General features: G+C 44.3%; 4 protein-coding genes and 1 long non-coding RNA gene across 5 annotated transcripts; 4 read left to right on the top strand and 1 right to left on the bottom strand.

The window, feature by feature from the left end:
- The first annotated feature begins 8,882 nt into the window (after window positions 1-8,882).
- LOC103645515 (Auxin responsive protein) lies at window positions 8,883-9,565 on the top strand. Its single transcript, XM_008668554.4, has one exon. It carries the CDS (start codon window positions 8,995-8,997, stop codon window positions 9,325-9,327), a length of 333 nt encoding a protein of 110 aa, XP_008666776.1. The 5' UTR covers window positions 8,883-8,994; the 3' UTR covers window positions 9,328-9,565.
- Window positions 9,566-30,706: 21,141 nt separating this feature from the next.
- LOC103645514 (Auxin responsive protein) lies at window positions 30,707-31,404 on the top strand. The gene has a single exon (XM_008668553.3). The coding sequence runs from the start codon at window positions 30,806-30,808 to the stop codon at window positions 31,130-31,132; it is 327 nt and encodes a 108-aa protein (XP_008666775.1). The 5' UTR covers window positions 30,707-30,805; the 3' UTR covers window positions 31,133-31,404.
- Window positions 31,405-38,233: 6,829 nt separating this feature from the next.
- On the top strand, window positions 38,234-44,842 carry LOC109942188 (auxin-responsive protein SAUR71-like). The gene is made up of 2 exons (XM_020543881.2): window positions 38,234-38,584; window positions 44,802-44,842. Exons 1-2 carry the CDS (start codon window positions 38,308-38,310, stop codon window positions 44,840-44,842), a joined length of 318 nt encoding a protein of 105 aa, XP_020399470.1. The 5' UTR covers window positions 38,234-38,307.
- On the top strand, window positions 43,916-44,399 carry LOC103643780 (uncharacterized). Its single transcript, XR_561297.3, has 2 exons — window positions 43,916-43,954; window positions 44,050-44,399. It is a non-coding gene; the product is annotated as an uncharacterized lncRNA (long non-coding RNA).
- Window positions 44,843-47,182: 2,340 nt separating the features above from the next.
- LOC100277418 (uncharacterized) lies at window positions 47,183-48,868 on the bottom strand. Its single transcript, NM_001165631.1, has 2 exons — window positions 48,550-48,868; window positions 47,183-47,949 (listed from the first exon to the last, which is right to left on the bottom strand). Exons 1-2 carry the CDS (start codon window positions 48,688-48,690, stop codon window positions 47,407-47,409), a joined length of 684 nt encoding a protein of 227 aa, NP_001159103.1. The 5' UTR covers window positions 48,691-48,868; the 3' UTR covers window positions 47,183-47,406.
- Between the last annotated feature and the right edge of the window lie 23,221 nt (window positions 48,869-72,089).

Raw genomic sequence — 72,089 nt, 5'->3', positions numbered from 1 at the left:
GGCGGCTGCGAGGAAGAAGATGGGCGGCGGCAGCGGTAGAAAGCCAGAAGAAATGAAGATTGAACGCTCGGACGCGTCCTATAATTAGTAACTCCCGTCGGCTTGGTACAGAGGCCGACGGGGATTATTAACTCCCGTCGGCCTGGTCAAGCGACCGACGGGGATTATAAGTTTGAACACTCGGGGCGCGTCCTAACAATGGTAACTCCTGTCGGTTGGTTTAGAGGCCGACGGGGTTTATTTACTCCCGTTGGCCTGGTCAAGCGGCCGACAAGTATTATTTAATTGCCGTCGGCTACCCCATAGCCGACGGGGATTATACTAGCCGACAGGGATCGTAAGTATTCTTGTAGTGTCGTGAGCTACCGCCGAGCCGAGCCAAGCCTGGTTCTCCAGCTCGTGAGTTAGATAATGCTTCACACAAAGGACCCATGATAGGACAAGCATCCTATGAGTGTGTTACTGCATGGAAAATAGAGGATAAGATTATTTCTATCACTTTGGATAATGCTTCAAACAATGATGGTGCTATTTGTGGTTTGAGGGCTAGATTTGCAACTAGACATGGCAATAATTTCAATGCAAAATATTTTCATATTCGTTGTTGTGCACACAATATTAATTTGGTTGTCAATGATGGAACTACTGCTTTGGGTTCTTTGATAGACAACCTAAGATCAACGGTCAAGTACATTAAGAAATCCCCATCTCGTATGATTATAGTTCATTTGTCATTTTTTAGATTTTGATTGAAGTTTTTATTGTTTTCAACATGTACAAGATGAGGATGATATGGAGACTAATTTTCATTTCCTAAAAGTTTTGTGGAGAGCAACTAGTAATACTAATATATATTGCAATTACTTTTATTTAATACTTATTTAAGGTTAGTAAGATGCTTATCAGCTTATGTGTGCTTTTACTTTTATTGTTCAGGTGGTGCAAGTGCAACTATGAGGGGCTGTTGGTTCTAGCTGCTAGAACCGCAATCAGGTTGTTGCTGCTATCCTGATGATCTGCAGGAACAGGACAATTGAAATGGTGATGGACTGATGGTGCTTGATTGCTTATTTTGTTCTATTTGGTTCAAAGTGTTGTAGTGGTGTTGGACTTGGACACTTACTCTTTTTGTTTTGTGTTAGACTTTTCGTATTGTTCTCATAATCTCATGTGCTGGATCTGGACTCGGACTTCTATGCTATATTACTCCTATATTTATCTATCAATGGATGTTATATTTGTGTAACTATTAAGTGCTTAAATATTCCTAGCCAGTTGCCCGTGCTTTGCTACAGTTTTATATATCATATAAATAGATATTAAGATATTTATTCAAATGTAATTATTTTATTTCTAAACACTAAAGTATGTGTGGTCTGGAGGATAGTCCTAAATTTCTAGAGCTAGGGGTGTGGGTTCGAGTGCTTGCTCTGCACTTTTTTGCGCGGTGTGGTAGCTGCGTGGGTGGGGTCGGGTGCTGAGCAGACGCAATAGCTGGCTGCGCGTGGGGCGGACCCAGAGTGTCAGCGTAGAGGGTGAAGCTGTGGTAGCACCGGGTGCCCACATTAGGTTCTTAATAGAGTAGTATAGATAAATAGGTATTGAGATATTCATAAACACTAAGGTATGTGTGGTCTGGTGGTTATCCCCAAATGTTTGGAGCAAGGAGGTGTGAGTTCAAGTGTTCGCTTTGTATTACTTTTTGCACGGTGTGGTAGCGAGGAGGGTGAAGCCGTGATATCACTAGGTGCCCACATTATATTCTTAATAGATTAGTATAGATATAGATATAGATTATATCACCTGTGTAAATTCTGCTATATGAATGTCTAATATTAGTTGTGTATAGGCTCCTTGCTCTGCCTGTGTAATTGACCAAATGTTGTTGTCCTACACTCCTGTTCATTGGTCACTAGCTTATTGTGAGGTGCAGTCAACAGGTGTCGAGACCGATCGAAGCCCATTCTCGGAGCTCGCTACTCTACCGAGCCGAGCGTATCTATATTTAAACCTTGATTGTACAATATGTTATCCCTAAGAAAAGCTCTCTATGAAATTTAAAAGTACCACTAAAAATTAACATATGCCGTTTTTAGTTAAATGATGGTCCTTGGTGTATAGAGAGGACGATGACCAACTATTTCTCAAAGAGAGAGGTCCAGACGCAAGTCAACCACGTTTGCTCCGGAACGAGGTTAGAGAGCACGCGTGTGTTTGGTTCGAGGAATCACTTCATCTAAGATGAAATGATGTATCATGAGTTTATTTCTTAAATTTAGTGGGATAAACACATTCTTAATATTAATACTAATTAACTAACTACGAGCAATAAGGTAATGATGAATAAACTTAATCTATTTCACAAACTAAACAAAAAGTGAAAAGTAAGAAGATAATAGACTAGCTTATTGCATGAACCGAATAGCCTATCCGTTTCTACTCTAACACGTCAACGTCCATCGCAAGCTTGGACGCCAAGGGATGGACGGGACGGCGTACATATACGACCCGCACGTGAGCGTGGTCCACGTTTGAATGGAGACGAAATCACAGTTAATTAGGCTTCAGAGTAGGGAAAAAACGCAAGAGTACAAATGCGACTTGAGATCAAGCAGTAGCTCTATCTGAGACCTAGGGCTAGGAGTATACTTCGGTTGTTGCTGCCGTGGGAATGCTCATTGCTCAACATATTCCCTCTGTTAACGCTACGGGTTTTTTTCCGGTTAAAGTTCCTCAAGTAAATTACATTTAGCAACAGTTGTATCTCTAACTAAATTTATTACCAAAATAATCTAATTATATATTTTAATTATCAATATTTTTTATAATATACTAAGCTAAAATTAAAAATTATTACCTATTTCAGGACTAATGGAGTAGATTTTTAGCGTATTCTAATACTTAGGTCCTGTTTGGATCCATTCGGTTTATTAGAAACTGGTTTTTAAAAATCTTGAAGTCCTCTAAACATGTCAAATTTTTATTCGGTTTCTATAAACTAATTTCCTGGTTTCTTAAAAAACAAGAAACATGTTACCTAGTTCAAACCAAATTTTGGATGGTTAGTCATTGTTTATGAAAAAATATGAACCATTTATAAAAAAAACTAGTTTATCCAAACACTCGTATCCAGTTTTTTTCTAAAAGCCAAAACAAGTCTAGAAAAACTCTATAGTGGCAGTTCTAAACTTATTTACACTCGTGTTTTTCGGTACCGCTAGTGTTAGAGGCCAGTGAAAATCGATATTTCCACTGATAGTTTTCATAAGTCATCTGCTTGAAAATAGCATGTTCACTAACGGTTTTCTTAAATAATCATCAGTGGTAGTTTCCCGCATTTTTTCAAAATTTTAAACAAAACTAAATTATGTACCGGAAGCCCGAGCCAGCCATCCACCACCCTATCCTTGCGGGCAGCCCACCTCCCGCATGCGCCTATTCCTTGCATGCACGCAGTTAGTTTTCATTTGCATGCGCGAGAAATTAAGAGATGTATTCATTAACTATTGCATGCATGTAAACAAAAAATCTAATCTAAATGTTTTATTTCTTCCATAAATATAGTATCTCTATAACAACCATGCAGCTAGACTCGTTAGAAACATTTTATGAAATATACTGATACTAGTTACGCTACGCAGTGTAGTTATTTATGCAATACGATACGTTGGGTAAAAAACAGTTTCCGCACAAATTTAGGATGACAATAATGTGCATTGAGAGAAAAATGGATTGACATGCATGGAAACAAAAAATCTAATTTTAATACTTTATTTTATCCATAAAAATAGGATCTCTACAACAACAATGCAGTTAGGCTCGTTGAAACTAGTTTATGACATATAATGATAATAATTATGCTACAACGTGTAGATTTTTATGCAGTGTGATACATCGCGTAAAAAATCTGTTTCTGTTGCATGCGCACAAATTTAGAATGATACGAATGTGGGTTGAAAAGAAATAGATTGACATGAATAAAAACAAAAATCTAATTTAAAAGCTTTATTTCGTTTATAAAAGTAGGATCTTGACAACAGCCATACAGGTAGGATCGTTGGAACCAGTTTATGATATATACTGACACTAATTGTGATATATGGTATAGATATTTTTGCACTGCGGTACAGTGCGAAAAATCTGTTTCCTGTTGTATGCGCATAAATTTAGGATGACAAGAATTTGTCTTGAAAGGAAATGGATTAGCATCCATGGAAACAAAAAAATTGATTTAAATGCTGAATTTTCTCCATAAATATAAGATCTCTACAACTGTCATGCATCTAGACTCGTTAGAACCAGTTTATGATATACGCTGAGACAAATTATGCTACACGCCGAAGTTATTTATGCAATACGGTACACTGTGTACAAAATCTGTTTACTATTGCATGCATACAAATTTAGGATGACAAGAATTTGAGTTGAAAGAAAATGGATTAGCATGCATGGAAACAAAAATACGATTTTCAATGTTTTATTTCGTCCATAAATATAGGATCTCCCAACAACCATGCAGTTAGGCTCGTTAGACACAATTTATGATATATATTATTACTAATTATGCTACATGTAGAAGGTATTTATGCATTGGGTACACGCACTACGCAAAAATCAACAAACGTTTACATAAAATATGAATAAAAATATCATAAACATACAAAAGATGGAAGGATAGCCATGAACTAGCAATGTATCATAAAAACTATTGACGTTGGGCATAAATATGTATACAAAATAGCATAAAATAGGGTCGTTGATCCGCCACCGCTCGCCGCCTAGGGAAGTCTGTCATCGTCGCTCGTGCCTAGGGAAGGCCGGCATCGTCGCAGGAGGGGGGACGCCAGCGGGCACCACTCCGGGGCACATGCCTCCGAGGAGCTGACATCGTGCGCGCGCCTCTAGGATCCGCCGCCGCGTGCGCTCCTCCAAGATCCGTAGCCGCTGCTGTCGAAGCTACCATGCCTCGCGCAACCGTCGTCACCACCGGGCCTAGGGTGCGCCGCCGCCGCTCGTCCGGTTCGGGAGCGTCGTCAGTGCTTGCCCGCCCACCATAGGAGTGTCGCCGCCGGTTGCCCGCCTCGGTGCGCCACCGCCGCTAGCCCCCGGGATCACCGCTGCTCGCACGACTGAGGAAACTGCCGTCGTCGTCGCTCGCTCGCCCGAGGGAACCGCCACCACTGCTAAAACCTAATCACTAGCGCCTTGGGGGTCTTTTTATAGCCGTCTGAGCCTAGTGCGGCTGAACCGTATGGCACCGTTGAGCCAGGGTTTCCTCTAGTTATTGGAAACTCAGGGCTTCAAATATACAAACTATACATATATATTGAAAGCAACATGGAATTAAGTTCCATCGTACATTTATATACATCAAAGTCTTGTGTTTACAACCATATATGCATCACACATTTTATACATCAAAGTTTTCACCTAAGGTCTAATAACTATCTCGACTAAGATTTAGTTTACTAATTTCTTTTAGTATTCTAAACTCTGGTCTAGCTAAGGTACTAGTAGCAACGTGATATTATACTTTAACGAGAATGACTTCTCTCTATATGAATGTGCATAGGTTCTCAATTATGCTGTACAATGCACCTTTGGTCATGTGCTCTGTCTTTCCTCACTGAAATTCCTGTAAAGGAAATTTATAAATGTGCTACTTCTATATCAGAATAGATACAGGAACCCATGCGGCAAACGGACAAGACGTGACGCCATACCATAGGTACGACGACGCACGACCTAGAAGACGACACCATAGGAGCTACCCTCTCCATGCTTTGTCCAAGTTATGTAATCTTTCATGAATACTCGACATACCAAATGAGAAATTATTTGTTCTGTGTCATAAGTACAATAATATTTTTGCAGTCCATGCATGGATAATATATATGTTTTGTCTTTGTTCTCCACGTATGGTTTGTAGCAACATCAATAAACCTATGAACCTCATATATGTATGAGGGATCTAGTCTTGATAAGTTATACATCCAGAATGTCCTTTCCATCATCACATGTAAAAAAGTAAGATTAACACTAAATATATATTGGATAAACTGAATTGAGAACTAAACATGAAAATGAGAGAGAGAGAGGAGAGAGAATATCTAACCATCTTAAGCAACCACATTTGAGGAGATAGAGACAAAAACCTAGCTACTTTCTCCCCAACACATGGTGAAACCCTAGATCCAAAATGTGGCTATAATTGAGGAAAATACGAACAAAAATTGGCAAGAGAAACATAAACCAAACTTTTCTAGCAAATAATAAACAAAAAATATTAATTACCAAACCTATCTTCCTCTTTATCCTTACAAACACATGCACCATTCATTAAACAACTAAATATATATTGGAGAAACCGAATTGAGAACTAAACATGAAAAGGAGAGAGAGGACAGACAATATCTAACCATCTTAAGCAACTACCACATTTGATTAAATAAGTAAAAAAAGAAAACTAGTTATATTCTCCTATCTAACACATGGCGAAAGCCTAGTTCCAAAATGCGGCTAAAATTGAGCAAAAATGAACAATAATTCGCAATTGAAACATAATTAAACCAACCTTTTATAGCAACTAATAAAAAATCTTAATTACCAACATATCTTTATCTCTCTCTCCATACAAACATATGCACCATTCATTAAACAACTAAATATACCATGGATAAAATGATTTGAGAACTAAACATGAAAAGGAGAGAGAATAGACAAAATCTAACCATTTTAAGCAACCTCATTTAAGGAAATAGAGAAAATAACCTAGCTATACTCCTCTCTCTCACATGGTGAAACCCTAGATTCAAAATGTGGCTAAAATTGAGCAATAATGAACAAAAAATGGCAAGAGAAACATAAACCAACATTTTTTAGCATTTTTCTTCAAAAAAAAATGAAGATCAAAACCTCCCCTTGTATTTTGTGAAATCTGGACATCCAAAATGGCCTCTAATGAAAGTTGGCTGCGAGCTGCAGTTCCTGTTGGGAGGACGAAGAGGTATTTATGCAACAAAGGTCACAAACAGTTGGATTAGGCAACCGCTAAGTGGAAATCAACTATTTCCACTTGCGGTCGGTGTAAGTAATCCGCTAGTGGAAATAAGGTTATCACTGGCGGTTTACTTACACTGACCACCAGTGGAAATAGGTTTTCACTGGCGGTTGTTTAGTCGAGCCCACCAATTTATTATCACTGGCGCACGATAACCGAAACCGTCTGTAAAAAGTTGAACCCACTAGAGGCTTAGAGCGCTTTTCTACTAGTGAAAACCAGGTTTCAAGAAACCGGAGTGGACCCAAATAGGACCTTAGATGGTGCACTTTTTACTCCATATGATCTGGCATATTAATTTCTTTATACACGACACTTTAAAGAATATACAACAAGTTCATTGTATTGTTTAGTGTATACTTAAGCATGGGTAGGTCATGGTTGAAAGGAGAGCAGTATCTGTCTTCTTTGCTGCTTTCTCAAAAAGAGATCGTATAAAAAAATCTGAACAAAGACACTTTATCAATTAACAAAATTTCCGAGATGAGCAGATAAAAAAATCAAGACTGAGTCTGAGACATATAAAAAAAACTAAGCACGTTCGTTCTTGCATCACGGTGAACATGCACACGCGCGCCTTTTATTATTACTCCCTCTGTTTCTTTTTATTTGTCGCTGGATAGTGAAATTTTACACTATCCAGCGACAAATAAAAAGAAACGGAGGGAGTATTAATATCTAAATTTGGTGAAACGCGCAACAGGCCTGCAGATCGCATGCATGACCAGATACCAGATCTAGTAGAAACTAGAAAGCGGTCACGGTTCACGGACAACGCACAGTTTTTTTAGTTCCGACTCGAACAGGCACGCATATATGCACGTTTCCTTCCCTGCATCAGAAAATGTTGCACATGCATGCATGTTCCAATCCGCACGTCATTTTGGTTTGGTCATCTCATTCTCATGCGCACATCTATCACACGACCAAATCTAGTGTATATGTATAGAAACTATATAAAAAGCGATCAACGGTTCACGGACCATTCATGCAGCATGCATGGGGCGCCGTGTGTCCCAAAGAAATGCGCGGGCGACTTGAACTTTTTCGAGCATGGCAGCAGCAAGTCACCGGCCGGCACGTACCTTCTTGATCCACGCACGCTGCTTCGTGTTTTCACCTGGACTGGAACCGGCCGGCCGGAAGTCTGGAAAAAAATAAAGACCACAACCGTGGCTGCAAGATGTGGACATCTATACGGGACGACCCGGGCAATTTTGGTCTGCAAAGGATGCGGCGCGAAGGTGCCTGCAGGCATCCGGCTCGCTCTCGCGTCCCAGCTGCTCAAACCATAGTCGTCCCGGCCCGTCCGTCGTCTTCCAGCCCGCCAAAAAAACTAAACTATACGAAAGGGTCTCTAACGTAATAGTTAAGATTTTCGAGTAGCATCTTTAGATCTTGTGTTCGATTCTCTTCGGAGGCGAATTTCTAGCTTGGTTAAAAAAATCCACTCGATATGCTCTGCCCGCTACCGGGTTACGTCCTACGCGTCACCCTTCAGCTGGTCCGTTGCAGAGTAGAAGTGACATCCCGATAGTGAGGGGCCGTGTTCGGGAATTTTCTCGACCGAGACCATGTTTCTGTCTTTTCTTAATATAATACCGGAATAGCGGTATTTCCCTACCCGCCGAGTTTAAAAAAAAAACTAAACTATTTCTCATGACAACGACCGCATGCACGTGCACCGGTGCACGACTACTACAGCTCATCGCGTCAAACCCGTCAGGCCGTCACGCATGCAGTTTCTCATTCGTGCCCCCCTATCTAGCCTTGCTATAAATTCCACCCTCTCGTCTTCCGTACCCTGCAGCTGACGTGACGACGACAACCCTCACCTCAACAGTCAACACCCAGCAGCGCGCGCACGAACAAGCAAACAACAAGCAGCGACGATCGACGACCTGATCAATCATCGCTCTCGCTTAGCAGCAGCGATGGTGTCGTGGAAGAGGAAGCGCGGCGGCGGCGGTGGCGGGGAGGAGCCGCCCGTCCGGGGCGCGGCCGAGGAGGAGAAGGTCCCGAGAGGGCACGTTCCGATGCTGGCCGCCGGCGGGGACGACGACGACGGGGTAGACGACGTCGGCGAGCGGGTGCTGGTGCCGGTGACGCTTCTCACCGACCCTTCCGTCGCGGAGCTGCTTGACATGGCGGCGCAGCGGTACGGGTACGGCCAGCCGGGCGTGCTGCGGGTGCCCTGCGACGCGGGCCGCTTCCGCCAGGTCCTAGACATCGCCATGCACAGACGCGGCGTCAGCTCGTCAGCCTGAAATGGCCGGCCGGCTGGCTGGCTGGCTTGGCCATGCATGCATATGATGACAACGCGGGGCCGGCGCCCCATGACAGGGAGCTAGTAGCTAGAGTAGAGCAGTTGCACTGATCGAGCAGAGCTTCAGTTTATCGTAGATAGATGGAAATAGTTTGTTCTTTGTTAGGTCGATTAGATTATTTGATTTGATGAACACATGTATCCATAGTTACATACACACACGAGTGTCGTTTTGCATATGTTGATTATTTCTATTTGATGCGCCACAGTTTGCTTCACCTGTTGCTTATTAATTAGTTGTAGAGAACACGCACGACAATTGAGTATCACCAAAACAAAGTGGATTCAAATAAAAAACCAAAGCGTTCTAAAAGTTCTTGTATGGCTATTGCAAATATTCGGAATTTTGCATGAAACCCCAAGTATTCAACACAGTCGAAGGCCGTGCCTTTCGTCACCCTTTACACCTTATTTGGTTGCACATTGATTAGAAGGGATTGGGAGGGCTAAATCTTTTCCTATTCAATTTTAATTAGGAAGAGATTTCCAAACCAAACCAAACAAACAAGTCCTTACTGGAATACTTGGATCTGCGGCCTATTTTGCCAAAATAATGAATCAAGCCGTTTTCAGAGCCTGAACCGTCAAAATTACAAACATCGTTCACTACTTGGAAGGACGCGCTATATATACACTCCTAGTAGAATGCAGCTGTCTCTCTTTTCAGAACCAAGATAAACTCCAATCTGCTTTCCTTTCTCTTTTTGCAAGAATGCAAGATCAAGGTACGAAATAGTACTTTGGAATTCTTTACCAAAGTGTTGATAAGCTAAATTCGTGTGGACCATCTCCCAAGAGAAAGCCTCTCTCTGAGCACGACCAACTGCAACGGGATACGTACCTTTTTCCCTACTACTACTAGTCTATCCACACAATCAGATCTTCTAGCCTATCCCTGTTTCAAACTTTACTCTACGAATATATAATATCAACATTATCATCTACAGTTCTGTATCCCCTACTTTACATCGTCTGCTAAAGACAGTCTTAAGAGGCCAAGGGAGGTGGCTATAAGATGAGGTCTTGCCCCCACTCCCATCTTCGACGCCTCTTGCCCCGCCCGCCCGAGACACTACCCCTGGTGCGCGATACCTGCGTCCACCCATACATACACCATGTCATGCCTACTCGAGACGATGCCCTACTCGTGATGACCCTATCAGTAGACACTGAGCCGCTACGGGCACTACCCCACAACCTCTGGGGAGTCGTTCCTGCTAGGAATGATGGGGAGGAAGGTGACGCAGACGGCGCCACCGCCGCCGCCATTGTCCAGGCTCTCCAAGCTGGAGGTTAGTGCTTGATTTTATCTCGTGTTAACTAAATTGCCCCCGCCAAACGTGACGGGCTTGCTAGTTGTGATGCCGTCTTCACAAAGGAATTGACTGTAGCCATCATTCCACTTTGCTTATTCAATTTATTATTGGGGTAGTTAGACGTTTATCAGGACCTCTCTTGTTTGGATTTTTGTCTGTTTCAACTACATTTCTGGATATGGGATGACTTTGAAATGCTAATCGTGTCGGGAATCACTGCCACTTTTCCTTGTTAGTTATGTATCAATCGGTTTCACTTTCACAACGCTTACCTCGATATGTTTTGTTTGTCCAAGTGGCAATATTCTCACTCTGGAAAACTTCCTTTCTCATTTAGGGATTACTGCCTTCAACTTTATAAGATTGAATTAGCTAGCTCTAGCTCTATTTCTCTATAGGGAAGCTTCTTGAAATTCCTCTACTGACAATGTGCATTATTGATATTCATTTTGGTACGTTGAAGCATCTATAGGAACTATTTGTTGTAAATCCAATTGCAAACCTACCTACATCTCAATCGTGGCGCTTAGCTATTACGAATTGGTTTGGTTAGTGCGCTCATTGGTTTGTTGGTTAGTTTCGTAAACGTTGTCAAACTATCATGACAATTTCACCTTGAGTCTTTTGATTTCCAAAATTTCGTTCTTTTACGTTTTTTCTTCCATGTCGAGGACACTTTCTTGGACATTTCAGATATTTTTGCCATGTTACCTCTTAGTCTTCTTATGCGTTTTAGAATAAGTGTTGACATTTAGTTTTCTCGTATTTTCAGTACTCCCTTTCTTTCTCCGTCCCCTTGCACAAGGTGGAGGGACATGCCATCCATTACCACATTGCAAATGATTTGGGCAATGTCAACGACGACATAGTGTGGCACTCCTTCACATTCAATGGTAGCAACTTGGAGGAGCTCGCCCACGGGTTGCGGGAGGAGACTGGTCTGGAGGACATCATTATACGCACACACAACCCTATCAATGGGCAAATTCACAAGCAATGGAAAAATGCGGGATCTTCATGTGGGTCCGAACTTGGCTATTGCTATTGCCTTACATAACATACCAACGGTACAAAATTCAGCTATTCAGCTTTTGTCATTAGATGAGATAGGCTATCTAAGGTTTGAGTTATTGCCACACGTGATAGCTCTTGGATCAATACACCAAAGTTGAGTTTTAGCGACCCTTATTATGAACCAACTATTGGTCAGAATGAGCTTAGTTTGAGTTGGCTGATGTCACGATCTGCTTTACTGAGCATATATGCACAAAAGGAGGATAAACAAACCTCCACACCACACATGGATGATAGGTCTCTAGACCGCGAGCGAGAAACGAACCTCCACACCATATGCTAAAGACAAGTTCAGAACCAGGCCAAGTGCGAGAGTTTCTAGCGTCATCGGGTTTGGAGTAGGTCGTTCCGACTCTAGTCCCACCCGGCAGGGGCGCCATATGCGAACGAATTTGAGCGGTGTTCGTGGGGGTGAGAGCACCTAGAGGGGTGAATAGGTCATGTCTGGCTATCTGCAAAACACAACTTCAAACACAAACTTGGTCCAAATTAAGAATTAATGCAAAATAAGACTAAGTCGGAGTGAGAAGAAGAGAGAAGTTTTCTTTACTTGATTGCTCTTCCAAGATATGGAATAGATTAAGAGCAATATTGCAAGTGAATTTGGAGAACTTAGAGAGCCGAAGAAAAATCACAAATAATCAAGCACAATAGACACAATAATTTTTTGGTTTTTTAAGGTAGTGCCCTTAGTTTTCCGATGTCATCATTTTCACCCGTAGTCGTGTTTTTTTGCTCATTTTTTCCCTTCCAGTGCTATAGAGCGGAATGGTAAAACTGAGCAAAAAATACGACTAAGGGTAAAAATGAGGAAGGTGGAAAAACTAAGGGTATGAATTCATTTTTTTCACGTGGTTCGGCCTAGCCTCAAATACTTGCCTACTCCATGTTGTGGTGTCCCAACGAACAAGGGTTGCACTCAATTCCTTTCAAGTGATCCAATGATCTACTTGACTGTCACAGTCTTCCTTATATCGATTATATCCCTCTCGCAAGAAATCTCCACAAATTGGAGTCTCTTGCAGCCGTACACAGAAATCAGAGTTACAACTCGAAACACAAGACAAGAGAGAGGAAAGAGTACACACAAGAGCCAAAAGTAGCCACACAACACAAGAATCAAGATCTCAAGAGCCCAGTCACAAAGAATAACAAGAACACCTTAGAACCGCGCTCAAATCTCTCTAAAATCACAAGAACGTGTTGTTCGGAGCGTTGAAATGATATTGTGCTCTTAGTATGCTTGGGTTACTAAAGGAGGTCGTCTAAGGGTCCTTTTTAGCCAAAAAAAGTCATGTAGCTGTTTCTCCTTCCATAAAAAACTTGCTAGAATTCTGCACTTCTCGGGGGGCACTGGACTAGTCTGGTGCGCCACTAGACCGGGTCCTATAGCCCCATCCTCAGGATCTAGCTAGAGACTTTCCTTAGCTGACTTGCACTAGACCGATCTGGTGCACCTCCAGACCAGATGCTACCTCAGCTAGGAGTGGGCTAGCACGCGCCCGCGGGAGATAGCCGTTGAAGACGGTCTGGTGTTCCACCAAATCGGTTACTGTAGGCGATCCGATGTTATTTGTAAATAAAAACTTGAGAGTCGCCTGTTCACGTACGAATGTGGTCCGATGCACCACTCGACCGGTCTGGTGAACCGCACACATGAGCAATGAAGTCTTTTTTCTGCATTTCTTCTTCGACTGACTTGGACTTTATTAGGAGCTTTCTTATCACTTAGATAAACATTATTAGCACATAATTCAAATGACTAAGGGACTGTTTGGTTGGGTTGTGGTTGTGAAAAAGACGTTGTGGGATGTGAGGTGTGAAAAAAATTGATGTGAGATGTGAGCTGTTAAAAATCCTAAAATTGTTTGGTAAAACCCACTAAAACCCGCTAAAAGTTCTTCCATATACATTTTTAAAGTTCCATCCGAAAGCCGCTAAAATCAGGTCCAAAGGTGCTTTTAGTTTTGCAATGCGAGAAAGTCGACTTTTAGAAAAAAAACTGCTTCCTAGATCCAGCTCATTGGTTTAGCTTTTGACCTTTAGGAGACAAAAGGCAAAGCCAAACCAAACACACCCAGAGTGTAGAAATCACACATTTTGCTCAATCGTTCTCCAGGATTAGAAGGAAGTTTGGCTCAAACTAAGTTCTGAAAGCATTTTCTCACAGAATTGGGTTAGAGATCAAATCAAAGTGCTACAAACATAGTATTAGGCACATGCAACTTATCTACATGTTTAAACATTATGGTTTTACGATTTTACCTAGAGTTGCACTTTCTAGCCTCCTACAAGCTCTTTTAGACTTAGCACCTTCAAAGTGGATACAAGTGAACTTGTGCTCATACTCAGCAAATAAGATAGTACATGATGGTGTGTTGGACACTTAATCACCAAAACATGTAGAAACGGTTATCTAGCCCATTTCCCTTTCAGAGGGTCGTGCAATGCCGAGGGGGAGACGACACCCGCGAGGCCACGACTGTTTGGTGGAGGACGACGCCCGCGAGGAGCATCTGGTCGAGGGTGGAGGAGGCGCACGTAAACGACGTTGGACGGAGGCGAGGCGGAGATGGAACGTAATGGGCATGCGTGGGGAGGCTAAGTTGGAGGACGTCGGACGGGTGGCAAATGGCGTGGGTGGCTGGCGAGGCTGGCGCGGGCGGACGAGTCGTTCGTCTTTGGGCCCACACCGCAGGTTGATGCGTGGGCGCGAGTCGCGGGGTGCGTGTATGCGATGCCGAACTGTGGGTTAGGTAGTAAGAAATTTAAGGGTTTTTTATAACAAAATGACCACGTTGGAAACCAGAGAAACTGATGCATTTAGTACTACTAGTCGGTTACCCGTGCGTTGCGACGGCTCACAACAATATCCACATAAATTATCCACCAAAAAGATCTCAAAATTTTTTATTGATTGTCTTTGCTCTTCGCATAATATTTTTATGAACGCACGGGTACCATAGGCAGCAAATCAGAGACTCCCATGCCTCGCCTCCCCCACTTCTAAGGTTTCGTAGAGCAGGAGGGGAAGGGAAGAGGCGAACATACATGTTCGTTGCCAGAGAAGGACACGACGAAGACCTGGGTATCTAGAGGCGACATAGGTAGTATATCGTTAGATATATAGGGCGAGAGCACGCAAGCAGAGAAAGAAACTAAGCCGGAGCAGCTCCAAACCGAGAGGCACCCACGCCAGACGTCAATCCGAGAAGGGCTAGAGAATGCGAGTGTCTTCCTAGGCCTAGATCCGCCGAAGCGACACAACAGCACCACCAACTCCGTAGCATATGCCGACTGCTGCCATGCTACAGGCCTTGGTTGTCCAATATCTCAGACCTGGACTCCTCATCGCCAAGATAACTTAAGCGTGGCAGGCGCCACCATGTCCTCCTCGACGGCACGCACGGAGAAAGGCGAGGAGCATGACCGACTCGCCCCGTACCCGCGTCGACGAGCGTCGGTCAGCTTGCGACTGCGACCGTTGGCGGGGGCAGCAAGTTGGGGAGGAAGAACAAGGTGAAGGCCAGGAAGACGAATGGGACGTCCGGCGACGACGAAAACAATGGTGCACGCATGATGTGAAATGTCCTCGTGGATGTGTAATAGCCACTGGGCGAGTCGGTGTCGGGGGTGGTGTTGGACAAATACGGGGAGGAGGTGCATGCTCCTACGCCCTTTGCCGAGAATGGGGTGGCGCGGAGGTGGAGGCATGAGGGGAGAGAGAAAAGAAGTAGAATGGCGAACGAGGTGGTGACAACTGAGGCGAGAAACATTATTATCGTGTGGAGGTATAGATGACCAAAGGGTCGTGTCTGGCGAGCCGGTGTAAGGCACGACCCATTTAATAGTGTCTGGGCCAACCCGACACGAGCGTCGTGCGGTGCTTGGGTCGTAGCCTCGGCTCGTAGTGCTGGTCCGGCCTGACACGATTATTTTTTTATTTTACAAGAAAACATATATATACATATGTACAATTTATATTCAATATCATAAACACTTGATCATAATGTTCTACTGGTTAGACAACTTTAACTAGTGTCTCCCACCCTTCTTCCATCAAGGGTGTGGGTTCAAACCCCAACTCCTATACCAATTTTTAACATAACCCACATCCTACACCGCTTTTTAATATTTTACGTTGAGTTGATTTGGAAAAAATATAGGGACTTTTTTGTAAAAAGATGACCGTTGACTCCTATACCAATTTTTAATATAACTCATGTCCTGCACCGCTTTTTAATATTTTACGCTGAATTGAATTGAAAAAAATGTAGGGACTTTTTTGTAAAAAGATGACCGTTGAAACTGGTGTCCCCCGAGAGCGCGTCAGTTCTGCAGGTGGTGGAATTACCACCTTACAAAAGCGCCCCAGACAACATTGAATACCTGAAACTAAGCAGTTCGTTCCATGCGTCATGTTGAGCATGTATGCACGCCATTTGGTATCTGCATCTGGTATGACCAAATCTTGTACAAACTAGAAAGCGGTCGGTCACGGTTCACGGACAACGCACAGGGTTAGATCCAACAGTCACGCACACGTTCCTTCGAACACTACCGGAATTGCGTTCTTTGCCAAGTGTCTAAGACACTCGGCAAAGACTATTTTACACTCAGCAAAAGCTTTACCGAGTGTAACACTCGGCAAAAAACACTCGGCAAAGATTTCATCGGCAAAGGGTTCTTTGCCGAGTGCTTTTTTCGGACACTCGGCAAAGACTTTGCCGAGTGTCAAAAAACATTCGGCAAAGAAAAACACTCGGCAAAGTAAGAATCAAAAAATTTAAAAAAAACAGCAAAACATTTTTTAAATTCTAGGAACAACTCTCCAACCCTACCCCTATTACCTTACCCGTTGCCCTATCATTTTTCACTATTATTTTGAATCAAACTTATATGTTTTGTAAATGGTGAGATTCGAACTCACAACCTCTCTCTCGCGCATACCCTCCTATACCACTACACTACTACAGCAATTATGTTTATATTACGTTTCCATTCCCATGTACTATAACAAATCGAGATTAATTTGATTATTTAAGACACTAAATGAGTTCATTTGAAAATGTGACCAACTATAAAGTTGCATAACTTTTTGAGATCTAAAAGTTTTATTTTAATAGTTTCTACATCCGAGACCGTTTATAAAATTTAAATTTTAAATTTAAAAATTTCACATGAAATTTTCAATGATAAGATGATTTCAAATCAAAAAATTGTCAACTACAAAGTTTCATTACATTTCAAGACCTACAACTTTTATTTTGGTGGTTTTTCCATCCGAGATAGTTTGAAAAATTTAAATTTCAAAATTCAAACATAGTTTTGCATAACAAGATGATTTCAAACTAAAACATTGTCAACTACAAAGTTTCATAACTCTTTAATACCTACAACTTTCATGTTGGTGGTTTTTCCTTTCGAAGTCGTTTTCAAAATTCAAATTTTAAATTTTTTAAATTCAGACGTAGTTTTCGTTGACAATATGACTTCAAATGAAAAAGTTGTCAACTATAAACTTCTATAACTTCTCAAGATCTACAAAGTTTATTTTGGTTGTTTGGTAATTTGTTTATCTCAAATGATGGTTCTAACAATATGCACAAATTCTATACGTCTCTCTCGTAGTTTCATAAACTACGAGAGAGATATAGGTTTTATGAACAAATTTATTTTTATTTTGTCATATGAAGAAATGTTCAATATATAAATTGTACATCATGATGAGTTATACAAATTTGTAGTTGAAAACTTTTTCATTTGAATTAATTTACTACTTTAAAATGTGATTTTTAAATTGTCTTTGCCTAGTGTTGGAGAAAAAACACTCGGCAAAGAGCTATTTGCCGAGTGTTGTATTTGTGACACTCGGTAAAGAGCCCTTTGTCGAGTGTCAAAATAAGACACTCGGCAAAGAAACTCTTTGCCGAGTGTCAAAAATAAAACACTCGGCAAAGAGCTTCTTCGCCGAGTGTTTTCTTTTACCGAGAGTTTTTTGTGTGGCACTCGGGAAAAAGCTCTTTGCCGAGTGCCCGAAATAAAATACTCGGCAAAGAATATGGTACTCAGCAAAGAGCCAAATTTCGATAGTGTTCCCTGCATCGTCATATCGTGTTGCACATGTTCCCATCTCCACGCGTCATTTGGATTTGGTCATCTCATACGTACGCACATCACACGACCAAATAATCTAGTGTATATAGAAACTATATATACTAAAAGGCGACCACGGTTCACGGGCAACATATGCACAGTTCGTACGTATCGTATGCATGAGATGAGACCATTCATGGGGCGCCGTGTGTCCCAAAAGAAACGCGCGGGCAACTTGAACTTTTTCGAGCATAGTATGGCGCAAGTCACCGGCCGGCGGCATGCACGCACGCTGCGTCGTGTGTAGCTAGGGGTGGATAAGGAGCCAGCTCGGTTCGGCTCGTCCGAGTTTAAGCTGGCTCGTTAAGGTAACGAGCCACAGAGTCAGCTCGGCTCGGCTCGTTTACAAGCTTGAGTCGGCTCGTTTAGATCGCGAGCTAAAACAGAAAAAAAATGTACATAATAATTATTTTTTAGTTAGTTTCAAACTAATTTGACAATAGAAAATAGTAATTATACTCATAGTTTCACAAACCACATCAATATAACACCAAATTAGCACAATGCATCACTCATTAATTCACAATTAACATACATGTTCATCAGTTTAACCCATAATTATATTTGTATAGACCAAACTAACACATAAACATAGTTCATTAATCATTAGTTTAATTCATAGGCCATAGACACCTCACATATATATAACATGTTCATCAATTATTCTGTAAATTATATGTATATAGTTTCGTTTTACTAGAATATGGTAGCTCGTTTAGCTCGTGAGCTGGCTCGTTAACGAACCGAGCTAGAATGTCAGCTCAGCTCGTGACAAAATTCAAACGAGACGATCCGAGTTGAGCCGAGCTGACCATGAACCGAAGGAACGAGCAAGCCACGAGCATTTCGTCCATTCCTAGTCGTGTGTCCCCTCCTGGACTGTGGAACCGGAAGTCTGCAAGAAAATAACGGCCAGCAGTGGCTGCAAGATGTGGACTACTTGTATACGGGACCCGGGCAATTTTGGCTTGGAAGGATGCGCCGCGACGCGAAGGTGCCTGGCATCCGGTTCGCGACCCAGGCTCCCAGCTGTCCAAACCATGCATGGTCGTCCGTCGTCTTCCAGCTCCAGGCTGCTTGCAGTTGCCGCCCGCCAAAAACTATTCAATCTCATGACAACGACCGCACGTGCACGACGCCCGCGACGACTGCACGTACGTAACACATCTCAGTAGCTCATCGCGGGTCAAACCCATCAGTTCATCACGCATGCACACTAGTACACAGAAGCTCTGTAGTGGCGGTTGAAAACGTATTTATAGTGGCGTTTCTCAGTTCCGCCAGTGCTAGGGGCCAGTGGAAATCAGCATTTCCACTGGCGGTTATTTTGGAACCGCCAGTGAAAAGGGCATTTTCACTGGCGGTTTTCTTAAGGAACCGCCAGTGAAAATGCCCTTTTCACTGGCGGTTTTCTTAAGGAACCGCCAGTGAAAATGCCCTTTTCACTGGCGGTTTTCTTAAGGAACCGCCAGTGAAAATGTTTCCCCGCCTTTTTTCAAAATTTCAAACAATACTGAATTATAGATATATTTATTTACACACACACAAACATATATATATATATATATATATATCTATATCGATATTGAAAGCAACATGGAATTAAATTCTATCATACATTTATATACATCAAAGTATTCTGTTTACAACCATATATGCTTCATGCATTCTATACATCAAAAGTTTTCACCTAAGTTCTAATAACTATCTCGGCTAAGAGATAATCTACTAATTTCTGTTAGTATTCTGAACTCTGGCAAAGCTAATGTCCCGGAAGCATCGTGATATTTTCCTTCTGCGGGAATGACCTCTTTCAATATGAATGTGCAGAGGTCCTCCACTATGCCATACAATGCAGCTTCGGTCAAGTTCTCCGGGTTTCCTCGTTGAAATTGCTGTAAAGGAATTTTATAAACATCATCTATTTATACACATTTGCATCTTTAATGACATAAATACATACTTGACTATTACTAATAATACCTTGTCAGGGTTCGTGACGTATCGTCCGTTCACTCTCATGAACTCGCACGCATAGAATCCACATAGGACCGATCCTTGTGGTTGCTTGTGGCACTACATAACGGGAGATTGGTTATTTAGTTGCAACATTGTGTATGATATGTATTCATAAAATCACATACTTACCGGCCAGTGATGATGGATGTCTAGTGGCACGAGTTTTTTCGACAGGTCGTACTTTCCACCTCTCATCTTATAGAATCTATAAGCACTGTGATCTCAAATAGAATCACCATGTTATTCTCAAATTTTAATCGATAAAAGTATGCATGCATAGAAAAGGCTTACAGCTCTAAGATGCTGAGGAATGTTGCATATGTCGAAGGGTCGAAGTTCAAGGAGTCGAGCACCAGCACCTTTCCAACCTTAGGATAAATGAGGAAGCATATCCAGTGGTCCCTGTACGAATCAAATTTGTGATGCATGTGTATTGAAATTATTAATTTTATTTATGCAAAATCACACTTACTTAAAGTTGTACGGGGCCATTATGGCTTCCCTGTCTTGAAATTGAAGCATTGCATGTCCTATGTATGTGGCGTATCGAGCTTCAAAATCCTTCTTCATTTCCTTTATACGCTTCTCAACTTCTTCGTCCGTCTTTCCCCTTATTTCATCGTTGTCTTTCCCGATTCTAAAAGTGTGGCTTTCCTCGGATATAAGTATTGGGTTGAGATACCCAACCCTTTTACTGGCACTAGCATTGGGCTTGGTACCGTAAAGAATCTCCTGCTGATCATGTTGCATTCTGCAAGTCACACGTGCATGTCAGATATTGAAATTTTATACAGCTCACTAATAATAACACACATATGTGGAAGTATGAGCGACACTTACAATGCAAACATCGTTACAAGTTGCACGTCGAGTCTCTGAAGGTTCATCATTAACCACATATCCTCGAATGTAACAACGGCCTTTTGGTTCGAACCAATAAAAGCATGGTCTGGTATATGCACACTGATGGTGTCGATGCCAACCGATGATGCCCGCATGTACCAGTCATGCAACCTTTTAACACCAGCCGGGACCTTTCTTAGTTTGTCAAGAGGTAGCAGAGGTCTGCCCGGCACATATTTTTTAGGCACGTTTTTGTAATCTGCCTTAGTTGGCTTCTTTATCTTTGCGGCCGTTGCCTCAGCCTTTTTTGCAGACTCCTCGTGCTCGGCCAAATCAACAGTTAGTGACGTGAGGCTCCGTCCAATCCCTTTCAAAAACCTAACTGTGCCAGCAGTAGTAGCTTTACTCTTCTTTTTCTGATACGGGGACACCAATTTTGGTATAGGAAGTTTAGATTTCTTTGATGGCCGTGGATCGTTTGATGGCTGTGGAGAAGGTGGATCCCTTGATGGTGGCGTAGACAGTGGGTCACCAAGAGGATGGGGAGGAGAAGGTGGTGGAGCCCTGAATGGTGATGCTTGTGGCGGAGACGGTGGGTCAGAAAAAGGATGAGGAGCAGCATGTGAAGTTTGAGGAGGTGAGGATGGATGTACAATAGGAACAGCAATTTGAGAAGGCGGAGACGGTTGGGCCTGCGACGCCTGCGACGAATTCGACAAATCAAGCAATTCGACATCCCTTCGAGGCCAAAGGATAAAATTCTTAATAGCTTGTCCAAGTTTCTCGATATCTTCGGGCCCAGGGATGTCTAGCATGTCGTCCTCGTATCCTTGGACGACCGTCGTCACTTCTACTTTGCAATAATCATCTGGAATATCGTTTCCATGGTACTTGCGTCCTGGGATCGCAAGGCCTGTGGCTACTATCTTTGTACGTTTATTGTTAATACCATATCTTATAACCAGTGTGCACGCCACAGGCCTTGTGATGTCATCAACTGGATAACGGTCCTTATTTCCCGTTGAAGCAACAGAGCTTGGTAATGTCGTACAATCTGTGGAAGCCGGCGGTTGAGCTGCTGGAATTATTTGTATTTGTGGAGTGGTCATCTGTTGAACAGACATCGCACTCGCCAACTGTTGCATCAATTCTGGAGGAGGATTCGATAGCATTTGAGACATCATGGCTTTGAACTCTTTCTTGGCCTCCAACTTAAAATAATCCGCCATCTCTTCCTTGTATCGATCACGTTTCCTGTACAGACCTTCCCACTGTTGTCCGAATCCTTCCTTCCATCCTTCCTTAGACGAGATTCCTCGTACACGGCCAGGATGCTCAGGGTTACCGAGACCAGCCGTTAGGATGTCTCTTTCCCTTTGTGGCTTAAAAGTTCCTTCGCTCTGCTTAGCTGCCATTGTATATATGTTTTTTGCCGCTTCTTCGACAATGGGATCATCAAAAGATACACCGGTCTCGGTTTCCCTTGGTTTTCTAGCACGGAGCCAATTTGCCGCCCTTTCACCAAGTTGCTCGGACAGCGTCGGCAACCCTGCGGCCTTCTTCTCGGCGTCTTCTTGTCTCCATTTAGGAACCTGACGCTTGTAACCACCTGTGCCTAGGTGGTGGCGGTACTTGTTCTTCTTTGATAGTTCAGAATTTGCCTCACTTAGAGATATGAAATCAGGGCTGCTCCTCTGCTCTAAAAATACTGCCCACTGACCTGCTGAGATTTTATATTTTTTGGTCGGGTCCAGACCTTTCTTTGCAAACTTTGTGTTCATCTCAGACCTCCAGTTTCGGAAATTTATCGCAAGCTGCTTCATCGTGTATTCCTTCACGAGTTCTTCTGAACCCCGAGGCAGAACGAACCTCATTAATAGCTTATTCCATATTTGATTCTTGACATCATCTGACACATCTCTCCACTGTCGTATTGTTATGTCAAGATTATCTCTAACTAAAAACCCAAGTGCATTCCGGAACTTAGGTAGTGCCTCTTCTGGAGCAAGGGGCTGACCTTTCGGGCTCACGTCTGAGATTTTGTATGTTTTGTCGGGAAACTTGTTCAGCCCCCTGTCACCTCTTTTTCGATCGCTCTGCTTCCTTTTCCTTGACGTCTCGGTTGTTGTCTTGGTCTGTTCCGGTGCGTCTTGGGTCGGCTCCGGTACGTCTTCGTTTCGTGCCACGGCTTCTTCGAGTATCGCACGAAATTCAGACATGACCTCCTATTCATGTAATAAAATGCACAAGAGATCATGCATGTGAAATCAGTAGGGTACACATACGAAGCTAAAGATGCGTACTTTTACCTCAGCTTCTCGTGGATCATAAGTAGGGTCACGTTGCAACTCACGGAGAGCGGCCCTATCTATGCTAGTGGTAGGAAAAGGGTCGCTAGGCGTTTCATATCCTTCACTGCTGGATTTTTCTTGAGCAACACTCTTGTCCTTGATCGGAGAACTCATTGAGCTATATATATACAAATACATAAGCAATAATTAAATACATATTAACACATATTAACGTAAGCAATAATTAAATTCATATTAACAAATAGTATAATTAAATACATCCTCAGGCACTAAACCCTTAACCCTAACCCTAAACCCTAACCCTAAACCCTAACCCTAACCCTAACTATAACCCTAAACCCTAACCCTTAACCCTAACCCTAACCCTAACTATAACCCTTAACCCTAACCCAAAACCCTTAACCCTAACCCTAACCCAAAACCCGAACCCTTAACCCAAAACCCGAACCCTTAACCCTAAACTCTAACCCTAACTATAACCCTTAACCCTAACCCTAACCCTAACTATAACCCTTAACCCTAACCCAAAACCCTTAACCCTAACCCTAACCCAAAACCCGAACCCTTAACCCTAAACCCTAACCCTAACTATAACCCTTAACCCTAACCCTAACCCTAACCCAAAACCCGAACCCTTAACCCAAAACCCGAACCCTAACCCTAACCCTAACCCAAAACCCGAACCCTTAACCCAAAACCCGAACCCTTAACCCTAACCCTAACCCTAACCCTTAACCCAAAACCCGAACCCTTAACCCTAACCCTAAACACTAACCCTTAACCCTAACCCTAACCCTAACCCTTAACCATAACCCTAACCCTAAACCGTAACCATATAGTATCGTATAGTCGTATAGTATCGTGTAGGACGGGGAGAGAGTCGCATAGGACGTATAAAGAGGGAGAGAGGGAGAATCGTATGGATATTATCGAGTTACGTATAGAGAAGGAGAGAGGGAGAGTCGTATAGGACGAGGAGAGGGAGAGAGGGAGAGTCGCATAGGACGTATAGAGAGGGAGAGAGGGAGAGTCGTACGGAAATTATCGAGTTTAGATCGAATTCGGATCGAATCGGATATGTATATTATCGAGTTGTGACGGATAAAATTACAATGTATATATTGAACATACATTTGAACACATATGAACACACATATATATTGAACACATACATTTGAACACATATGAACACACATATATATTGAACACATACATTTGAACACATATGAACACATATGAACACACATATGTCTCCCTCCTCTCTCTCCTCTCCCTCCTCTAACTATCTCTCTCCTCTCCCTCCTCTCTCTCTCTCTCACCCTCCTCTCCCTCCCTCTATCTATCTCCTCTCCCTCTATCTCTCTCCCTCTCTCTATCTCTCTCCTCTCCCTCCTCTCTCTCTCTCACCCTCCTCTCCCTCCCTCTATCTCTCTCCCTCTCTCTATCTCTCTCCTCTCCCTCCTCTCTCTCTCTCACCCTCCTCTCCCTCCCTCTATCTCTCTCCTCTCCCTCTATCTCTCTCCCTCTCTCTATCTCTCTCCTCTCCCTCCTCTCTCTCTCTCACCCTCCTCTCCCTCCCTGTATCTCTCTCCCTCTCCCTCCTCTCTCTTCCCTCTCCCTCTCCTTCCTCTCTCTTCCTCCCTCTCGGCGGCGGCGGCGCGCCCCTCCTCTCTCTCACTCTATGCAGAGACGGCGGCGGCGCCCGCGTGCGCGCGGCGGCGGCGGCGCGCGCGCCCTCCTCTCTCTTCCCTCTCACTCCTAGACCGAGCCCGAGCGAACGAAGAAAGGGAGAGAGAGAGAGAGAAGAACTCACCTACGGCGCGGGGACGACGGCGTGGACGACGGTGTGGACGACGGCGGCGCACGGAGGAAGATCGCCGGGGCGAAAATTCGGCAGCCTGACGGCGGGAGTGTAAAAGACAGGGCGCCAAAAGACTTAGCGAAAATTTCGGCCCCGCGCGCGCTCCTTTATATAGGAGATATTTCTACTGGCGGTTGACAATGAAAACCGCCAGTAGAAATCATTTCTACTGGCGGTTGTCATAGAGAACCGCCAGTAGAAATGCCATCCACAGACTGTGGAGGCCATTTCTACTGGCGGTTCTCTATGACAACCGCCAGTAGAAATGATTTCTACTGGCGGTTTTCATTGTCAACCGCCAGTAGAAATGTTTTTAGTATATTATTTTTTATTGTATATTCATACATTAAGTATATAAATTTTTGTACATATTAAATATATAAATATATATATTTAGTATACATAATATATATATATTTATATTACTTCTCTCTCTCTCCCCTCTCTCTCCTCTCTCTTCCCTCTCCCTCCTCTCTCTTCCCTCTCTCTCTCCTCTCCCTAGCTCCTCTCTCTCCTCTATCCTCTCTCTATCCTCTCTCTCTCCTCTCTCTCCTCTCTCTCTCTATCCTCTCTCTATCCTCTCTCTCTCTATCCTCTCTCTAGCTCCTCTCTCTAGCTCCTCTCTCTAGCTCCTCTCTCTCTCTATCCTCTCTCTCTCCTCTCTCTCTCCTCTCTCTAGCTCCTCTCTCTCTCTATCCTCTCTCTCTCCTCTCTCTCTCCTCTCTATCCTCTCTCTCTCTCTATCCTCTCTCTCTCCTCTCTATCCTCTCTCTCTCCTCTCTCTCTCCTCTCTCTCTCCTCTCTCTCTCCTCTCTCTGTCCTCTCTCTCCTCTCTCTCTCTCCTCTCTCTCTCCTCTCTCTCTCCTCTCTCTCTCCTCTCTATCCTCTCTCTCTATCCTCTCTCTCTCCTCTCTATCCTCTCTCTCTCTCTATCCTCTCTCTCTCCTCTCTCTCTCCTCTCTCTCTCCTCTCTCTCCTCTCTCTCTATCCTCTCTCTCTCCTCTCTCTCTCTATCCTCTCTCTCTCCTCTCTAGAAAGTCGTGTAAAATTACATGCTTCGGTTTGTCGCTAACAATAATCAATTACATGACATGTCCTAACAATAATCAATTACATGACAACTATATAATCTAGGGAGCTATTGTTCTGCCTTGTCCATCGTGGCGTACCCAGGGCATCGAATTGCGTGGGATGCTTCGCTCAACGTTCCTTATCTTGGTTGGATGGTCTATGAAAAGAGACATGTCATTGAACTGGTTAAAATCCTCTAAATCAGATACACCATCAACTCCTATAGCTTGTTGTTTTCCAGGAAAAACTACATGCTTCGGTTTGTCGGTGCTTTTCTTCTCATTGTTAGAAATGATATGTTCAGCATAGAAGACCTGTGCAGCACGATTAGCAAGGATCCATGGGTCATCTTTGTAACCTACCTTACTTAGATCAAGAAATCTGACCCCATAGTTGTCTACCGTGACATGTTTGTCTTCAACCCATTGACATCGGAAAACCGAGATCTGAAATGTACCATAGTCTAGTTCCCATATGTCCTCAATAAAGCCAAAATATGTAATAATCTCACCAGTTTCATCATCTATGGCTTCGCATCGAACACCACTGTTTTGTGACATGCTCTTTTTGTCCTTGGACTTGGTACAAAATGTGAATCCACTAATGTCATAGGTTTGCCATGTTGTGACCTGGCGTGATGGTCCAGATGCCAAGCCCTTGATGGTTTGTTCTTCTATTGTTTCTCCACGTGGAATGTCCTTCACCATTAGCCATGTGTTGAACCGCTGCTTATGTTGCTTCATTACCCAATCATCCGTATGCCCAGGATTTTGCTCGCGAAGCTCATTGATGTGTTGTTGGATAAATGGCTCCATTATTGTTAGCTGATGTAGGATGCTCTGATGTGCCTCAAGTACTATATCGTAATCCGGTGGGATGAAAGATTTCCGTCCCATCCTCCCGCTTCCATACAGTCTACCCTCGTGTCGTGACGGAGGCAGACCTATTGCAACCTGGTCTTTTAGGATACTATTGCAGAATGGAGCTCCGGACTCAATGGCCTCTTCGGTACAGTACCCCTCTATCATGGATGCCTCGGGACGAGCACGGGTTGATACATAGCCATTCAGTATTGACATGAAACGTTCATACGTCCACATTTCATGCAAGTACATAGGACCCAATGCCTCTATTTGTGGCACCAAGTGCACCACAAGGTGCACCATAATATCAAAGAACGATGGAGGGAAACACATCTCAAACTGTGATATTGTCTCCACTGCGAATTCCTGAAGAGATGCCAACTCATCACGGCCAATTACCTTTTGTGAAATCCTGTTGAAAAAGTAGCACAACCGTGTGATTGCCATCTTTAAAAACAAAGGATTTATAGCCCTGATGGCAATAGGTAGGAATGTAGTCAGCATGACATGGCAATCATGTGAGTTGTAGTTGGTGATTGTCAGGTCTTTCATTGACACAATACTCCGTATGCTAGAGCAGAATCCGGATGGGACTTTCAAATTCTTGAGCCAAACACACATCGCATGTTTCTCATCTACATTGAGATTGTAGCTTGCTGCTGGGAGATGGTACTTCCCATTTTCTTGAAGAACGGGATGTAGTTCCTTTTTTATGCCTAAATCTACCAAGTCCATGCGTGAATTGAGCCCTTCTTTTGTTTTGCCCTTTATGTCTAGCAAGGTGCCCATTATGCTTTCAAACACGTTCTTCTGAACGTGCATACCATCGATCGCATGCCGCACATCTAACTCTTTCCAGTAAGGCAAGTACTCGAAGAAAATAGACTTCTTCTTGAATATAGCCCCCGAAGCTGGTTTGACATCCTTCCTTGTTTTTCCGTCTTTTGTCTTCTTCCCGAAAACAAACTTGATATTCCTGACTATTTCAAAAACTCTATGACCTCTATTGTTACCCGATGGAGCAGTAGAATGTAGTTCACCATTATTGTCGAAGTACTTATCCATCTTTCGCATGCGGTACCTGTGTCCTTCCAATAAAAAGCGTCTGTGCCTCATGTAAACTATCTTCCTAGATGCAGCAAGGGATACGTAAGCAGTTCCATCAATGCATACTGTGCAACCAACCTTTCCCTTAAACTGGCCTGATAATGTGAAGAGAGCAGGGTAATCGTTGATCGTAACAAAAAGAATTGCTCTCAGCGTGAATGAACCTTTACGATACTCATCCAACATTTGAACACCTGTTTCCCACAATATTTTCATATCCTCCATTAAGGGCTCCAAAAATACATCCATGTCAACTCCAGGTTGTGTAGGTCCAGAAATAAGGATGGTTAGCAAAATGTACTTCCGTTTCTGCATCAACCATGGAGGAAGGTTGTATATGGTGAGGATCACCGGCCATGTGCTATGCTTGCTGCTCCTCTCAGCAAATGGGTTCATTCCATCAGTACTCAGTGCGAACCTAACATTTCTCGGTTCATCGGCAAAGTCTCGGTGGTTGTCATTGAAATCTTGCCACTGCTTCCCATCGGCTGGATGTCGAAGCTTCCCATCGTTTTTGTGCTCATCAGAAGCATGCCAGCTCATAAGTCTGGCATCCTCAGGATTAGCGAACAAACACCTCAATCGATCGACGACGGGGAGGTACCACATCACCAAAGCAGGAATCTTTTTGAGCGCATAATAGTCTACTTCTTCTTTTTCTTTGCTCGTGGATTTTGAAGTCTTTTTTTGGGCTTTCTTTCGCTTCTTCCCTTTAGACACGGATGCAACACACTCTTCGTCCTCTCGATAGTCTTTATTCGTCTTGTACCTACTTGCACCGCACTTTGGGCAGCTCTCCAAGTCTTTATAATCATCACCTCGATAAAGGATACAGTGATTTCTACACGCGTGGATCTTCTCCACACCCATAGTGAGCGGACTGATTAGTTTCTTTGCATAGTACGTGTTAGCAGGCACATTGTTCTCCTTTGGAAGCATGTCTGCGATAATACTCAAGAACGCATCGAAGCCAGCATCAGACACACCATATTTAGCTTTTAACATCAACAGCTTTAGCACAGACCGGAGCGTCGTGAACTCTTTGGTACAACCCTTAGACTCGTCGTACAAAGGCTCTTCTGCTGCCTTCTTTAGGGACTCCATACCTTTCATTAAGAACATCGATTGATCTGTATGACGACGCAACATTGCCTCTAGCAACTCTGCATCTTCCTCATCCATAACACTTGGCAGAACATGAGGTCTATCATGTTCATTTCCTCCAGCGTAACCATGATCAGTAACATTTTGCACTACATGTTCGCTCTGTGGAAGAGGTTGGTGTGTCTCGTGAACGAACTGAAATCTGTCGTCGATGTTCTCAGGGTTTCCAGTCGTATAAGGCGAAGAGCTACCCTCTCCATGCTTTGTCCAAATTGTGTAATCCTTCATAAATCCTCGGCATACCAGATGAGATATGATTTGTTCTGTGTCATTAAATACAGCAGCATTTTTGCAGTCCATGCATGGACAATATATGTGTTTTGTCTTTGTTCTCCAAGCATGGTTCGTAGCGACATCAATAAACCTATGGACCTCGGATATGTATGATGGATCTAGCCTTGATAAGTTATACATCCAGGATGTCCTCTCCATCACCTATATCCATGGTAAAAAAGTAACATAAAACACATGGTGAAACCCTATATCCAATAAAAGTAGTTAAACTACTTTATCTCTAACACATGGTGAAACCCTATATCCAAAATGTGGCTAAAATGGAGGAAAAATAAACAAAATTTGGCAAAAGAAACATAAGCCAAACTTTCCTAGCAACTAATAAACAAAAAAAAATTAATACCCAAACCTATCTTTAACATATGGTGAAAGCCTAGTTTCAAAATGTAGTTAAAATTGAGCAAAAATAAACAATAACTAACAATTGAAACATAATTAAACTAATCTTCCATACAACACATTCACCATTCATTAAGCAACTAAACATGAAAAAGAGAGGGAATAGACAAAAACTAACCATCTTATGCAACCTCATTTGAGAAAATAGAGAAAATTACCTATCTATACTCTTCTCTCTCACATGTGAAACCCTAGATCCAAAATGTGGCTAAAATTGAGCAAGAATGAACAAAAATTGACAAAGAAACATAAACCAACCTTTCTTATCCACCTTCTTCCAAGAAATGAAGACCAAAACCTCCCCCCCTTATATTTTTGTGAAATCTGGACCTCCAAAATCGCCTCCAATGGAAGCTGGCTGCGAGCATACAGTTCACTGTCGCGGGGAAGATGGGTATTTTATAACAGACAGTTCACTGGCGGTTGGTTTAAAAAACCGCCAGTGGAAACCTATTTCCACTGGCGGTTATCTTAACACAACCGCCAGTGTAAATAGGGTCTTTACACTGGCGGTTCTGTTACACCAACCGTCAGTGGAAATAGATTTTCACTGGCGGTTCTGTTACACCAACCGCCAGTGGAAATACCCTATTTCCACTGGCGGTTGGTGTAACAGAACCGCCAGTGAAAATGGGTTTCCACTGGCGGTTCCTAAGTCGGGTCCACCTTGTTTTTTTTACTGGCGCGTGATAACTGAAACCACCAGTGATAATTTATGGGTGCCGCAGGCTTTGAGCTCTTTTCTACTAGTGGCAGTTTCTCATTCGTGCCCCCCCCCCCGGTAGCCTATAAATTCGACCATCCTCGTCTTCCGTACCCCGCATATTTGACGTGACGAGGAGACGACCCACCAGCGCACGAACAAACAACAAACAAACAATAAGCAGCGACGATCGACGACCTGATCGATATCAACCACCGCTCTCAGCAGCAGCTAGCGATGGTGTCGTGGAAGAAGAAGCGCGGCGGCGGCGGGGAGTCGCAGTCGCCCATCCGGGGCGCGGCCGAGCAGGAGAAGGTCCCGAGAGGGCACGTCCCGATGCTGGCCGCCGGCGAGGACGACGACGCGGTAGACGTCGGCGAGCGGGTGCTGGGGCCGGTGACGCTTCTCAGCGACCCTTCCGTCGCGGAGCTGCTGGACATGGCGGCGCAGCGGTACGGGTACGGCCAGCCGGGCGTGCTGCGGGTGCCCTGCGACGCGGGCCGCTTCCGCCAGGTCCTCCACGGCGCCATGCACCGACGCGGCATCATCAGCTCGTCAGCCTGAAATGGCCGGCCGGCCGGCTGGCTTGGCTTGGCCATGGATGACGACAACGCCCGGCGCCCCGGCCCATGAGAGGAGCTAGTAGTAGCTATTAGTACAGCAGTAGCACTGGGCAGCTTCAGTTTATCTTATTATTATATAGATAGATGAAAATAGTTTGTTCTTTGTTATTATTAGGTCGATTAGATTCTTTGATGAACATATGTATACATACACACGCAGACACGCTTATTGTATATGTTGATTATTTTTAAACAGATACTATAGATGATGGTACACAGCTGAGAACGTACGTGGTACAACCTATGTTCCTTCCAAATGCAAAAGATCGACCCATCAGCGACTAAGAAATGAGGGTCCTAGCTGTAATCACATTTATACAGTTGAGGAACTTTTTGAACACCAAAAGTGCCCGACCATTCGGCCGGCCTGAGGCCCACAGGGTCGGCGCCAGACGGTCCACGGATAGAGTCCATCCGCAATTAGATTAGATCAGATGAGATTCCTTATATCGTGTGTGCTTATATCCGATTAGTTAATCACGAGGGAATCTGTTGGGAACCGTCAAGGAAAGGGTCCAGACTTCCCCCATATACAAACAAAGGGGTACGACCGATTGGAACGACGACAATCGATCCAATCAATCTACATATCATTTAATTTACCTTTTCCCCTAGGAATAGAAGTAATTAGTCTAGTATCAGTCGTTTTCGACCTATTTTCTTAATCCCTTGACGACTCTACGTAGTATGGGGACGTCCTAGATAGGCTGCCGACCCAGGAGCACCCATAGAACTATCCTCTCAACGGAGTCTCTCCCAGGAGGTGAGCTCTAGGGTTCCACACCGTCAGAAAGACGCTTTACGCTGTTGCGGACCGTCCGATGTGACACAAAGAGCACTCCTATAGTGAGGTCGTGGACCATCCAGTCCCGAGTCGTGGACTATCCACGCTCCCGCAGAGAGCACCGTCAGGAGGTACATCTCTAGTGTTTGACCTCAAATCAAAGCCAACAGAGCTGATTATAGTACCAGATTCCCAATCAGTACTAGACACCCAGAACTAAAGGCCTCAATCTTTAAGTACTGGTTGCAACAGTTGGTACTATAAAGGATTTTTAGTGCTAGTTCTTGAATTGAATCAGTAGTAAATAACAATCTTTTAGTACTGGTTATAGACTTGAACCATTACTAAATGACCATATTTTATTATTGGTTCTTGTCTTTAAACGGTACTAAAGATAATCTTTCATATCAGTTTTAAACTATAACCGATACTAAAAGTTATTCCAGAGACATTATTCAATATATTTACATTTTGATATGTACATATGTACCAATGCAAAATACCAAAATAGACATCACAACATAGTTCATGACATACATTCAATATAAAACCAATATAATTCATAACAGTCATCACTCCATTGTTCACGACTCAGAGTTCACATTCACTATGTTGTTCATATCATTCAACACCAACACAACATCATGTAGTTAAGCATCAATGATAGAAAAAAATGTAGTATGTGGGTCCTGGTGGGATGTAAAGGCGGTGCAGGTTGAACAACGCAAGTGTCGTTGTCGGGGAAAGGATCTTCGGTCCCTTGACACCCACAGTTAGAGAGAGTATTGGGGAAAAGGTCTCCGGAGTACCGGTCCACATTAGTTAGAAGGAGAACATGGGCAAGGTCTACCCCGGAAGGACCCGCCTCCAGATAAACCCTGAGGCACCGAGCCCGGGGTTGGGTGAGGCGGAGCCAGAGGGCGGCGAACGAATTGAGAGGAAGCCAGTCGAGTGGATTCCTCGCCTAGCCCAAGACTGACCCGCCATAAATGATCGACCGCATTAACTGTGCCTGGCACTAAGCCACAGTAGGAGAGTCGGTCCGCCTCCCACTCATGACCTATGAGCCACTCGGCCTGTGATGCACCCATGACCTATTGAACCAGTACGCTGGCCATTTACAGGACCCACAATACGACGAGCCACGCCAAGGGTCAGCGTGGAGCAGGGGCAGTAATGATGGCGTTAGGGATCCACGCCGCTCGTGACGCCTGCGATAAAGGACACAGCCACGGAAGCCCAAACGACCGGGGCGCAAGGAGACAAGCACGATTTACCGGGGTGAAATGTCTCATTTTACCATGGCTCGATAGCTCCTTTTAAGAGAATGAGACGGTAATCGACCCCCACCTTGGTTTATAAAAGGGAAGGGTCAGAGACGAACACGAGAAGGTGGACACGAGAAATACACAGACGGGCCAGAGGACCCGGAGGACCACGGAGGCTGGAGTCGAGGAGCAAACCACCGCGACGTCCAAGGCTTAGCAGAGAGCTCTAGTCCCATGGTCCTTAGGTCTACCCACACATAAGAGACTTGGGAGCTCTTCTTCCCTCTCTCGCCCGCTTGTAACCCATACCATGAGCATTGAGCAACAACGGTGTCAGTAGCGCGAGCCACCGAAGACTGGATGTATGGACATTCTACCCGAACGAGTATAAACCTCACGCCCACTGAGCACACAATCTAGAACCTGGAACGCTGAAAGGGAAATGTGCCCTTGGGCCATTTCTGAGTATTTTGGTGATCAAGTGCCAACACAAATGGTTTAAGTATGAAACTATGCCAAATGGTGGAAGAAGTGCAAATCAACACAAAGGTATGATTCTAGACTTAGTACATTAGTTTTTGTGTACTAACATATTTATCTAAGTGCTAGAATCAAAGATAAGACAAAAGGAAAAAGAGTTGGCTGTGTACAGCCAACTCCTGTTCAGTCTGGGTGCACCGGACTGTCCGGTGGTACACCGGACAGTGTCCAGTGCGCCAGGCTAGCTCTGGTGAAAAGACCGCTCTCGGGATTTCGTCGGCGGCGTACTGCTAAAAATCACCGGACTGTCCGGTGGTGCACCGGACTGTCCAGTGAGCCAACGGTCGGCCGAGCCAACGGTCGGTCGCGCAATCCGCGCGTGACGCGTGGCCGAGCCAACGGTCTGATGGGGGCACCGGACTGTCCGGTGCGCCAACGGCTCCAAATCTCCAACGGTCGGCTACGCCAGAATAGGAAAGAAATCAGCACCGGACTGTCCGGTGCTCTCAACGGCTCCTAGCTACCTTGGGGCTATAAAAGGGACCCCTATGCGCATAGAGGAGTACACCAAGCATACTCTAAGCATTCTTGATCATTCACACTCCATCTTTGCGCACTTGATTGGCATTCTTAGTGATTTGAGCTTCGTTGTAGTGGTGAACCTTGTGTTATTCGTTTGAGCTCAAGTCTTGGTTGTGTGTGTGCGCGTAATTGCTGTGGATTTGTGTGTCTTTGCTTCCCTCCCCTACTCTAGTGCTTTCACTTTGATCCTTATTGTAAGGGCGAGAGACTCCAAGTTGTGGAGATTCCTCGCAAACGGGAAAAGAGTAAAGAAAGAAGAACACCGTGGTATTCAAATTGATCATTAGATCACTTGAGAGGAGTTGAGTGCAACTCTCGTCCATTGGGACGCCACAACGTGGAGTAGGCAAGCGTTATACTTGGCCGAATCACGGGATAAATCATCATGTCTCGTGTGCTTGTTTTTCACTGTGACCATCGTGTCTTGTGTGTTGCTTCCCTCCCCTACTCTAGTCCTTAGCCATTTGATTTCACTGTGCTAACACTTAACCAAGTTTTGTGGCTTTAAGTTTTAAGTTTTTACAGGATCACATATTTACCCCCTCTAGGTGCTCTCAAACGCACACAAATAAATCTACTTGTCGGAACTAGGTTGGAAACACCGACAATTGTTGTCTCAGAGGTCATATATCTGATTAGTTCGTCTCATGTCCAGCACCAACCCAAGAGTGATAGCCAAACGAAACTCTCATTTGGATTCGACTAATTTTCAGTATGTTATATAGTTAGATTTTATTTAAATGAGATAGTTGTTTAAACATGTTTCAAACTATTAAATTATTGTTTATTTAAATGGGTCATTGTATCCGATCTCATTGTGTCTACCATGTAACTTACATAAATGCATTTTATGTCGTGGAAAACCACGATTCCAATTCTCTCACCGTCTCTCCCGAGATGACTCGGGCAACATCAAACCCAAGTCGTGTCGTCCCTCCCTCCCCCTTCCCCTCCTTACCGTCAATTTTCCTCTTCTTTTTCCTTGCTCCAACGATGGCGAGGTTATTTTCCAACTGGGTTCTGGCCGCCAATTTTCTGCTTGAATTGATATTGACGTGGTTTGGCCGCGTGCAGCTTCAGTTCCTACTTCCTAGCTTTAGTCGTTGGCTGGCGGCTGCTACCATGACCATTTTTCTAGATCATAACTCATCATAAGGAAGAGTTTTAGGGCACTGCAATTGTAGGAGAAGAGGGGTCATTGCCGTGAATTTCATAAATAACCCTAGACGTAGTTTGTGTTTGTCCTTTCTGTTGATTGTTGCAAAAGTCACGGCTCATTATTGTGGCAAAGACTTAGTACTAGTAATATAGCGGGGGAAAGCGAAACGTTTTTTAAGTTAATTGACTTTTCCAATTCACTTGGAGAAACTTGAGACAGAACACAAATTAAAGGGGATGTTTGCAACTTGCAAAGCCCTACGGCCTACCGTTGTTTAGCCTTGCCGCTTGGCTTCCCTTTTTGACCAGGTTGTTTAACCTCACGTGCCTTCAAGTTGTAGCCTCTGTTTTAAGATGCAGTGTTTAACTGTTTATACAGTGTTTTGTCTTGATAAATTGTAGCTGTACTAGTCTGAATAATTGTTTTGATCCCTACAGCACAGAGCGGGCTCCTCCACATGCTGAAACCATGGTGAAGGTGCAGCATTTTTTTGATACTATGCATGGTTTTAGAAACCATGGTCTACATTTATATGCGACAACAATACCATATTTATTAGAAAATTTTGGTCTCGGCTGTAGTACTAGTACTCCAAAAAACAGTGCACTTTTGACTATACTGATGTATTTGAATAGCGTTTTATAAAGTTCAATCAAACACCCTTGGCCTAGAATAATACAGTATTATCGAATACCACAGTATCATATCAGAACCGTAAATAAACCTTGCTGCCACCGAATAGGCCCCTGAAGATGGAGTCAAAGTCATTAAACTTTCGATCCCACGTATATTTTAATTATTTACTATTTATAAAACATGCTATCAGTAGGACTTAAATATATAAGTCTTTTAGCTGACTACAATAAAAACTATTGCGTTTTTTTAACTGTCTTATATACCAAGGCTTATCCACGACGTGAACGATCAGATACCTTGTTAAGCATCTAGGTACGGTGATCTATGACGCTAATGTAAGCTCCAAAACAAGAATAATTAAAACGGATACAGAAGTATAAATATGAATAATTTTTTTCCAAAACAACTTAAAAACTAAGGACTAGTTTGAAAACTTAAAACCCTTCTGGGAGATTTCTAGAGATTAAGGGGAAAATTAGCTTAACTTTTCCTTCGATCTCTGAGAATATGAAAATATGAAGGGGGTTTAAGTTTCCAAACTAACCCTAAAAATAAAGCTGGGAGATTGCGACAGGTTGACCGTATGCATGCATTCTGTCCACATCATTGACCCGGTGGTATGAACAATTGCAAAACCTTCAAACACTTGGTATTAGGGCATGTACATCGTTGTTTAATGTAGAGGTTCTTGAGGTGTATAAAGAGAGTATTTGCAAAGAAATCGTGGAGGCGTCTCTCCGTGAAAAGACGTCTCTGGCTCGTAACCTAAGTAACAACCAACGTCTCACTCCCACTGTACGAATTTGTCGTCTGTTCTATCGATTCGATGTTGTATAAACGCATTTACTTTGTATTTATTAATAAATTATATTTATAGACACCTCATTGTATTATAGAGTCTCTTAGTTATCTCTTATGTTTGGAGAACCATTTTAATGTCTCTCCATTATAGACGCCCTTAGTATGTGAAGAACCGGTGGTGCATCATCTGAGCCGAGCACTACTAAGGCTGCTCGCAGTGGTGTACTGGACGCCCTACGCTATCGCCGATGCAGTCACAGATGCAGTAAAAACAAGCTGCAGCGGTAGACTCGAAATCCATCCCTACCGTAGGGTTGCTCGTCTCTCACCTCATATCCAGCGTACTCTCTCTCCTACCCTATCTTCTGCCAGCGTACTTTCGCAACCGCAGCACAGGCTGTAGCGATGCGCCACGTTCGCAGATGCATGTGGGTGGTAACAAAAAAGTGCGGGAAAAAATGATAGAATATGTGATAGTTAGCATAGGGTAGATATTTAGAGTAAATATGAACACGGAGTATTATAGGATAGAGTAGAGAATCTCGCTGACCAGGATGAAATATTCCTTTTAGAGTAGAAATTTAGGGTTCCATGAGTGCGGATAGCCTAACGGTGCATCTTTACAAGTTACTTACTACTCTCTGATAGTTTTGTTTTGCTCGTTCCATTCCAATCCGCGCGGGTCCACGGACGAAAACTAAAGTTGGTGACAGCAACAGCTAGCTGGTAGCCTGAGGTGTAGAAACGGCAGGCAGACCCTGGCCCCTAAGGTTTGTACATACATATAAATACATACTCCCTCCGTTTCTTTTTATTAGTCGCTGGATAGTGTAAAATTACACTATCCAGCGACTAATAAAAAGAAACGGAGGAAGTACTAATTTTTAAGTAGTTACGTATATAAAAACAGTGATTGATTCAGTTATTTCTTCGTTTGTGCGTCTGATAAAAATATATAGTATATGAAGTTAAATTTAAACTGAAATCAGACACTCATATACTATATATAATCTATTAAATATTGTTTATGATCTCTTTTATAAAAAAAAAATCCTGGCTACGCACCTAACGGCAGGTTTTATCACGTTTCGTCACGATCGAAAGCCGTCAGCGTGGTCGTGTCATCGTGTGCAAAGCGTCTGCACACGAGCCGACAAAGACCTGCTCTCCAATCCAATGCACTTCTTTGCGCAGCCAGCAGCGTCGTTCTACGACAGCCTTGACAAATCCCGCCGTCACCTTTCCTTCCTTCCTTCCTTCCTTCCTCTCTGCTTTTCTATATAAACGATCGGCGTGCCTAACTGCAGGGTGCCGCCAGTGCCATTACACATTGCTGCTACGAGGACGTAACAAAGCGCACGGCGCGTTCTACAAGAAGACGCGAGCGCGCGCCTCACCATATATATATGGCGAAGGCGAAGGTTCTGTGGGGAAAGCAAGCGGCAACGACGAGCAAGGGCTCCTCGCCGGTGCGCGCCGGCGACGGGGCGACGATGCCCAGAGGGTACGTACCCATGCGGCTCGTCGGCGGCAGCAAGGAGCAACAGAGGATCCTCGTGCCGGTGGCGCTGCTCAAGGAGCCTCGCATGGTGGAGCTGCTGGAGATGGCCGAGCGGCTGTATGGGTACGGGCAGCCCGGCGTGCTGCGGATCCCCTGCGACGCCCGCCGCTTCCAGCACTACAGTAAAACTATAATATTCCGACGGTCGTATTATGTCCGACGGCCCTATAGGCAACCGTCGGACATAAGGGTATGTCCGACGGCCAACAGCGGCCGTCGAAAATAACGGAAAACAGCCGACGGCTGTCAGACTGGCCGTCGGACATTACCTTATGTCCGACGGCTTGCACCCTGGCCGTCGGACATAAGCTTATGTCCGACGGCCTCGTACCGAGCCGTCGGACATAAGGCTTTTTAACGCGCGGATCCGACCCGCGCGCCTTCAGTTTCACCCAGCCGTTTCTCTCTCTCTGCCGCCGCCGCCGTCCGAGGAGCACGCCGCGCCGTCGCCGCCACGCTCGTCGCCGCCACGCTCGTCGCCGTCCCGCCCGGTCGCCGTACCGCCCGCCCCCACTGCTCGTGCTCCGGCCGCCGCCGCCCCTTGGTCCTGCCGCCACCGCCCCGAGCTCGTGCTCCGGCCACCGCCACGCTCGTGCTCCGGCCACCACCGCCACGCTCGTGCCGCCGCCGCCACGCTCGTGCTCCGGCCGCCACCGCCCCGAGCTCCGCCCCGTGCTCCGGCGCCGCCGCCGCCCCGTTCGACGGTCGCCGCCGCCCCGTGCTCCGGCCAACGGCCCCGTGCGCCCGCCGCCCGCCCGTGCACCCATCACCGGCCGTCTCTCCACACCCGCTAAGTGAGTATACTTAATTAGCAATTTTGTTTATTAAAATTGTATGCTTGTATTAATGTATTTGATTAGAATTGTATGTTTGTATTAATGTATTTGATTAGAAATGTATGTATGAATGCATTTGATTGTTTAGTTTGTTATGTCCGACGCCCAAAATTTGATTACGTAATTAAAGTAGCTTGTTTTAGTTTATTTAGTGGTACTTTAGATAATTTAAATTTTTAATTTCTGAGGGTAATTATTATGCCCTCGGAAATAAGGTCATTTTATATGATTTGTCATTTATAACAATGTTATTTCGTATGTAATATTGTATTGTGGTTTATTAGTTTAATTATTTAATAATGCACGATGATTATAGTTAATCATAGTGTATCGTAGTGTGAACAAACGAAACCTAGGCGTCACCCGTTTCGGCCCAACACACCTTACAAGCGACGCATGTGAGGTATGTTGGGCCGAAATTGTCCCTTTATTGGACAGCCTTGGTGTGACCGACAGAGTCCGTGTTTATGACAAAAGCATGTGCTCCTGCTTAGTTACGGCAGCATAACCTCTCTGTTCTCCAATTGCACCATTTTTAGGCGTGCGATTGGAGAACAGCGGGGTTATGCTGCCGAAATTTCGCACGACCACATGTCTTGTCATAAACACGGCCTCGTCGGTCACTCCTGGGTGGGTTTAGGACCTATCCTTTCCTACAGATGTAGGGGCGTGATTTCTTCGTAAAAACGGATGGTCCGTGCATTACTTATCTAATTAAGTTAACGTCTCGTATCTAGTATGGAGGAGAATCGTCGATGGATGTATGAAGGTTGGAAGAAAAGAGGTGCTCTATCAAGTGAGTGGGTGGCCAAGACTGATGCTTTTCTCGACCATGCTTTCGCTCGGTCAGAGACTGGAACCGATGTTAGGTGCCCTTGTAGCAAGTGTCGGAACATTAATTTCCTTGACAGGAGGACTATGTCGATACATATTTGCAAGAACGGTTATATGCCAGGCTATGAGGTGTGGGTGCACCACGGTGAGGACCCACCTCCTCGTATTGTATCGGAAGTTCAGTCACATGAAGAGGAGGACTACGATAGGATGGAAGAGATGCTTGACGATGTACGCCATGAGTTTCTAACCGTCGATTCGGAGAACCCCGGTCAACCCACCGAGTTTGAGGATCCAGCTACACCTGAGGTTCAGAAGTTCTTCGAGCTCCTTAAAGCTGCCGAAGAGCCGTTGCATGAGCACACAAAAGTGACCGTCCTTGTATTTGTGACTCGACTTATGGCTATTAAGTCTAAGTTTGCATTCTCAAACAACTGTTACAAGGAACTTTTGAACTTGATCAGTGATGTACTTCCGGAGAATCACAAGATGCCAAAGGACATGTATCAGTCTAAAAAACTGTTATCTGGCCTCGGTATGGACTACGAAAAAATCGATGTCTGTGAAAATAATTGTATGCTTTTCTGGAAGGAGACCGCAGGTGAGAAGAAGTGTACTGTATGTGGTGAGCGTAGATTCGTTGAGGTTGAAAATGACGATGGTTTGACCGTGACTACGAAGATTGCACGTAAGCAGCTTCGTTACATGCCTCTCATACCTCGGTTGAAACGTTTGTTCATCTCCAAGAATACAGCCAGACACATGAGGTGGCACAAAGAAGGGGTACGTGAGAATCCAAATGTCATGGTGCACCCAGCTGATACAGATGCATGGAAGGCACTAGATGCTTTTGATTCCAGCTTTGCTGATGAAGTGCGGAATGTCCGCTTCGGTTTGGCAACAGATGGTTTCTCGCCATTCAATGTAACTGCAACGTCGTACTCATGTTGGCCCGTCTTTGCTGTTCCATACAAGTTTTTTGGAGATAAACAACTCAAAGTGGTGTTCTTCGATTGTGATTGGTTTTCCCCAAATACAACGCGAGAAAATCAATATGGCATGGTTGAAGTCAAACACAACGATAGATTAAAAGGCCACGACACTATAATCCTTGCCCACCAATGCGAGCAGGTGTATTATATGACATATCCATCTAAGAAAAACGGTTTGGTTGATTGGAGGGTAGTGTACAAAGTTAATCCTCGTGAACGACTATATGCTCCTGGTGATGCTGGTTATGTTGAAAGTCAAATCGAGCAGGAAGTGGGGGCTGCTGAGATTTTCCAAGATGAAGAACTTACAAGCACGTTTAATGTACAAACTGAAATGTTGGAAGAATCTTTATTAGGCGATCAAAATGATGTAGAGGTTCCTCCAAAAAGAAAACGAGTGACGAGAAAGAAGAAAGCTACTTGGCGTCCATTAAATCGACGAAAGCAACTAGATCCTGATTTTGATTACGATTACGATTGACGAGTATGGATCATGATTTTATTGCATATTTTATGATTTTATTGCATATTTTATTATTTTATTGTCGATTTATGTACTAACTTGTTTTTGTTAAAATAGGATGTCAAAGAAAATGAAGTCTTTAGCTCGTAGTTTGCTTGGGTCGAGGAGTAGCTCGAGGAGCAGCTCGAGGGGTGAGGATTCAGTTTTTCAGGGCACAGGTTCTACCATGAGCAGACGGAGAGCGCTGGCAGAACATTTGCCTCCACAAGATGTAAGTTAGTTGTTAAATTACATTATTTGAGTTACTTAATATTGTATGATGTAAGTTATTTGTTTCATAGGATGCTGAAATTGAGGAACCAGTGGTAGAGGATCATGCAAGAGATGATGATGAAGATGATGGTGGAGATAATGTGGGAGATGAAGCTGGAGACGACGCTGGTGGAGATTCTGGGGCTGGGGATTCTGGGGCTGGTGGAGATTCTGCAGCTGGGTCTGGAACTTCTCGAGTTAAGAGAACGAGGAAGCTGCATTTTGTTGGACCACCTCCAGAGCTTCCACCCGAATCTCGGGTTGTGATAAAGCCTAGTGGAAAGTGAGTGACATATCTTTGCTTAAATGTTATTGAAAGTTATGTTTTAATTTCTACATTGATTTCTGTTTGCAAGACTTGGATCGACGACTCGTTCACAGGCACAGGACACTACAGGCAGGTGAACATGGTTCTTGGTAATCTTGTTCGTCTACACTGGCCTGGTCTTGTGACTTTGCCTACTGGCGAGTCTGTCCCCGCCACCACTTGGGAGCATTATCGCTATGGTGTCTGTAGAACGTTTGGCAACACACAAGCACTAGTTTGGGATGCATTCTGGGTATGACTTGTTTATACTATTTTAGTTATTCCATATATGTTTGCTTTTATGATAACACTATGGTTTTTGCAGAAACGGTACAAGTTGTCGGACGATGGATCATATGATATGAACGCTCGTTACGTGTTTGAGTATAACGCGAACGATGTCGTTGCAGATGCAATGTACTATGCACGAATTCAGGCTATAAAGGCATGGTACAGAGCAAATGCTGATGATCGACCGATGCCAAATACAAAGGCCGAGTGGTCATCAATTTACTTGACGGAGGAGCAATACCTAGAGGTAAACAGGTTGTTGCCTCTCATATCGCACGAAGCCATGTATTTGCTTGCTTTATTTAAAAAATTTCATGTAGGTGTCGGTGCCGTGGATGGCCACCCGATCAGACGGTTATCGGGCATTGTGCAGATGGTGGGGTTCCCCTGAGTTTCGTGCCATTTCCGAAAGGAACAGGGGAAACCGTGGAACTGAGTCGTTCCACAACTACGGCGGTGATGGTCATGTGCGCTTGGCTAAGCGAATGGTAAGTCTCAGTTTGTCGTAACTTTGAATTACATAGAAATGTGTCAATATAACTTTTATGTACAGGAAGTCAAATCCGGCCGTACGCCCACGGATGTGGAGGTGTATATGCAAGGCCATAGGGGTTCTGATCCTCAGAATCCTGATGTGTTATGCACTCAGACGGCCACCGACCGTCTAGTGAGTTTTTGATACTCTATTATGTGTTTGATATTGTTTGCAATGGCATAGGGTTATGCACTTATATTTGATATTGTTTGCCTCCAGGCTTCGTATGGGCAGGAGATGGTTCAACGCCATGGGGAGGAGTACGATTGGAGGAGCCAGCCAATCGACCCTCAGGCAGCATATGCTAGTGCAGGAGGACAAGCCCATGGACGGTGAGATTATTTGATTTGGTTTTCAAAATTGTCATCATATGCTTGCGATTCAACTGAGGCATGAGTTACTATACTAAGTGCATGGTTCACTCTTGTAGGTTGGGTATTTTTGATTCTACGATTGATTCCAGAGAGCTGAGACGCCGTGGACGACAATCCACATCGTCGTCTTCACAGTCGTCCCGTTCACGATCAGCAGCCCATGAGATAGAGCTTGCGGTGTTGCGTCAACAGGCAGAGTACCATCAATCAGTCTTGAGGGATCAATTGGAGTACCAGAGGCAACAATCTGAATACCAGAGACAACAAGCCGAGTACCAGAAGAAGAGGGACGAGTATTATGCAAGCCTCCAGGCCCAAAATCAAGCTCTTCTCTCGGTAAGTTGAACTAACATTTTGTAGCTTATTTTGCAAAACACTTGATGTGTATCTTGTTTGCTCAACAATGACTTGTATATAATTTGTAGCAACTAGCCCAACAAGCGGGCGTCCCGATGCCGACATATGGGATGCCGCCTCCGGACTTTGCACTGCCAATGCCAATGTTGGCGCCTCCACCACCGCCTCCGCCTCCGTCACAATTCCCTATGGTATGTACACATATGCGTGTGTGACATGTTCATAGATGTCTTATGTGTTTAAATGAACAACTGAGTGGTTACTATTTCATGTGCTTGTGTTATAGGGATTTCAGACACCACCCGCTTCAGTTGCCGCACCTGGAGATGGGTCTGGTCAGGACGACACAACACATTCGTGGGTGAACAATCTTTTCAGCACGCATAGTCCAGCCGGAGGAGGTGGCGATGGATATGAGTGATACTGATGTAAAACACTTGTTGAAACCTTTCATGTGAAAGCCTACCCGTCGAATAATGTTCATTTTGGAGTTTGGACAACTATGTTTATGTAAACACTTATTGGAACCTTTTGGAACTATGTTGTTATGTTAAATTTTGTGAATGTGAATGCTTATGTGATTATATTTGTGAATGTGTATACTTATGTGAGTATATTTGTTAATGTGAATGTGTATATGTGTATGAATTCTGTTTTGTATTTGCAAATATCAGATTTTTTAAAATTCAGATTTTTGTGCAATTTCTGAAAAACGTTATGTCCGACGGCTTAGTTTAGGCCGTCGGACATAAGGTTTGTGTTATGTCCGACGGCTTTAAACCGTCGGACATAGTAGTTGTGGGCCCAGGCAGCGGTTAAAACGGTTACTCCGCCTTATCTCCGACGGTTGGATAGGGCCGTCGGACATACGCTATGTCCGACGGCAGCCGTCGGACATAATGCTATTTCCGACGCGTTATCCACGACGGCTTAAAACCGTCGGAGATAAGTTAATGCCGTCGGACATAGCTTATCTCCGACGGTTTAGTTCTTATGTCCGACGGTTTTAGCCGTCGGAAATTTCCTCGTTTACTGTAGTGCAGCAGCTCATGGGTCTGGCGTGCATGGCCAGCAGGTAGACGGCCGCTGTATTCTACAGACCAGATCACCGTTCTGTGTACTGTCTGGTGCCTGCCTGCCAGGGCGGGCGCGGGTGTGACAGTTTGTCACAAATAATACGAAGTCAATTGTCTGTAAACGTTGTAATTTTGTTCAATATTTTATTTATCATCGTAAATTTCCTAATATATTCTATGTTAGTCGGATATAACTTTTTACATTTCCATGTCATCACCAGTGACATATAATTAAGGATATCACTTGTAGTAATAACATGCATGAAAGAGTAAAAAAAAAGTATCCGAGTGTTATAGAGAAGGAATTATAACATCTATAATGACAAATAAAGTACTCAACAAAATCATAGTGACATACGGATATGGAGAAAGAATACATGATTGTGACATAATTTTCTCAATATATAATGCACGCACTGCAAACCAGAAAGAATACATGTTCATCATCCATAGTCTTTTCTTTATTTGTATTCTTGCAATAGGCATTGCAGACGCGCTCTCAACCATTGGCTTCGCAAAATGAAGCCGTACGTATCGTGTTGGTCATGGTTTGTATGATTAGTCGTACAAGTATCTACAAGTATCGTGTTGACCTTAGTAACCGTGAGTCGTAACGCTGTCGGTCTTATTAATATAAACAACCGTGCTTAGACACGGTTAAATAAAAAAAGAAAAAGATTTATGCATGGGAATAATTTTAGTGTTAACTTATTATTAAAAAAAATGAAATATCTACTTCTTTGAAGCAGAGTTTCCATCGTCAAGCATTATGCTCCAAATAAACCACCAAGCGTATGTCAAGCACGAGGTGCGTAAGCCTCCTGTTGGGATGTCGGTGAGATCGTCGGCCGCATCACCATGGAATATGAGTCATGTATAAGACAGTAACATCAAAAGAATATTTTCCAGTACCTGAGAATTCCATTCGGTAGAACATCAATGTATGTATATACTGATGTATTTAGATACCGATGTCTTATTCCTGACGTTTCTTCATTTCTCCTTGACATCATAATCTGAGGTGTAACCATTGTATGGATTACTGAAAAATGATGGGAAATGGGCATGATATTTGACTCTTAAAGTTTTTGGGACATTTTATGGAACAACGCAAGTTGCAACGGAAGGGCACTGTACTAAGTTCAGTAGGCGGCGACGCTGGATTAGATAGATAGATAGATAAATGAATGAATGAATGAATGAATGAATGAACGAAAAGGGTTATGATTTTAGATTCTGGGCTGGACCAAACTTCCCGATTCGTTGCCAACTCCAAGTCGAGTTGGGCCCTTTACGCCCACTTTGCGGCTCGTTCACGCGGGCCGGCCTTTTGTTCGGCGCCACGGTCCTCGGTTTGGGCCAACCTGTCGTCGACCAGCAATCCGCCGTGCAGCGAAGAAGCTGGGCCGGGCGTGTCGCTCAAAACGCCCCGTGTGCCCGGTACGCCGTACGCAGATCTCGTCCACGAAATACTAGACCGGTACAAGTACACGCCCGTGCAGGTGCAGCCGTGCCGCGCGGCGTGTTTAATAAGGCGCGCTGATCCGGCACGCCAACAGCACGAACGATTGCGCAATCAAGGCCGCAGGCGCAGCGCAGACACGTACTGCAACATTATTGATGGCAAGCACGGGGGGATACGGTCCCGCTCCGATCGTATCTGCAGGAATGCTCGTGGTACCGTACGTACTAGGGGGGGACGTGAACAAACGGAAACGGTAATGCCTGCCTGACTCACCTCCACTCCAATAAATAATAATAATGCCACGACGACTTGTAGAGTTCACGCGCGGCGCGGCGCGGCGGCCAGCGCCTGCTGCGCGCAATTACGCCCCCGCTGCGGCTGAAAACGGCAGCCAGCCGGCAGGGCTCGCCCGCCTCTCTTTCCGCGACCAAGGGCACGGACACCCATCGCCATCGCGTCATTAAAACTCGCATTCACGCCGGTCACAAGGCCGGAGGAGTGATCTGCTCCGACGACGTGCCTGCCTCTGCGCCCGCGACGTCAACTCCCTGCCCTTGGCATTAAAACGGCCGGCCGCAGGAGACGAGAGAACACGAACGCCAAGCGCTTGGGCCTTGGCACCGCTGCGACCGACGGCGACTAGGGACACTAGGCCATGCGCCCATGGGACGGCGGCGGCGGCGGCGGCGGCGGCGGCACATCCAAGCTTACAATTTGCAAACATCTCCACCACCACCACCACCACGGAGCTCGAACATGCTAGATCGACAAGTATAGCAGCTTTGACCAATTGTGGCTGCGGGATTGTCTGGTTCTACAGGAGCAGGAACAGAAAGCAGTGTCACCATTCATTCATGTTCTTGTATGCGGTGTCTGATCGGCCATAAATTTCCTGACAGGGGAGGGCATGCATTTCTGTTTCAGTTCAAAAAACGGCGCCCCCCTCCCCTGTCTACGTACTCCTACGTACCCGACTCGGTCCGTGGGTCATCACATTACACGAGCCTAAGCAAAATTTATGGCGTCACGTACGGTACGGTAGGAGACGGCAGCCGCTCCATCTAGGAGGCTACGCCATCGCCCCATATGCCTAAACCACAAGCTATGTGCCCAGGTAGCCGACGTTGAGGTCGATCCGCGGCTTCTTGCTCGCGGCCGGCGCTGGCGCCGGCGGGGCCGGGACGTGGGACTCGCAGCGCGGGCACCGCGGGTCGCTCCGGGAGATTAGCACGTACAGGAAGCACCTGGGGCACGCCGCGGCCACCATCCCGCCGCCGGAGGGCGAGTCGCAGCCGTCGCCCTGCTCCACGCCGCCGCCGCCGCCGCCGCCGCCGCCGCGGCGCTTCACGGAGGACGTGGTCACGGAAGACGACGACGGGGACGCGCCCGCGCCGCTGTGCTGCTGCTGCTGGTGCGGGTGCGGGGACTGGTGCTGCCTGCCGCGCTCGAACCGCTCCAGGGCCGTCTTCACCTTCTCGATCGTGCACACGCTGTGGTACGTAGCCGTGGCGCCGCCCGCGACCGCTGGTGCCGCTGCCGCTGCCGCCGTCGCGGCGCAGGGCTTCGTGGTGGCGGCTACCGGGAACAGGTTCAGGTCCCTCGGCGCCGCCGGGCACGCGTGCTTCTGCTGGTGCACCCTCGCGGGCTGCACGTGGGCGCACAAAAAAAAAACATTAGCTTCGTTTCTCAACTAGAGCAAGTACAACTGATTGTGATTATAGATAAGCGTAAGCTAATGCAGCTACTGATGTGCTAGTAAATTCTTCTATAATCACAACTGATTGTGATTATAGATAATAAAGCACAAAAAAGGACAGCATGCATGTGCAAGTACAGATTTTAGTATTTCGCGTTTAGTTTAGTGGGAATGTTTAATGGTTCTGGTAGAGCAACATGTTTCATATAAAATTCTGATCACGAGGGAATGGAATTTGGACTAATATTACTATTGACCACTTGCAAATCCAAACTGGATACTATAGGCTATAGCAGAATAGTCGTCTTGGATGGAGGCCTCGGACCAAGACTTTTCCACGTTGGAGAAAGCGAAGAAAGTTCTTCCTTCTTCGAAAAACTTATGAACACCAAGGTCAAGGTGCGCTCTTCCAATTCAATCAAGCAACATCAGCAAGCGGGTCCGATCCGAAGGCGAGCATGCACAGGCACATCACACGCAGAGGCAGGGGAGAGCAGAGAACAGAGAGGCTTTGCGAATTCAAAGACAGCACGGGGCCGAGGTGCTTACCACGGCGTCATTCCTGGCGGACGCGTCCCTGGCGTCGTCTTCGGCGGCGGCGCACCCGCCGAGGAAGTCCCTGGTGACGAGCTCCGCCGCCCTCCCGCCGGTGGCTCCCCGCGCCATGAACCCCAGCGCCTCGGCCGCCATCTCGCCTCTCGTCTCTAGCTCAGCCGCAGCATGCGGCGACGGCCGTTTCGCCTTGGCGGTGGCAGCTCTCAGGCGCGCAGGCAGAGAGAGAGAGGGAGAGAGAGACGAAGGGGGGAGGAGGATGTGTGTGTCGTGCACTCGCTGGTAGCAGTAGTAGTGCTAGCGCAGGAGGGGAGAGAGAGGAGGTGCGTGGGCGAGCAGGGCAGAGGACGAGGAGGGAGCGAGCGAGTGATAAAAAAGGGTCGGGGTTTGGAGGCACGTATGGGCGCGGCATTAATTAAGGTGTTGGAAAGGCGAGGCATGAGGACAAGATGTGCAATGAATGCGAGCGGGGTAGGCCGCATTGATGGCAGATGGCGCCCGCTGTGTGTGATGGGGATGGACCAGCCTATGCCACTCACTGCTCTGCGCCTCCCCCGTCTAGTACTCTCGTGTACTACGCGTAGCTGAACCGGAGGAGCCGAGCCGTCGTAGTTGAGTACCGTACTCCAGCTCCAGCGCCACACACACACTTGCGGGTTGCGTGGGGATCACGCGGGACCCACGCCCCGAGATCTTCATTGGGATCGGTAAACAATTGACACACTAGGAATGTGGTGCCGGACGAATAATCTTTTCCCTTTTTCTTAATTCTCGTAGCTTAGGGTTTTACAACTGCACTTAATATAGAGCTTCTTGAGTCTAAGGCCTAATTGAAAAAATAAAATAGGTGAACTCTTCGCGAAGAGTCCGTTTTTCACGACTTTCTATACACGTTGTGTCTTAGCTGTATTTATGATCTACTAGCTGAATGCCCGTGCGTTGCAACGGAAATATATAATACCAGTATACTACGATAACTTATATATAAAATATGTGTTATACCGTTATGCGAAAATGTTTCATAATCAATTTGTGATTCTGGCCATACATAAATTTTGTTATTCATAATCTATCTGTTTCACCACTATATTGCAACCATCAGTATCATGCAGACTTCGATATATGTCACGATTTGCATGGTCTCATTATTGGAGAGCATGTTTCACACATACCGGAAGAAATTCCCTCGTACATCGTTAGTCATCGGACACGTACCACCATACGCTTTTGCTTAAACAAAAAGGTGAGTGTGTGTATTTGCAAGACGAATGGTCAAACATCGTATAACCATAAAGTTAGAATACTATATTAATATATTAAATAAATTAATCCAATAGATATAGATTAACCCAATTAACATAGAATAAAATAAATATCTAATTATAAAAGTATGAAACATGGTATAATCAATGTTGTTACTGCGTAGTAAATATTCATACGAGACTAACACAACTGAAACAGTTCAATTTAGAATTAAAATGAGGAAGCTGCGAATTTCCAAAGTTTCTATGTATTTGATATATGATTAATTAGGAAATCAATTTATTGTTGTTTTCATGACAAAACATAGGTATTATGTGATAAAAAATAATATTATAGAATTATAGAAATTGGAATGAACTTATTTGGATTTAATATGAAATTTCCATGAATTAAATGGGTTTCTGCAATTATTTTTAAACTAAAAATCAATTTCTAAACTCCTTTTCCCTATTTTCTTTATTTCCTAGACTGCGTTCCAAATTCCAGAAAGATCAGGGACCAAGCTATAAATGTTTTTCTAGACTCAGTGAGCATACAGAATGGACGGCGGGTTAAACACAAATAAATTCTTAGTTGAAGTTGTACACAATTCAACATGAGTCATGTTGGTTAGAGGGTGGAAGGCTAGGCATCCTACTCAATAGATCCAAGGTTCAATCCCTAAGCAGCCATAGTTTGATTTTTTTTCTGCGCGCGAAACGGGGGAGGGCAGAACGGCAGAACACGGGAGAGGGCAGAACGGCAGACTACTCTTACCTTCTTAATAAGTAGTATAGATAGTCTCAAGGTTGTATCATGAAGTCTCTTAGCCATCTCTTATAATTAGGCCGTCCGCAATGGCTGTCTCAAATAACTAAATGATTTGGAGCTGAGAGAAAAATAAAAATAGTAATCTATCTCACCACTAGTATTCGGTCACACACGTAATACACCCAGTTTATTGAAATACGTGAAATCTTTTATCTATTTGGTCATCACTAGTATAGGTATACATTCGGGACGCCCGGCCGGGCCTAAGCCCGAAAAGGCCCGTATTGTTTGAATTTCGGGCCGGTTCGGCCCGATTGAATTTTGGGTCGTGCCGCGTCGGCCCACGGGCCTAGCCCTCGGCTCATGACCTGGCACGTAATTGCTTAAACGTGTCGGACTCATTTCGGGCGGCCCGAAATTCAATTTTGGGCCGAAATTCAGTTTTTGGCCCGAAATTCATATCAGGACCCAGAATTCACATCAGAGTCCTAAATTCAAAACAAATTTAATAAAGCAAATAAAAGATAAGACAAATAAATTTGACCAAAAGCAAACTTAATATTTGTATTAAGTTACCGGAGCTATGCAATGACTACCTCGTTTACAAATCATTTTGTTAGAAGAAAAAAGAGTATAGTCAGCTCTATACAAAGTTCGTAATTTCATTTCATTATCTAATGTTCATAACAAAAATAAAATTACATCACATACTCTAATTCAAAGCTACAAAAAACATGTAACTAGCATTATCTCTAGCTTTGTGTTCTTTATAAAGTGCATGAAAATGTGGAATAAAGTGTGGTTTTAATAAATATATGGACCTTTTCGTGCCTCTATATGGGCCATTTCGTGTCTACCTTAAACGGGTCGTGCTCGTGCCCGCCCATGGGCCACGACCTAGCCCAAATCCGGCCCGACACTAAAATATTTTAGGCCGTGTCGTACGTGGACCGTGCTTTTTTTTCGTGCTTCGGGCCGGTCCATTAGATCCGGCCTAAATATACACCTATAATTACTAGCTATTCTCGTTTTCCCCATATTTTCTATCCATGTAGGAATAGCTAATCATTGGAGACGCCTTTAGAAAATCAAACTTGTGTCACATGACGTTATCGTCATAATATCGAATGCATGCGGAAGTTTCCGTCACACTCACTAAATAAAGAAGTTTGTTTCACAGTTCTATATTACAAAATCTCATATATTCAACACAAATCACGTATATCTATATTACATACCACTACACTGCTCCCTCACATGCTTCTCTGCTCCCATTTTTTTATATAAAAAGCACGCCCAAACGTGTCAAAAAAATTCCAACAAAAACAAAAATCAATGGATGATGCAAACTTCTGTGTTCATGTAAAATCTGAGGTGCAACAAAAAAAACCTGCGCAAAAAAGATACAAATATGAAACCAACAATTGAATAGTTGCGGGTTTTAAATGACGCATAAACAATACAACCGTAACTATATTCGAGGTGCTGGTTTCGTCCTTATATATATTTTTAGTTCTTACACACACTCACACAGGTTATACAGTGCAGCCCCAAGAAAGCAACGAAATAGTACAACATAAAGAATCTAGAACCTCAGACTCAACGTATACTTGAAACCACGTTCCAACTAACAGAAATGATTGACACGGATCTACGAAGACGAAGCAAGTTGATGTGAACCACGTTCCAACGTACATACCACTGCATAGCTTTGAACTAGTACCCTGCTCCTCACAGTAATTGGACGCAAACTAAAGGCTATGTCTTAATTAGTTCTGGAATTTTTAAACAGTCGGCGCCGCCCCTGCTGCTGGCGACGAGTCGAGCGCGCGCGGGTGCGGCGGGCCGGGCGTGTTGCTGTTGCCATCAACGGATCGTATCGGCGGTCGCACACGCACGCACGCACTGGGCGCAGCGGCAACTCATAAAAGGTGAGCGAGTGCCGGCCGGCCGGTGTACGTGGCCGCCGGCAGCGATGGCGTGGACGAGACCGGATGGTGACGGAGACACGGGGGCTCATGCAGTGCAGCAGGTGGGGTGGGCATGCCACGGAACGGAAGCGCGGCCAAACGGGAATTGAAGCCGGCGCAGCCAAAGCCAACAGCGGCGTTAATGCGGCCATGGGGGGGCCCGACCGAGCGGGCCAGGCTCGCCATCAATTGGGCTGGGTCCGGCCTCCGGGACGCCGGCCGGAGGCACTTGCGTCTCCTCAAAGCAATCATGCGCGGCGCGGCTATCTAGACGCGCTGCTGCTGAGGTCAGATCACTGCTGGGTGGGCCTGGGAGTGGCAACTCGGTTTGGTTCGGCCGTTCCGAGAGGGTGAAGATTAGAATCGACCGTGCGGCGGCCGTCGAGGTCAGAGATGTCAATGGATAAATAATCACGATAAAAAAATAAATTACCCATATACAGACATACAGTGGTGGTTTAGATTTACCCCATATCTATATCTATGCAGGTATGGATCATTCGTCGGATTAAGCGTATCCATAAAAATTAAATATCTATTAAAATAATATATTATATAAATGTCAAATATACCATCAAAATATCATTATAAAATTTCTAGCATCATTTAATCATATATTCAAAAACACCAAAGATAATTGGATAAAGAAACAACACTAGAATAATATCACATAGCATATTACATGTTTCATTACATGATCATCAAATAGTCATTAAATAGTAGAAAAGATGGATGACTGAAACCCAGATTCATTCTTTAGAGCTAAATTTATATTAGTTATTTTATACCCACCAATTAACGAGTATGAGTGAGGGCATAACGTTTTAATACTCGTTTACCTATTGGATAGAGATTTTTGCCTAATAAAAGATCCATACATAGAATATTTAATCCATATACATGCTCTAGTAGAGTAAATACATGTAGAGTATCGAATCACGGGCACTCGTCGCCATATCTAAGGGCCTGTTTGTTTACCCCAATGGATTATATAATCTGGATTATTTTTGGAGGATTATATAATCTGGATTATATAATTTGGATTATATAATCTGAGTAATCCTGTTTGTTTACCTAGATTATCTGGCGTGTTTCTGTTGGGCGGCGGGCTTCTCCGACCCGATAGGCGCAAAAACGATTCGGTAGATTATAATGGCAATGATGGGGTAATTTCTAGGAAACTTGAAAGGGTAGTGGAGAAGTGGGAAAAAAATAATCTGAAATAAGCACCTCCTCACTTGCTTATGGATTATCATAATCCAAGGGGTTAGATTATATAATCTGGGCAAATAAGCTAGACTGTTTGTTTGCCTCTTAGGATTATTTAATCCAGATTATATAATCTAAGGGGTAAACAAACAGGCCCTAAATCTAGGCCCTGTTTGTTTCCTTCCAGGATTATATAATCCAGCTTATGGATTATATAAGCACCTATTGACCTGCTTATGGATTATTATAATCTAGGTATCTAGATTACATAATCCACCCAATAATCTGTGTGTTGTTTGTTTACCTCTCAACTTATTTAAGCTGGATTATATAATCTAGAGGGTAAACAAACAGAGCCCTAATCGAGGCTATGCTATGGCTAGTATCGTCTCGAGGTCAGCATCGGTAGCTGTTGGGTGCGCGGACCGACGGTCCATCGATCAGGTAGAGGTAGGCTAGCAAATACGTACTATCCATCTTGTATCGATTGTCAACGCGAGCGGGAGCCGAGAGGTGCAAGCTACCCAATCAATGCGATGTGTCCGGGTAGTTGCACTGTGGACGGAACAGTTGCACAACTACTTTTGCTAGGCCGTTACCATGTTCTACTTACGTCGCCGGGAGTTTCATTTTTTAAATCTAATCATGCCTTAGTTAGAGAGTCAACTAGAATTAAGCGGCTCAATTCCAATTTTTAAGACTTAAGCTATCCTATTATGCGTTTAGCAAGTACAACAGAGTCACTCCATTTTTTTGTTTGATTCAATAGTTCAATAGAGCTTAGTCGCTACGTTCTTTGTTTGGTTCGACAATCATATGACTGTAGAGGGGAGGAGAGGGCTCACATCCGATCGTTTTGGTGAAGCAGGAGCATTCCAACAATTTATGGTAAATTTTCATATGGAGACCTCATAAGCCGCTCTGCTCCTTTTTGTTGGAAACCAAACATTCAGAAAATAGAAATTGAGCCACTCCGTTCATCTCCACTACTTAACTAAACATATGGAGAATTCAAGAGCCGCTCCGCTCCTTTTTTGTTGAAAACCAAACATCCAAATAATAGATTAGTATTCATGGTAAAATAGATTAGTATTCATGATAGACGAGACAAAGGGTACTCGAACCTATGTCAGTTCCTTCCTCATTTTTTTTTGAGAAATAGGAGGGGCCCCTGTAATTATTTTATATTAAGGTGTTCGAATATAGAGATAGCGAGAATTATGTTACAACTTGATGAGAGAGTATAGACGATGAATAGGGGGAGTAAATCTACGCAAATAACTAAGTGTAGATATGTTGCAACCATTCAATGCTATATTTTACTCTCGCTCTATGGATAACCAAAAGCATTTCTTTCCTGAAGTCATTTTTGCAGTGATGTACTATTGGACCCACGTTTTCAAAGAACCATTCATTCCTGCATTTCCAAATGCTCCATGTCATTACGTTGATCACTTCCATGAAGAAATATACATTTAGCTGCTGCTTTAGGTTAACAGATGCTTCCTCTGGATGAGCAATTCTTGGAGAAGTGAGCCTTATTGAATTCCAGCAGACCTTTGCAAAATTACATGTGAGGAAGAGATGATAAAGTGTTTCCTCCTTCTGCCAAATGCAATTTTCGCATGAATAAGACTCAAGTCCCATATTTTTGTCTGCGCAGCATATTCCTTGTGTTTAGGGATGGCAACGGGTCGGGTTCGGGTCGGGTGGAGCAAAAACCCGCCCGCGACCGCACCCACGAAATGTGACCAAACCCGCCCGCGGCCGCACCCGCGGGTGGAATCCCGCACCCGCACCCATCGGGTTTCGGGTGGGTTTCGGGTCCCCGTCGGGTTTTTCATTACGTAGCAATATAGCATGTTCAACAGCAAAAATATAATCGGAAGTCAGAAAAAAAACAGCAATACACAGGCTAGTACTGACAGTAGTCCACAAATTACAAATATATAAAGCACCCCGCGAGAATACAAGTGCACACAAATTAACAAATACATAAGGGCATAAGGATTAAGGCAGCCCAGTAGTCCATAAGACCATAAACATAGCAGTTGAAGAGTGAAGACAGATAATACATAAAATAGTTCACATTTCACAAAGACAGTCACACAGGTTACAGGTAGTAGTCCACAAACATAGCAGTTGAGTGCTTGGCTAATTGGCTATGGCTTGGTCGCTTGGATCAGTTGGATGAAATAAGTTGCCATGTCGCCAGCACAGAAAAAGTTTGCCCAGTTCCTGTTCCTGTACACACCGAAACGCGTATTTGATTTTGAGGAACCTGGAATCAATGACAAATTGCTTAGAAGTAGCATAGGTATATACACATAATCTGAACGCTTGGATTAGAAGTAGCAGTAGGCGCACCAGCAGCACATGTAATGCAATTGTCAACGCACACACAAAAGAGTGGCTGAGTGGCGCGGCAAGGTCAGCAGCAGCTCCACTGCTCCAGCGCGCGGCGACTCGGCGAGGTCAGCACTCAGCAAAGCTCCAGCGTCCAGCCATCCAGAAGCAGAAGGCAGAAGCAGCCCCGGCGCGTGGCGCGTCCAGTACTCCAGAAGCAGCCCCGGCGCGTGGCGCGTCCAGAACTCCAGAAGCAGAAGCAGTGCGGGCGGCCGGGCGCGTCCACTGGTGTCAGCTCTCAGCAGAAGCAGCGCGGGCGCGGCTGGGCTGCTCCGCTGCTGGGATTTGCGGTGGCCGGCCGCCGGTGGGACCTGTGCGCGGCTGGGCTGCTGGGATTTACGGTGTCGGTGGGCAGCGCCTGCGAGCCTGCGGGCAAGACTGCTGGGATTTACGGCTGGCGGCTGGGCTGCGGGCAAGATTGCGGGCAAGACTGGTCGGTGGCCGGTGGGCGGCTGGGCGCCTGGGCTGCTGAGATTTACGGCTGGCGGCTGCTCCGCTGCTGGGACCTGGGAAGGGGAATCAGGGATTAGGTTTAGATCTCGTCTCGGTGGTGTACTGCCGTAGACCGTAGTGGGCTTGGGCCAGCAGACCGGTTCATGTTCGGGTACCCGTGGGTCACCCGTGGGTGAAGTGAGAAACCCGAACCCGAACCCGAAAAGGTGCGGGTCGGGGTCGGGTCACACCCGTGGGTGAAAAAACGCACCCGCGCCCGCACCCGTCGGGTCGGGTACCCGACGGGTACCCGAACCCGCGGGTTAAATTGCCATGCCTACTTGTGTTTAGCCTACTCTTTAACCATAACCAGAAGAAAACTTTGTGTCGGGGCTGACATTTGCTTTTCCAAAGCCATTTGTATACAATATGACCATTAGAGTGTCCCATTTGCCTTTTGTAAGCCTGCTGCGCCGAGAAAAAACCAGAGCCCCAAATATATTTCCAGTTATCTTTTGTGTCCTCGAGATTAATATTATCCCATACTTCACTCAGGTCCATATATTGTTCATAAGCTTGTTCACTGAAATACTTGGTATAAGTGATTTTTGCTTTACCTCAGCTAAAAATAAATTTGTATCATTGACGAATGAGAATAATTCTAGGTATTGTCGCGTAGGTACTCCATTATTCCACAAATCACGCCAGAATTGAATTGATTGTCCATCTCCGATCGAGGGAAGAGCCAACCCCTTATAATTGTCCAACAAATTCAGCAAGATTCTCCACCAGAAAGACCTTGTTCTTCGCTGGCCCGATAATCTGGCACCGCTGTAATAATTGTTCCAAATTAACTAAACCCATGATAGATCAGATTTATTGTAGAACTTATATAGATATTTCATAAGTAAGGCCTCATTCTGAATCTCCAGCTTTAATACCCCTAAACCACACTCTAATTTCGGTTTGACTATCATTGACTAGGCAACTAAAGGAGCTTTTTTGAATTGATGTCATTCCCTCTCCAAAGGTAATGTTTTCTATAGATGTCAATATGTTTGACCGCAGTTCCTTCCTCATCGTGCCATGCATCCCCAATTCGCTAGCCCTTCACAGTTATGCGCCTATGTACGAAAGAAGATGGTCCGAAATGATCGATAAATATTTTCACTTTTATTTTTTCCGGAAACAAAATTGAAGTTGATAACTCCGAAAACGAAATCAACATCGGTAATTCAGAAACATAAAAAATGAAAGTTTGATATAGAAAATATACCGGTCACAGTCGAAATCTAAAATGCGACTAGTAGACACCCTCATTTGACTTAAAAAAATTCACACAAGTCGTACATCCACATAGATGCTAGTAATAACATATGAATATTCATAGAGTTTTATGAACGATTAAAGCATATCTTACAAAGCATTAAAGCAATATATCTCACAAATATAAGTGACAAGTGTCATGCACACATACATATAGTTAGAAAGTCACAACTCAATACCTCATAAAACAAAACTATTCGATTTAAAACACATCGATAACCATCAAAAACCATAAAATAATATCACACATCAAACTATAGAAGATAGACCTAGACATATAACTTGACCTATCATAATATAAGTAATAGTGTATAAGATATTTTAATACAAGGTAAAAGGTCACAATCAATATAAGACAATGTAATGCGATAATAAAGTCATTATAATGTACTTAAATAAAGCGTTAGCAAATTATATGACTACAAAATCAAGACATGTATAATGACATGTTACTTGCATTATTGTTATACTTATACTACTTGACATAGTCAACATAATCGGTGTCCTCGTGATCCTTCTCAAGTTCTCACACAAGTTATGAATATATGTATCATGAGAATTAATTGGAAAAAATACGAATAAGAGCCACAAAAGTTTTAAACAACTCTGAACTATGTACCATTAAATAGATCTTGATTTTAGAATGATAATAGAATTAATTTCATAATTTTTAAGTTAAAATGAATATACAAAGATTAGTTTAGATTTAATATTTTTCTAAAAAAAATGCCGAATTCATGACCGACCGTAAAATAATAAATAAATACGATATTTATTGGAAACTGTTGCATGAGACCTAAAACATTTCAGTTTACATTTCTGAATTTTTTCTGTCGATTTTATTTTTGTATTTTTGGTAACCATTTTACTGTTTAGCTCTAAATTTTAAATTTCAATAAAATTTCTAAAACTATTCCCGATAACGGAAAATTACCGTTTCTGTTTTCGTGTATGTGGCTCTATGTGGTTGTCGCCACACACTACGAAGCCCCATGTGCTCATTTTTTATTTTTTATTTTTTCAAAAAATACATTTATATCATTGGATGTTTTATTTGTTTATCCTAGGAGTTTGGTGGTATGACTCATGACACCGAGATAACGTGTCTCGGCATCACAACTAGATGCTCTAGCCAATGTGGCGTCATCCATGATCGATAACTTGGTGTCTGGCTCATCGTCATGTTTTTTTGGAGCTAAGATTGGCATAGAGCTCGATGCCAAGCCGACTAACATACCAGTCCTACCACCTTTTCTTTTTCTCATTTCTCTCTTTGTTTCCCCTTTCTTTCTTGATCTTGGTAGAAGGCCTCACGAACATATCTAGGTCTCTAGTTGGGTTTTGATGCTTAATGCAATGCAAGATTATTATAATTGAGACATCCATCATTGTTTTTCAAAGGATAGGTGAGAAGGTTAAGGATCAGCTAGCTCTAAGGTCATTCTCATCGTTGAGTTTCAACGTACTGTTTGCAATAATATCACATCAGGTTTAAACTAGATAACTGTGTAATCAGAGTTTTATTCCCTTGAAACACTACCATCTCCTATGAAATTCTCTCTATATCTCTCCTCTTTATTGCAATGTCATGTGCCAGGCACGATGATATGTGTAACCATATTTAATAAGTATGAAACACCCATTGAGAATGCAAGCGTCAAAAAGTTGTAGAACACATATATTAACAATATGACCTAAAAGTTTATAACATTTAGTATCATCAATATCGGTATCATCAAATATGTTAATTATAAAAAATTATAATCAATTTAGTGACATGTATTACTTATAATATGTTTAGATAATTTTCTATATATATTTAGTCCGATATCAATAGACATATATAAGCCCCGGGCCACCTGGTCCGTGGCCTGGGACATGATCCATATGTCTCTAATTATATTTTCCATCTATAGATTAAAATAAATCAGAAGAATACTAGATTCAATAGAATGGTCTAGGGCGTGACGACTGACTAATTTTGGATCCGCCCTTGGATATTAGATGTTTTATTTTGTAAAGCCGGATTTACATTTTTACGGAGGAATTATAGTTTTAGAGTTGAGGCTACTACGCTCACATAACCGAGCCATTTCCAGCGCTCTACCTTCTTTAGGGAATGAATGAAGAGATAAATGAAAACACGCTACGCATGTTCTCATCGAGCCAGGAGACTTTAGGATTGTTTAGTTCGTTGTCTAAGATGTCACATTGTGACTAACTTTTATACATAAGTTTAGTTCTTTAATTCGAGCGAGTAAGATTTGGCTGGTTGTGGTGCCCTATATAGAAACCAAACATGTCCTTTATTTTGATGTAGCCAAATTCTTATTAATCTATATACGTTGAGGTGAATGAAAGTAAACTTAATTTTACTTTAATCTATGTTAGCGTATGTGAATTAAAGTGAATACGACAATATAAGAAGAAAATAACGTGGATGCACGTATATATTAACGACCCCTTACCCGTGGTACTTTGACTGCTGTCCACCACGCGTAACCAGCGGTTCCCGGTGGCCGGCCGGTCGGAACTCGGAAGGACGACGTTGTCCAGGGTACTAGCTAGCTAGCGTGTGGCCCAGCACTCCAGCAGAGCAGCGTGCCATTCTTTTTTTCGAAAGCCACGGGCGTACGTACGGCACCGCTAGACATGCTCTAAATAACGCAGTTTGCAGTCGGCGGAGCCGGCTGTGTATTCATGTATATACACATACATTCTGTAATGTACACGTACATCCTTATTTCGTGAAATCATTTATACACTCCTGGCTCCGGCTGGCCTACTACGTCGATCACGTACGGTACCTCCGAGTACTCCGCACGCTACCCCAGCGCGTTGTACTGGGCGCTAAAATGTAGGAGTATCCACAGCTTTAAGAATGCGATCGCAAGTACAGATATCAAACAGAGAGGTAAATGGTAGTAGACAGTAGTAGTCCCGCAGCACTGCACAGCGGCAATTCCCAGACCCACGCACGCACCAACCCCACGGCATATCAGGATTTGTTCGATTAATCTCGTTATCTATGTATTAGATGTGATTGGAAAAATTTAAGAAGAAATTTGACTTGTTTAGGATTTAAACTCATCCAATCTCTCTCAATTCACATGGATTGAGAGCTAACCGAACAAGCCCTAAGTGGGTACCCACGACTCCATACCCGATGGGTAGGGTATGTATATATGCTACATGTTTTATCCATAGTTTTTCATTGGACAAAAACCTTCACTCAATGGCTAAACGGATATTAGAATGTTCCGCCATCACCCATACCCATTAACTCGTGGGTATAAAATAGTTAGTATAAACTTATCCCAAAAACATGAACTTGAGCTCGTCATTCATCTCTTTTGACTATTTAATAACCTTTTGGACGATGATGTCATATAAGGCTTAACAACTATTTTGATAACCATATACTGGAACATGTAATGTGTTATGTGATATTATCCTAGTGTTGCTACTTTATCTAATTATCTTTGATGTTCTTGAATAGATGATTGAATGATGCTAGCAATTTTATAATGATATTTAGATGGATACATACTTGACATTTGTATAATGCATATCTTTAATCTTTGTAGGTACGGGTAATCCGATGGGTGACCCATACCCACGAGAGAAGATGGGTACGACGAGGCTATTTTTTCGTCGTATGAGTATTGGATAGTAATAATCTTGGGTATTTACTATAGATGAGCAAACGGTCTGCCCGGCCCGGCACGACCCAACTAGGCACGGCACGACCAGGCCCACGGGCCTGCACAGTCCTGCGTACCTTACCAGGGGCCGAGGCACGACCCTTCGGGCCGTTTTTCGGGCCGGGCCAGCCCGAAAAGCCCTGGCCCAAAACATGTCGGGCCAGCCCAAAGCCCGGTAACAGAAAAAATACAACTTGCACAAAAATATACACAAATATTGAGCTGTTAGTGCAATGTCGCCTCATTAAAAACCTTTCTAGGTAAAACTCACACCTCGTGAGAAACCCTAGAAAAGAAAAAAGAGTACAACCATCTCAGTTTATAATTCAAATGTTCAAAGTTATTACAATTTACAAGCCAAAGTGTCAGGTCATATCAGAAATCAGAAACACTTTACATCCAACCAAAGTCTCAACTCTCAACCCACAAGATCAAGCTAAAGTGTCAGTAGCACCAGCACCTTCGTTCATCCAGCCACAGCTCCTTGAAGGACTCCTCTAATTCATTGTCCACCATAGCATGTTGTGCCCGCTGTTGGCCTAGCTCCCAATCTTTGATGCACACCAACATCTCCACTGTCTCTGAGTTCAAGCGTCGTCGCCGATCCTCAATAATCCTGCCAGACAAACTGAAAGTAGACTCTGAAGAAGTAGTTGAGGTAGAAACAGACATAATGTCTCTAGCCATAATTGAAAGAATTGGATAGGTTAGTTTATGCTCATGCCACCAATTTAAGATATCAAAATCATCCTCATAGACAGCCACATTGTTACTGTCAAGGTAAACAGTTAGCTCACAAAGACCCACACCAGGTCCACTACTACCTGAAGAACCTGATGCAGTTGAGGATCTAGAAGCACCTGTTCCTCCAAAAATTTTACCCCATGCCTGCTTTCTCTTACCTGTCATACCTGATTGATGTGTGGTTCTGGATGGCCTAGCAGCACCAAACTTAGTTTCATACTTCGAATATAGCTTATACAACTTAGTCTTAACATCAACAAAATAAGTACTTGATAGTCGCCTAGAGGGGGGGTGAATAGGGCGAAACTGAAATTTACAAATATAAACACAACTACAAGCCGGGTTAGCGTTAGAAATATAAACGAGTCCGCGAGAGAGGGCGCAAAACAAATCCCAAGCGAATAAGCAAGTGAGACACGGAGATTTGTTTTACCGAGGTTCGGTTCTTGCAAACCTACTCCCCGTTGAGGAGGCCACAAAGGCCGGGTCTCTTTCAACCCTTCCCTCTCTCAAACGGTCCCTCGGACCGAGTGAGCTTCTCTTCTCAAATCAAATCCGGGAACAAAACTTCCCCGCAAGGGCCACCACACAATTGGTGCCTCTTGCCTTGATTACAATGGAGTTGTGATCTCAAGAACAAGTGAGAAAGAAAAGAAGCAATCCAAGCGCAAGAGCTCAAATGAACACGGCAAATCACTCTCACTAGTCACTAGGGCTTTGTGTGGAATTGGAGAGGATTTGATCTCTTTAGTGTGTCTAGAATTGAATGCTAGAGCTCTTGTAGTAGTTGAGAAGTGGAAAACTTGGATGCAATGAATGGTGGGGTGGTTGGGGTATTTATAGCCCCAACCACCAAAAGTGGCCGTTGGAAGGCTGTCTGTTCGATGGCGCACCGGACAGTCCGGTGCACACCGGACAGTCCGGTGCCCCCTGCCACGTCATCACTGCCGTTGGATTCTGACCGTTGGAGCTTCTGACTTGTGGGCCCGCCAGGGTGTCCGGTGCACACCGGACAGGTACTGTTTGATGTCCGGTGCACCGGTATGGGCGAGCCTGACGTCTGCGCGCGCTGCGCGCGCATTAAATGCACCGCAGGGAGCCGTTGGCGCCGCAGGGAGCCGTTGCTCCGCTGGCACACCGGACAGTCCGGTGCACACCGGACAGTCCGGTGAATTTTAGCGGAGCGGCTGCCGCGCGAACCCGAGGCTGACGAGTTCCGAAGACCGCGCTTCCTTGGAGCACCGGACATGTCCGGTGCACACCGGACAGTCCGGTGAATTATAGCGCGCCGGCTTCCGAGAAATCCCGAGGGCGAGGAGTTTGAGTTGATGTCCTCTGGGCGCACCGGACACTGTCCGGTGCACACCGGACAGTCCGGTGCCTCCAGCCAGAGGTGCCCTCGGTTGCCTCATTGCTCCTTTGTTGAATCCAACACTTGGTCTTTTTATTGACTGAAAGTGAACCTTTAACACCTGTATAATCTATACACTTGGGCAAACTAGTTAGTCCAAAGATTTGTGTTGGGCAATTCAACCACCAAAATTATATAGGAACTAGGTGTAAGCCTAATTCCCTTTCAATCTCCCCCTTTTTGGTGATTGATGCCAACACAAACCAAAGCAAATATAGAAGTGCATAATTGAACTAGTTTGCATAATGTGAGTGTAAAGGTTGCTTGGAATTGAGCCAATAAAACTACTTACAAGATATGCATGGAATGTTTCTTTCTTATTTAGCATTTTGGACCACGTTTGCACCACATGTTTTGTTTTTGCAAATCCTTTTGTAAATCTATTTCAAAGATCTTTTGCAAATAGTCAAAGGTAAATGAATAGGAGTTTGCAAAAGCATTTTTAAGATTTGAATTTTTCTCCCCCTGTTTCAAATGCTTTTCCTTTGACTTAACAAAACTCCCCCTAAAGGAGATCCACCTCTTAGTGATCAAGAGGGTTTTGATATATATTTTAAAAATACTACTTTCTTCCCTTTTGAACACAATAGGATACCAATTGATAAATACTTTTGGAAAACACTAATTTTTGAAATTGGTGGTGGTGCGGTCCTCTTGCTTTGGGCTCATTTCTCCCCCTTTTTGGCATGAATCGCCAAAAACGGAATCATTAGAGCCCTCTTCTTTGATGCTCATTTCTCCCCAAGGAATAGAGAGTTGCTCGGAGTGATGGCGAAGCATGAGTTACGGAGTGGAAGCCTTTGTCTTCGCCGAAGACTCCAATTCCCTTTCAATATACCTATGACTTGGTTTGAAATAGACTTGAAAACACATTAGTCATAGCATATAAAAGAGATATGATCAAAAGGTAGTCAAATGAGCTATGTGTGCAAACTAGCAAAAGAAATTCCTAGAATCAAGAATATTGAGCTCATGCCTAAGTCTGGTAAAGGATTGTTCATCAAGTGGCTTGGTAAAGATATCGGCTAATTGGTCTTTAGTATTAATGTAAGAAATCTCGATATCCCCTTTTTGTTGGTGATCCCTAAGAAAATGATACCGAATGGCTATGTGCTTGGTGCGGCTATGCTCGACGGGATTGTCGGCCATTTTGATTGCACTCTCATTATCACATAGCAAAGGGACTTTGGTTAATTTGTAACCGTAGTCCCGCAGGGTTTGCCTCATCCAAAGCAATTGCGCGCAACAATGACCTGCGGCAATGTATTCGGCTTCGGCGGTGGAAAGAGCGACCGAATTTTGCTTCTTTGAAGCCCAAGACACCAAGGATCTTCCCAAGAACTGGCAAGTCCCCGATGTGCTCTTCCTATTGATTTTGCACCCCGCCCAATCGGCATCCGAATAACCAATCAAATCAAATGTGGATCCCCGAGGGTACCAAAGTCCAAACTTAGGTGTATAAGCCAAATATCTCAAGATTCGTTTTACGGCCGTAAGGTGTGATTCCTTAGGGTCGGATTGGAATCTTGCACACATGCAAACGGAAAGCATAATGTCCGGTCGAGATGCACATAAATAAAGCAATGAACCAATCATCGACCGGTATACCTTTTGATCCACGGACTTACCTCCCGTGTCGAGGTCGAGATGCCCATTTGTTCCCATGGGTGTCTTGATGGGTTTGGCATCCTTCATCCCAAACTTAGCAAGAATGTCTTGAGTGTACTTCGTTTGGCTAATGAAGGTGCCCTCTTGGAGTTGCTTAACTTGGAATCCTAGAAAATACTTCAACTCCCCCATCATCGACATCTCGAATTTCTGTGTCATGATCCTACTAAACTCTTCACATGTAGACTCGTTAGTAGACCCAAATATAATATCATCAACATAAATTTGGCATACAAACAAGTCATTTTCAAGAGTTTTAGTAAAGAGTGTAGGATCGGCCTTGCCGACTTTGAAGCCATTATCAATAAGGAAATCTCTTAGGCATTCATACCATGCTCTTGGGGCTTGCTTGAGCCCATAAAGCGCCTTAGAGAGCCTATAAACATGGTGAGGATACTCACTGTCTTCAAAGCCGGGAGGTTGCTCAACATAGACCTCTTCCTTGATTGGTCCGTTGAGGAAGGCACTTTTCACGTCCATTTGATAAAGCTTAAAGCCATGGTAAGTAGCATAGGCTAATAATATTCGAATTGACTCAAGCCTAGCTACGGGTGCATAGGTTTCACCGAAATCCAAACCTTCGACTTGTGAATACCCTTTGGCCACGAGTCGAGCTTTGTTCCTTGTCACCACACCATGCTCATCTTGCTTGTTGCGGAAGACCCATTTGGTTCCTACAACATTTTGGTTAGGACGTGGAACCAAGTGCCATACCTCGTTCCTTGTGAAATTGTTGAGCTCCTCTTGCATCGCCACCACCCAATCCGAATCTTGGAGAGCTTCCTCTACCCTGTGTGGCTCAATAGAGGAAACAAAAGAGTAATGTTCACAAAAATGAGCAACCCGAGATCGAGTAGTTACCCCCTTATGAATGTCGCCGAGGATGGTGTCGACGGGGTGATCTCGTTGGATTGCTTGGTGAACTCTTGGGTGTGGCGGTCTTGGTTCTTCCTCATCCTCCTTTTCTTGATCATTTGCATCTCCCCCTTGATCATTGCTATCATCTTGAGGTGGCTCGTCTTCTTGATTTTGCTCTTCATCATTTTGAGCCCCATCCTCATTTTGAGTTGGTGGAGATGCTTGCATGGAGGAGGATGGTTGATCTTGTGCATGCGGAGGCTCTTCAGATTCCTTAGGACACACATCCCCAATGGACATGTTCCTTAGCGCTATGCATGGAGCCTGTTCTTCACCTATCTCATCAAGATCAACTTGCTCTGCTTGAGAGCCGTTAGTTTCATCAAACACAACGTCACATGAGACTTCAACTAGTCCAGTGGACTTGTTAAAGACCCTATATGCCCTTGTGTTTGAGTCATAACCAAGTAAAAAGCCTTCTACAGTTTTAGGAGCAAATTTAGATTTTCTACCTCTTTTAACAAGAATAAAGCATTTGCTACCAAAAACTCTAAAGTATGAAATGTTGGGCTTTTTACCGGTTAGGAGTTCATATGATGTCTTCTTGAGGATTCGGTGAAGATATAACCGGTTGATGGCGTAGCAGGCGGTGTTGACCGCTTCGGCCCAAAACCGGTCCGGTGTCTTGTACTCATCAAGCATGGTCCTTGCCATGTCCAATAGAGTTCGATTCTTCCTCTCCACTACACCATTTTGTTGTGGAGTGTAGGGAGAAGAGAACTCATGCTTGATGCCCTCCTCCTCAAGGAAGCCTTCAATTTGTGAGTTCTTGAACTCCGTCCCGTTGTCGCTTCTTATCTTCTTGATCCTTAGGCCGAACTCATTTTGAGCCCGTCTCAAGAATCCCTTTAAGGTCTCTTGGGTTTGAGATTTTTCCTGTAAAAAGAATACCCAAGTGAAGCGAGAATAATCATCCACAATTACAAGACAATACTTACTCCCGCCGATGCTTATGTAAGCAATCGGGCCGAATAGATCCATGTGGAGTAGCTCAAGCGGCCTGTCGGTCGTCATGATGTTCTTGTGTGGATGATGGACTCCAACTTGCTTTCCCGCCTGGCATGCGCTACAAATCCTGTCTTTCTCAAAATGAACATTTGTTAATCCTAAAATGTGCTCTCCCTTTAGAAGCTTATGAAGATTCTTTATCCCAACATGGGCTAGTCGGCGGTGCCAGAGCCAACCCATGTTAGTCTTAGCAATTAAGCATGTGTCGAGTTCAGCTCTATCAAAGTCTACTAAGTATAGCTGACCCTCTAACACACCCTTAAATGCTATTGAATCATCACTTCTTCTAAAGACAGTGACACCTATATCAGTGAATAGACAGTTGTAGCCCATTTGACATAATTGGGAAACAGAAAGCAAGTTGTAATCTAATGAATCAACAAGAAAAACATTAGAAATGGAATGGTCAGGTGAAATAGCAATTTTACCCAAACCTTTGACCAAACCTTGATTTCCATCCCCGAATGTGATAGCTCGTTGGGGATCTTGGTTTTTCTCATATGAGGAGAACATCCTTTTCTCCCCGGTCATGTGGTTTGTGCACCCGCTGTCGAGTATCCAACTTGAGCCCCCGGATGCATAAACCTACAAAACAAATTTAGTTCTTGACTTTAGGTACCCAAACTGTTTTGGGTCCTTTGGCATTAGAAACAAGAACTTTGGGTACCCAAACACAAGTCTTTGATCCCTTGTGCTTGCCCCCAACAAACTTGGCAACGACCTTGCCGGATTTGTTAGTCAAAACATAAGAAGCATCAAAAGTTTTAAATGAAATAGTATGATCATTTGATGCACTAGGAGTTTTCTTTCTAGGCAACTTGGCATGGGTTGGTTGCCTAGAGCTAGATGTCTCACCCTTATACATAAAAGCATGGTTAGGGCCAGAGTGAGACTTCCTAGAGTGAATTCTCCTAATTTTACTCTCGGGATAACCGGCAGGGTACAAAATGTAACCCTCGTTATCCTGAGGCATGGGAGCCTTGCCCTTAACAAAGTTAGACAAGTTCTTAGGAGGGGCATTAAGTTTGACATTGTCTCCCCTTTGGAAACCAATGCCATCCTTGATGCCAGGGCGTCTCCCATTATAGAGCATACTTCTAGCAAATTTAAATTTTTCATTTTCTAAGTTATGCTCGGCAATTTTAGCATCTAATTTTGCTATATGATCATTTTGTTGTTTAATTAAAGCCATATGATCATGAATAGCATTAACATCAATATTTCTAGCCTTAGCAATCAAATTTTCATTCTCTAATCTAAGACTAGTAAGAGAAATGTTTAATTCTTCAATCCTAGCAAGCAAATCATCATTATTATTTCTAGGATTGGGAATTGAAACATTACAAACATGTGAATCAACCTTAGCATTTAAAATAGCATTTTCATTTCTAAGGTTGTCAATCATCTCACGGCATGTGCTTAGCTCACTAGACAATTTTTCACATTTTTCTACTTCTAGAGCATAAGCCTTTTTAACCTTAACATGTTTCTTGTTTTCTTTAATTAGACAATCCTCTTGGGAGTCCAAAAGGTCATCCTTTTCATGAATAGCACTAATCAATTCATTTAGTTTTTCTTTTTGCTCCATGTTAAGATTGGCAAAGAGAATACGCAAATTATCCTCCTCATCACTAGCATTTTCATCACTAGAAGATTCATATTTAGTGGAGGAGTTAGATTTAACCTTTTTCCGTTTGCCGTCCTTTGCCATGAGGCACTTGTGGCCGACGTTGGGGAAGAGGAGTCCCTTGGTGACGGCGATGTTGGCGGCGTCCTCGTCGTCGGAGGAGTCGCTTGAGCTTTCGTCGGAATCCCATTCCCGACAAACATGGGCATCGCCGCCCTTCCTCTTGTAGTACCTTTTCTTCTCCTTTCTTCTCCCCTTCTTGTCGTCGCCTCGGTCACTGTCACTAGACATGGGACATTTAGCAATAAAATGACCGGGCTTACCACATTTGTAGCAAACCTTCTTGGAGCGGGACTTGTAGTCTTTCCCCCTCCTTTGTTTGAGGATTTGGCGGAAGCTCTTGATGACGAGCGCCATCTCCTCATTGTCAAGCTTGGAGGCGTCTATTGGTTGTCGGCTTGGTGTAGACTCCTCCTTCTTTTCTTCCGTCGCCTTGAATGCAACGGGTTGAGCTTCGGATGGCTCGCCAAGCTCGTTGATTTTCCTCGAGCCTTCTATCATGCACTCAAAACTTACAAAATGCCCGATAACTTCCTCGGGGGTCATTTTAGTATATCTAGGATTACCACGAATCAATTGAACTTGAGTGGGATTTAGAAAAATGAGAGATCTTAAAATAACATTTACCACTTCGTGGTCGTCCCACTTCTTGCTCCCGAGGTTGCGCACTTGGTTTACCAAAGTCTTGAGCCGGTTGTACATGTGTTGTGGCTCCTCCCCTTTGTTAAGCCGGAACCGACCGAGTTCCCCCTCGATCGTTTCCCGCTTGGTGATCTTGGTGAGCTCATCTCCCTCGTGCGCGGTTTTGAGTACATCCCAAACCTCCTTGGCGTTCTTCAACCCTTGTACTTTGTTATATTCCTCTTTGCTTAGTGAGGCGAGGAGAATTGTTGTGGCTTGTGAGTTGAAGTGCTCGATTTGGGCTACCTCATCATAGTTCTCATCCCCTATAGATGGTACCTGCGCACCAAACTCAACAACATCCCATATGCTTTTGTGGAGCGAGATTAGATGAAATCGCATTAAATCGCTCCACCTAGCGTAATCTTCACCATCAAAAGTTGGTGGTTTGCCTAGTGGGACGGAAAGTAAAGGTGTATGTTTGGAAATGCGTGGGTAGCGTAGGGGGATCTTACTATACTTCTTGCGCTCTTGGCGCTTAGAAGTGACGGAGGGCGCATCGGAGTCGGAGGTCGATGTTGATGAAGTGTCGGTCTCGTAGTAGACCACCTTTCTCATCCTCTTGTGCTTGTCGCCTTTCCGATGCGGCTTGTGGGAAGAAGATTTTTCCTTCTTCTCTTTGTGGTGAGAAGAAGATTTCTTCTCCTTCCCTTTGTTGGAGGAGCTCTTCTTCTTCTCCCTCCTTTTGGTGTGGGACTCTTCCGATGAAGTGCTCCCTTGGCTTGTAGTGGGCTTTTCGCCGGTCTCCATCTCCTTCTTGGCGTGATCTCCCGACATCACTTCGAGCGGTTAGGCTCTAATGAAGCACCGGGCTCTGATACCAATTGATAGTCGCCTAGAGGGGGGTGAATAGGGCGAAACTGAAATTTACAAATATAAACACAACTACAAGCCGGGTTAGCGTTAGAAATATAAACGAGTCCGCGAGAGAGGGCGCAAAACAAATCCCAAGCGAATAAGCAAGTGAGACACGGAGATTTGTTTTACCGAGGTTCGGTTCTTGCAAACCTACTCCCCGTTGAGGAGGCCACAAAGGCCGGGTCTCTTTCAACCCTTCCCTCTCTCAAACGGTCCCTCGGACCGAGTGAGCTTCTCTTCTCAAATCAAATCCGGGAACAAAACTTCCCCGCAAGGGCCACCACACAATTGGTGCCTCTTGCCTTGATTACAATGGAGTTGTGATCTCAAGAACAAGTGAGAAAGAAAAGAAGCAATCCAAGCGCAAGAGCTCAAATGAACACGGCAAATCACTCTCACTAGTCACTAGGGCTTTGTGTGGAATTGGAGAGGATTTGATCTCTTTAGTGTGTCTAGAATTGAATGCTAGAGCTCTTGTAGTAGTTGAGAAGTGGAAAACTTGGATGCAATGAATGGTGGGGTGGTTGGGGTATTTATAGCCCCAACCACCAAAAGTGGCCGTTGGAAGGCTGTCTGTTCGATGGCGCACCGGACAGTCCGGTGCACACCGGACAGTCCGGTGCCCCCTGCCACGTCATCACTGCCGTTGGATTCTGACCGTTGGAGCTTCTGACTTGTGGGCCCGCCAGGGTGTCCGGTGCACACCGGACAGGTACTGTTTGATGTCCGGTGCACCGGTATGGGCGAGCCTGACGTCTGCGCGCGCTGCGCGCGCATTAAATGCACCGCAGGGAGCCGTTGGCGCCGCAGGGAGCCGTTGCTCCGCTGGCACACCGGACAGTCCGGTGCACACCGGACAGTCCGGTGAATTTTAGCGGAGCGGCTGCCGCGCGAACCCGAGGCTGACGAGTTCCGAAGACCGCGCTTCCTTGGAGCACCGGACATGTCCGGTGCACACCGGACAGTCCGGTGAATTATAGCGCGCCGGCTTCCGAGAAATCCCGAGGGCGAGGAGTTTGAGTTGATGTCCTCTGGGCGCACCGGACACTGTCCGGTGCACACCGGACAGTCCGGTGCCTCCAGCCAGAGGTGCCCTCGGTTGCCTCATTGCTCCTTTGTTGAATCCAACACTTGGTCTTTTTATTGACTGAAAGTGAACCTTTAACACCTGTATAATCTATACACTTGGGCAAACTAGTTAGTCCAAAGATTTGTGTTGGGCAATTCAACCACCAAAATTATATAGGAACTAGGTGTAAGCCTAATTCCCTTTCAGTACTGTAATTATAATTGTTAGACTGAGAAAGCAGTTCAAGAACATTATACAAAACCCTCATTTTAGCTCTAGGGTCTAGAACAAATGCAAAGGAATATAACATTGGTATAGACTTCCAGTACTTCATGAACTTAGCTTTCATTGGAACAACAACATCACTTAGATTAGTATCATGTTCATGTTCATGCAGGTGGCTAGCAAATTCAAGTATGTGATGGATTACCAA

Source organism: Zea mays, chromosome 1 (assembly GCF_902167145.1).
Source record: "Zea mays cultivar B73 chromosome 1, Zm-B73-REFERENCE-NAM-5.0, whole genome shotgun sequence".
Classification (NCBI taxonomy): domain Eukaryota; kingdom Viridiplantae; phylum Streptophyta; class Magnoliopsida; order Poales; family Poaceae; genus Zea; species Zea mays.
This window is presented reverse-complemented; position numbering and strand designations above follow the sequence as displayed.

What these genes read in the sequence shown, in the direction of transcription:
- LOC100277418 (NM_001165631.1), bottom strand. Translation starts at nt 48,690, where the DNA reads ATGGCGGCCGAGGCGCTGGGGTTCATGGCGCGGGGAGCCACCGGCGGG. An exon ending in CCGCCAGGAATGACGCCGTG is followed by an intron (nt 47,950 to 48,549) that starts GTAAGCACCTCG and finishes GCCCACGTGCAG; the next exon opens with CCCGCGAGGGTGCACCAGCA.
- LOC103645515 (XM_008668554.4), top strand. Translation starts at nt 8,995, where the DNA reads ATGGTGTCGTGGAAGAGGAAGCGCGGCGGCGGCGGTGGCGGGGAGGAG.
- LOC109942188 (XM_020543881.2), top strand. Translation starts at nt 38,308, where the DNA reads ATGGCGAAGGCGAAGGTTCTGTGGGGAAAGCAAGCGGCAACGACGAGC. An exon ending in CCGCCGCTTCCAGCACTACA is followed by an intron (nt 38,585 to 44,801) that starts GTAAAACTATAA and finishes CGTTTACTGTAG; the next exon opens with TGCAGCAGCTCATGGGTCTG.
- LOC103645514 (XM_008668553.3), top strand. Translation starts at nt 30,806, where the DNA reads ATGGTGTCGTGGAAGAAGAAGCGCGGCGGCGGCGGGGAGTCGCAGTCG.